Source organism: Anabrus simplex, chromosome 13, assembly GCF_040414725.1.
Source record: "Anabrus simplex isolate iqAnaSimp1 chromosome 13, ASM4041472v1, whole genome shotgun sequence".
Taxonomy (NCBI): domain Eukaryota; kingdom Metazoa; phylum Arthropoda; class Insecta; order Orthoptera; family Tettigoniidae; genus Anabrus; species Anabrus simplex.
The window spans coordinates 101,032,950-101,086,654 of NC_090277.1; the positions used below are offsets into that span (position 1 = coordinate 101,032,950).

General features: G+C 37.8%; 1 protein-coding gene across 1 annotated transcript; it reads left to right on the forward strand.

Moving 5' to 3' along the window:
- The first annotated feature begins 19,642 nt into the window (after positions 1 to 19,642).
- Positions 19,643 to 34,549, forward strand: LOC137502888 (uncharacterized). Its single transcript, XM_068230072.1, has 6 exons — positions 19,643 to 19,699; positions 22,741 to 22,893; positions 24,521 to 24,679; positions 26,371 to 26,447; positions 32,068 to 32,264; positions 34,452 to 34,549. The coding sequence occupies exons 1-6, from the start codon at positions 19,643 to 19,645 to the stop codon at positions 34,547 to 34,549; spliced, it is 741 nt and encodes a 246-aa protein (XP_068086173.1).
- The last annotated feature ends 19,156 nt before the right edge of the window (positions 34,550 to 53,705 follow it).

Genomic DNA, 53,705 nt, shown 5'->3' on the forward strand with positions numbered 1-53,705 from the left:
TATTTGTTCTCCATGATAATGCCAAACATGGAAACTTTTAAATGTCTGCCAAAGTAATGCATATCTAGAACTCCATGAAAATTTTACCTGTTTATTCTAACTTTTACGTGACAGGAAATGATAAATTAATGAACTGAAACATTCAAACTCCGATATCACTCTGGAAGATGGGATATCTCCAATGTCATTTGTTAATTCTCTCTGTCAGTTACTGTATTATGAAGGAATCAAATAGCATTAACACTAGCGTCTACAGTTCCAGGATATTTCTGTTGCTTTATGCAATATTCTCATTTTGCGGATAGAATTCCATAGTTGCATTCTACTTACTGTTTTTCATGCCACCAACAGTTTGTTATTAAATAGATACTTCTCTTCATCTAGATGTTTTGGAGCATAAGGTTTGTGTTTGTCATAAGTTTTTCTTGTTTGGCTAATTTATATATATTGATTAGCTTTTCTCCCATAAAATTCTACTAAGCTTCCTCCCTCCCCTGCTGTCAGGTTGAGATCACGTGTTTTAAGACATTCACGTTGTACTCAATCTTTGTGATTGCCTGTCTCTTGTCTCCACTTCAAAGCAGAACAAATGCCAGTTTCAGATATCCCCAATTTTGCAGCAATCCACTATTTGACCAACATTCTTGTAGGCACATGCTATAGCATGCTATTCTTCACTTATTCTACTTCTCTCCATTATTTCTGCAAAATTTGGAGCAGTACTGAAAGACGTCAGTATAGGAAAACTGTTTAAACCAAGAGAAACTAAAAAAGGAGGGAAAATAGTTATTATAGCTAAAAGCAGATTATTTTAACAACAACGACAACAGAGGCTTCATGGTTTGTAAATTCAGCACTATAACAGAATCCAGGCTGATATTTGGTGCATAAAGACTGAAGATCAAATTACAAGTAGTATTGTTCAAATATTTACATAATATCTAAATAATAATTAAATATAGATTGATGTGTAATAGGTCAGAATACACAAATATGTGCAGTAGGAAATAGATCACAAATCCAATAAATTTCAATTAATTATCAGTTCAGTAACATATAAAGAATTTCAGAGACGAGCTAACAAATTTTGACACTAGTGTCCTTGACTTCAAAAATTCCCTTTCCTATCATACATACTGTAACCTCATGAAAATGAAAATCCACAGCCTGTTTCCAATCATTCGGCCAGATCAGGAATGGAATGAAGCCCCATCTAGCGGAGAGGATAGGAATAATGTGCCGGCTGCCGAAACCTGTCGCACCCCTCTGGGCCATTGATAAATGACTCGCATATTAAATTAAATGTTAATGGAGTGTGTTACTGGGACGAAAGAGGACAGGGAAAACTGGAGTGTCCGGGGAAAACCTGCCCCGCCTCTGCTTTGTCCAGCACATATCTTGCATGGAGTGACCGGGTTTTGAACCATGGTATCCAGCGGTGAGAGGCTGGTGTGCTGCCGCCTGGGCCACGGAGACTTACTGTAGCCTCATAGTATTTTTAATCCTACAAAAGTAGGGATGGACATTGGCCCCTTCCTTCATTTGAACATTTGACCACTGTAACGCTGAATATCAGCACACACTGCATCCAAGAGAATTTTTGGCAGATATAACAAAGCATTATTCAGCAAGGGAGTAAGTAGGTCTATTATATGAAATGTAGGTTGAGACAAAGGTAACTCATTAGACCCTATTACTTTCTCAGCCATCAGAAGTCCATGCCTCATTCTCATTACACAATCTCCTGTGAACTGTGACATATTCCGGGTTCAGAGATTTTAAAATATCATTCCTATCATGAATGTTAATGAAGTTCTACCTGAACTGTTTTTGTGGAAACAGTATCAAGGTTCTCATCGAGTTCTGATGTTTTCTTTACAACGGAAGAGAGACGAGACTTACGAACAATCCTCGTGATTGTTTGCCATCTCTTTCAATTGGAATGGAGATAGGAAATCATACACAAATGTGTGGTAAAGGTTTGAACTGTCTTGGAAAATGCAGGCCCAGACAGAAATTTGTTCCTGATGTGCATGGCTGGATCTGATATGGATAGGTGGGGTAAAATATCCATTGAAGATATTTAAATCTCTTTGTGATGAAAATAGATTATTTAAATGCATTGTAAGATTGTAGGAAAGAAGAAGGCAGAAATACTACGACTTCTAGATATTCAAAGAGGTATTCTTAATGAAAGCTTACATTAAACATTTATTCAATAATTTGCCATCTCAGTAAGAAATTTGGAGAATTGTAGACAATGATGATAGTAAGTTTTAATATCTAGTCTAATGGATAGAACCCAACCTCTCTGAAAAAGAAGCCTTCGTGTCACACATGAAGAAACTGGAAATGGGTGTCTACAATTATTGAAGATCAATATCTTTGAACGCCAAGCTTAGGCACTACCGCACTGAACAAAAAATGGCCTTATTCAGAAACTTGAGATCAAAGAAAGAAAGAAAAAAATGACTTTGAAGAAAATCTTGGCCTCCATCAAAGGTTATGTTGAATACAGAATTTGGCATAACCATGAGCTCTATTTACATGTGAAAAAGGTAACCAGTACAATGCACAAGAGGATTGCTTTAAAACAAGCTTTGAAAGGTCAACCAAGCAGATCTTCTACTTCCAGAATAAGAAAACAAAAGGGGTTTGAGGTAGAAAAAGATCTACAAGAGCATCACATGTGATAATATCCTGAAATGCAACACATTTAAGAAGAAGCTAAAAGACTGCACGTGTTTCCAAGAAAAGCTTAAGCTGAAGATAGGAAGGCATGGACCGAAGCAAGAAAGATACACCATTTGCAACAAATGCACGAATACTGGACAAATGTTAAAAGCCCAGGGAAGGAGACAGTTGAAATGACGTGGTCCCTACCTGGCCGAAACAGCATGAATGAAATAACATTCCAGTATTTCGACCTAAATTATATAATTCTCGGCACACGAACGACCACAATTAAAATCGGTGAGTACACAGTGGCATCAACACAAGTTATTTGAATATTGGATCTCTTGTATGATCTGCAGGCTGTTCTGTTATACCTAGGATATTATTGATTTTGAACAAAAAATTATATTTCATCCATACAATGCTGTTTACAGTATTCTTAACAACAGTTGTATTTTATTTAATAATAAATTCTCAAGTTGCAATTTTTTTTTCCAATGATGCAACATTTCCTTCCTCTCCCTTCCTCTCTCCTAACAGCTGCTCTATTCCATCCTAGAAGTCAACAGTTTTCAATCAGGCACACCAACACTCATATCAGTACAGTGCGGCCATCAAGGAAGTAACTGCTTCTTACAATTATTTTTTTCTCTATTCTTTCTGGTTCTACAACTCCTGTTCTAATTGCCCCATTTTCTTTCTAGATTTCTTCTATAAGCATTTATTGAACTTTACTTGATCTTCAAGTTATTTTCTACATAATTTTCCACTCATTATGAATTCAACGCTTTGAGACGTACTTGTATCCGTTTTTTTTTTTTTTTTTTACATTTACTGACTTTAAATTTAATGTAATCTTTCACTGCCAAAGAAATCATTACACTTAAATGATGCATTGTATCAAAACACCTCATGAATACTTCTAATGTGTTTCCTTCAGACTTTTTATCATAACATTATTTTAATGAACTTTTGTCAATCATTTTATAATACAGTTTATTTATGCAATTGGATTTGACAAAAAAAAAAAAGGAGGTAGAAAAAGATTTACAAGAGGTGGGCATCACATATGATAATATCCTGCAATGCAACACACTTTAAAAGAAACTAAAAGATCACTAGGGTTTACAAGAAGAGATTAAGCTGAAGATAAGAAGACAGTGTTTCTAATATTGTGCATGCCTTATTTTATATTTCTTACGGCCAATTTCAAATTGTGTCCTTGAATATTAGATATATCTAACTAAGGGATAAAATGTGCACTGAAATGTTAAATATTTTATAATATATTCTTCTTGAATATTTAATGTATTGAAAAGTTGGACTCCTCCTCCTCCTTTAAACAATATAAGGCATATTCACATACAGTAGTAATTTGAAACAGTACTGAAGTTTACGTCCTACTTCTCAAACACTTAATACTTTTCACTATTCAGCTCACAAAAAGTTATGCCAGATATTTTGTGCACTTACGACTAGCAAAGTAGATCAGTAAAAGATTACACACTTCATTGTAAGCCAACAAAACCTGTGCCCACTTGCCTTTGGATCAAAAGGTGCACTGCAGGTGTCAGAGAATATTCTCACTGTGATTGTTAACATGTGATTCAGAGAAAGTAATCACAGTAGACTTTTCTATTTGTTCTGCGAATACTCATCATCATCATTTCCGCTTTTCTAGCTCCTGCCGGGTTGGGGTATTTATGGCACTTCTCCATTTTCCTCTTTCCTTCCACCATTCCTCTTCCACGATCTTGTCCCGGTCTAAATTTAGTCTTCTTATGCTGCTGTTCACTGATTCAATCCATCTTGTTGTAGGTCTCTCTCTTGCCCTCGCACTTTGCCTCCAGCATCCGTCTTGGAATTCTATTTTCCTCCATCCTCTTTACATGTCCAGACCACCTTAGTTTATTCTTTACAACTCTCTCATTTAGCTTTCCCATCCCAATTTCCTTCCTAACACCTTCATTTCTCACTCTGTCTTTCAGTGTCTTTCCTATCATACTTCTTAGGAATTTCACCTCCTTGACTTGAATTCTACTCTCTTGCCTGCTTGTCAAAGTCAAAGTCCAAGTCTCAGCTGCATAAGTCAGTATGGGTACATAGTACATTTTTTATGTTATCTCTCTACTTTTCCTTGGTACTTCTTTGCTCCAAACAAGTTTTCTTACACTTGGATAGAATGCATTACTCTGCTGTGCCCTCCTGCTAATCTCCATGTTCACCCTAGCATTTTGCATTAATTCACCTCCTAGGTATTTAAAGCTGTCCACAATTTCCAGACTCTGACTTCCAATTTTCAGTGTTCCCTTTCCTTGCCTTTCCCTCCCGACATCACCATAGTCTTGCTTTCCTCTGAACTTAATTTTCAAGCTGTACTTCTCAATTTTTTTGTTCAGTACATCTAGTTGTTGTTGTTGTTGCACTTCTTTGCTACTCCTTCCCCAGATCACATCATCATCTACAAATAGCAGTATCTTCATCTTTTTATAGGCTTCCTTTGTTTCCTTTACAATTTTGTCCATGACCATAATAAACAAAAGAGGTGACAGCACACACCCCTGTCTTAGTCCAGTCTTATTCCTAGACCTTTCTGTCTTTTGCACTGGGGTCAGTACCCTGCTAACACAGTTGTTGTACATTACTTGCACCATTTCTAACATTTCTCTTCTGAGTCTCTTTTTAACCATGATTTCCCAAACCTTCTCTCTGGGGACACTATCATATGCCTTTTCTATATCTATGAATGTCATGACCAGATCCATTCCAAATTCCCAGTTCTTTTCCATCGGCTGTCTCATGCTACAGAGTGGTTTCACTGTAGATCTTTCACTCCTGAAGCCATATTGTTCCTCCGTAACTCTCCTTCAATCTTTCTTATCATTCTTCTTTCTTATATCCTTTCCAGTATTTTAACTACCTGTGATGTGTGATTCCTCTATAGTTACCACAAACTTTCTTTTCCCCATTCTTAAACACTGGTATTAGTATCCCTTTTTTCCAGTCTCCTGGTACACATATGTGTTTCCACGTACGCTTTAGTAGTCAGTACAACCATTGCATACCAACAGGTCCAGCAGCCTTTATCATTTCCACATTGATTTCATCCATCCCTGTTGCTTTTCCCATCTTCATCTTTTGTACTACTAAGTCCACATCCAGCGTTGTTTTATCATCCTCTGTTCTTGAGTCCTCAGACTGTATTGCTTCTATCTCCCCTGTACAGTTCACATAGCTTATCAAAATACTCCTTCAATCTTCTCTTTATCTCTCCTTGGTGTGTTAACAGTTCCCCATTTTCCTTTTTCACTAGCTTTATGGTAACTCTCTTTGTCCTCTTACTTCTTATAAGTCCATACAGCATCCTTTTACTGCCACTTACATCCGCTTCCACTTTTTGTGTAAATTCTTCCCAACTCTTCTTCTTTTCTTCTCCTACCACCTTCTTACATCTCGGTTTGCTGTTGAGATACTTCCTTTTGCTTTCTTCTGTTTGATCTCAGTTCTATTCTCGCCAGGCTGTCTTCTTTTCTTTCACCACTTTCCTCACTTCCTCATTCCGCCATGGTGTCTCCTTTTCTTTCACTCTTGTAGATGTCCTGCCACCAGCACTCTCTGCTGCACTAACAAATGCCTTTTTAAAATTGGCTCACTCCTCTTGTACATTTTCCACTTCAGTAACTGGGATTTGCTGCTTCAATCTCTCCTGAAAAATCTTCCTGTACATTTTTGTCTTTCTATTTCCACACTTAATTTTACTTTCTCTTACCTCTTTTGGTTTTTCCATTTTTCCCAACTGTAATTTTGCCACCACAACTCTATGGCTCCCATCAAATGCTTCTCCATCAACATCCTGCCATTTGTCCCTTCCACCATAAAGTAGTCAATTGCTGATTTTTTTTCATCTGACATACCACCCATGTCTCGTAATTTTCCTGCTGTTTTTCTTTCGAAGCCATGTATTCCCCACTATAAGTCCATTCCTTTCACATAAGTCCACTAGTTCCTCTCCTTCACGATTCTTTTTCCCATATCCATATGGTCCAATGACTTCTTCCTCCCCTTGTCTCTCGTTTCCGACCTGTGGATTCAGATCTCCCATAATAACCAGTTCCACACCAGAAATTTCTCTTTCTACTTTCTCCAAGAATCCTTCAATATCTCTTCCCTGTTTCCCATCTGTGGTGCATACACTTATATGAAGTCCATCATTTCATTCTTTATTTTTAGTCTAATCATTATTCTGTCGCACACACATTCTACCTCTTCAACATACTCCTGCAGTTGTTTTGAAATGATTAGTCCCACTCCGTTTATTTCCTCTTGGCCACCACTCCAGTATAATGTGTATCCTTTCCTAAATTTCTTCCTTCCATTACCTTTCCATTTCACTTCACTTAGCCCCATCATTTCCACTTTCTTCTCCATGAAATCTATTACTTCCTCCGTCTTTCCTATCAGGGTCTAAGATTTACTATTACTATCTTAATGTTGGTTACTGGTCCCCATTTCTTACAGTTCCTCCAGTCCCCTGAGAACTGCACGTCGCTTTAAGCAGGAGACACCCTAACCTTTTCCGAGGTTCATTTCCTGGTACCAAACCATATATTAAAATAGGTCACCACTCCCAAAAGCATTTTGTACCTACCGTTAGGTGTTATTCTAGGCTGCTTCACTGGAGTACAGATGCTACAAGTTTCCCTCTTCCGCAACCGATGCCATACCGAAGTCCATCTTCTCCGCCACAGATGCCGTTGGGGTCTTCGCCCGTACCCTGGGCTTGGACCCTCCATATTTGTGACCCCCAGAGAGAGGGTGTCCCAGTATTTTAAAGCCCCTGTTGATCCGCGGGTTATATTGGGTATTTCAACCATCCCTACTGAATTGAAGGGTCCCTCTATCTGCCACTCGGATATGCGCCCTCTAGGGGATAACAGGCTCCTCTGAGAGTTGTTCTGCAAATACTGTTTCAAAATATTCATGAGAAATGTTATCCATCGATTTACTGACAGCCATGTCACTATTAAATCGCCCAAAAATAAAACTGAGATAAGGCTGCAATTTTTTAGTATTGTTTTAAAGGAAGCAAAAGAAATCTCAAATTCCTGGACAACAGACTGTTTTCAAAACAACACTCAACACCATGTTAAGAATTTCTTTCTTGAATTTATTGGCAGTTAATAAAGCAATACCAAGTACAGAAGAAAAGATCTGAGGATTTCCTTTTAATGATCACATAGACATCATAATTTAGCAGCTTCAAGTACACTTTGAATGACATCTCAGCTAAGTTTTCGCTGCTCTAGCCATCAAAACCCAGCACCTTAAATGAAAAGGAAATGATCGAGAAAGTGTGATGTGCCTCAGATAAATATTCTTTGTTTTCTCAACAACAGATTAGTTTTCTTTCCACAATGATGAGAGAGATTCGTAAAATTTCAACAATAAAGGAACAGGACTAATTATTGACTGTAGCAATTCCTGCTATTGCTAGCAGTGCTCCATGTCTGTGTACAGTTTTACAACTTTTCCTCACTTTACCAGTCGCTACAGCAATGGCAGTGCGCTCGCTCTGGGCAGGTTCAACCATCTGCTGGTAAAGCAGTGGGTAGCTACCTGGGGCTAGACACCAATATACAGGGTTAGCTAGACTGATTTTCAACAATTTTTCATTTTTGACTGTGGTGCTGTCTGTCAACAGATGTATGAAGCTCATGTCAGTAGTTTTGAACTGGGCAAGTGGCTGTGGGGTTAAGGTCGTGTAGCTGTGAGCTTGCATTCGGGAGACAGTCAGTTCGAACCCCACTGTCGGCAGCCCTGAAGATGGTTTTCCGTGGTTGGCCCTTTGGTCAGTTAAGGCCACGGCCACTACCCACTACTAGCCCTTCCTAACGCATTGTCGACATAAGACCTATCTGTGTCAGTGCGATGTAAAGCAGAATTTTTTTTGCCAAGTCTTGATTTCCTGTACCTACATGAGCTGATTGTCATTAACAAGCCTGATAAGAGGAGTCTGTAGTGTTGCTAGTGTTACGGATACTGATTCATATCAAGCTTAGATGAGTATAATCTACAGAGGTTCAAAATCAATACATATTTGGCTTCAAACCTCAAGATTATTATGTTTAAATTTTTATACACCAATTATAAGCCATCATGTAAGCTAGCATTTTAGAAAGCATTCTCGTAGATGTGTTGGTGCAACATGAAGCCAATTGCAAAAAAAAAAGAAAAAACATTCTCGTAGTAGAGTGGTCAAGGCACTCGTTGCGAAATAGGAGGTGCACAGGTTCCAGTTTGGATTAGGCTGTGTCCATTTATTTAACATAAATTCAAAGTTATCTTTGCTCCCTACCATTGATTTTAACTCCGCCTTTTACATATTTCCATCTCGTACATACATCCATCTGAATTTATTACTTTGGAGTATTCAGTTTCCAGGTTTCTGCGAATTGTGCCACCATGAGGCTCTACTTGTAGCCCTTTAGTGTACGTGCTCCTTTTTCCACAAAGAAATCACCCCGTCACCTATGCCTATGTTATTAATAACATGTCAGTTTTATGCGACAAAAAGTTTCCATGTGGTTGTTGGCAATCTCTATAACAAAGACAAACCAACAGCTTCCAGAACAAATCATCAAGTGACCAGGGAAATTGCTTTGGGAAGGGAGCGGCCTTGGCCTTAAGTAGGGTACAGCCCCAGCATTTGACTGGTGTGAAAATTGAAACGTCAGTAGCTTTACTGACACGTTAAAGAAGTACTGCGGGACAAAATTCCGGCACCTCTGCGTCCCCGAAAATACGTAATCTGTTGAAACCAAATTTTAACACAATATACAATGGAATGTTTAATCATTGTCCACAAATTTCAGAATATTTTATTTCCAAGGAAAGAACGTGTAATCAATTTTGTGAGGGATTTTTTTTTCTCAGGGTGGCTGGAAAATTGTGTCCTTGGTCGTGTTGTGATCTTTATATATCCAATGGTTATGCAGTATGAATGTGAAATACGTAAATTAATTCTCTGTTTATATCAGTTTGTATTGGATAGAATTAAATGGATCACTGGCTGGCCGGTACAGTGAAAGTCGTGAGACCAAATACAGTAGAGACAATACGCGGCACTCAGCGAGATATCGAGGGACAGCTATTATAGGTCTCTCTAGCGGATGGACCTGAGAACTACTGATTCTGTCATAAGAGCACGTGTATTTGTGTGTGAAGTTTTTGGTGTTATTTATGCGTTTTCAGTGAGTTGACATAATCAAATAGTAGCGTGTGTCATTCCTTGATATCTCCTCTCAACATAAGAGGAAAGGTATGTGCTGTGTTTGGCTGCAGTAACTATGAAGTAAAGAAGAATGCACGGTCTTTCTTTTGTTTCCATCATGACAAAAATATGTAAGTAATATTGTGTTTGCATATACACTGACTGACAGAGCAAATGCAACACCAAGAAGGAGTGGTCAGAACTTTATGCCAATTGCAGGGTAGACTGACATCACTGAGGTATGCTCATGATGTGAAATGCGCCGCTGTGCTGCGCACGTAGCGAACGATAAATGGGACACAGCGTTGGCGAATGGCCCACTTCGTACCGTGATTTCTCAGCCGACAGTCATTGTAGAACGTGTTGTCGTGTGCCACAGGACACATGTATAGCTAAGAATGCCAGGCCGCCGTCAACGGAGGCATTTCCAGCAGACAGACGACTTTACGAGGGGTATGGTGATCGGACTGAGAAGGGCAGGTTGGTCGCTTCGTCAAATCGCAGCCGATACCCATAGGGATGTGTCCACGGTGCAGCGCCTGTGGCGAAGATGGTTGGCGAAGGGACATGTGGCACGTGCGAGGGGTCCAGGCGCAGCCCGAGTGACGTCAGCACGCGAGGATCGGCGCATCCGCCGCCAAGCGGTGGCAGCCCCGCACGCCACGTCAACCGCCATTCTTCAGCATGTGCAAGACACCCTGGCTGTTCCAATATCGACCAGAACAATTTCCCGTCGATTGGTTGAAGGAGGCCTGCACTCCCGGCGTCCGCTCAGAAGACTACTATTGACTCCACAGCATAGACGTGCACGCCTGGCATGGTGCCGGGCTAGAGCGACTTGGATGAGGGAATGGCGGAACGTCGTGTTCTCCGATGAGTCACGCTTCTGTTCTGTCAGTGATAGTCACCGCAGACGAGTGTGGCGTCGGCGTGGAGAAAGGTCAAATCCGGCAGTAAATGTGGAGCGCCCTACCGTTAGACAACGCGGCATCATGGTTTGGGGCGCTATTGCGTATGATTCCACGTCACCTCTAGTGCGTATTCAAGGCACGTTAAATGCCCACCGCTACGTGCAGCATGTGCTGCGGCCGGTGGCACTCCCGTACCTTCAGGGGCTGCCCAATGCTCTGTTTCAGCAGGATAATGCCCGCCCACACACTGCTCGCATCTCCCAACAGGCTCTACGAGGTGTACAGATGCTTCCGTGGCCAGCGTACTTTCCAGATCTCTCACCAATCGAACACGTGTGGGATCTCATTGGACGCCGTTTGCAAACTCTGCCCCAGCCTCGTACGGATGACCAACTGTGGCAAATGGTTGACAGAGAATAGAGAACCATCCCTCAGGACACCATCCGCACTCTTATTGACTCTGTACCTCGACGTGTTTCTGCGTGCATCGCCGCTCGCGGTGGTCCTACATCCTACTGAGTCGATGCCGTGCGCATTGTGTAACCTGCATATCGGTTTGAAATAAACATCAATTATTCGTCCATGCCGTCTCTGTTTTTTCCCCAACTTTCATCCCTTTCGAACCACTCCTTCTTGGTGTTGCATTTGCTCTGTCAGTCAGTGTATATTCTTCCGGTGACAAAGAGATTTTTATAGTACTTCATAATCTTCTGACCTGTTCGACCCATATTTTAACTGGCTTAAAATATAATACGCATATTTTATTGTATAGTGCAGCAGTTAACCTTCAAAACCGATGTGTTGTTGTAGGTGTGATCTGTGGGTTTTGAAATGTCACAGAAGTGATCTGGATAAGGTGTACAAGAAAGAAGGAACGTTACGCTTATATAAGAATTATCTGTTCAGATCATTTCCAGGCCAGCGACTTTAAAAATCCTGAACAAAATATGAGTGACTTAAGAAATGTACAAATTTTGTTGAAGCGTTATGATGATGCAAATTTGCTTTACCCTAATGTAATAGCAAGTATTGCTTATAGGGGAAGTTTTGAATCTTTTTGAGGCTAATTTTATAGATTTTCTTTCTGTTACTAGGCCTCATGTTAAGTGGAAAATTGTCCAGCTTTTAAATGTTAATTCATTGCATCATGTGTGTAAGGAATGTGCCGAAATTTTTATTGAGAAGTGTCTTAATGTGATGATAACATGTTTTTTAAATGAGAAAAAAGACAAATCTAACCGTAAAAGTTTAGGCAGGAATGACAAAGCAAAAAATGTAATGCATAAATGAAAGATCAAGCCAGTTCACAGCAGTCCACTTCACATCGTGTGTATATGTCTAATTTCAGTCTTTAAATAATAACCTTTTAAATAATTCTTAATTCATTTATCCAGAATTCCATAAACAACTTCGAAGTTAATATCTCAATAACACTTTCTTTCTAGACGTAATTTATTTATCCATTTCGGTATACGCATTTCCATTGATATTTGAATTTACCGCGACTTTTCAGGTCAAGTCACTAGGAGCGCCACCGTCGAATTGTCTCCCATTTTAACAAGGCTAAATCCGTAAGTGTCGCGTATTGTCTCTGCTGTATTTGGTGAGACGTTGCCGCGGTTGACAAAGTTGACGTACTACTTTATTTTTATCGGTAGAAGTACGTTGTTATTTCGCACGATTTTCTCTGCGCAACTGTTTCGGCGACAGCCATAGTCTAATAGAAACTGTTTTGTGCAGCACCTTCCACTCTTTCGTTCTTATAGCTCTAAAGTCACGGCCAGCAAAACTCAGTCTCGACGGACAAGGCATTTTTTAAAATAGATTTTTTAAATCTTTGTTTAACTGTACGATTTGCACCAGAAAACGTCAACATTGTAGTTACCTTACAAGTTACCTTTTTACAGTTACCTTCAGGCTTCAATGACTTCATCGTCGTATACCGCTACCGGATTAAAATGTTCGCTCTTCGGATGAAGCGAATTCCGCGAAGTCCGCAGCACATTCTCACCTGCAAACAAAATAATGAAAGTATAAAATAACCTATTGGTTGGGTTTAAAGCAATTTTTGAGGAGTGTGAAAACGGGTATGTATCTATTAGTGATGAGCGATACCGTGATTTGTGAGTCACAGCGTGATTTGATATCGTGATTTTCTGATATCAGTGATTTTTAGTCGTGACGTGATCACAATCACCGCATCGTCCGTGCTGCTTGGTGATCAGCTTGTGATCAAGAGAATGCCTTGTTATTGTGACTAGGCTATCTCTGTGTAAACATTTATAAGAAAATCAGCCACCTAAGGGTTTGCATTTAATAAACAGCCTACATTTTGGTTGCATTACAGACACGGTCGTTGCCAATTTACTTCTAGGCGTACAAACATAATCATTTTATTATTTACATTCGTTTTTTGTAGACATGCCGAAGTTCAACCAATATGTCAAGGAAAAAATAGGATCAACATTGGTAACAATCGTGTTTTATACTGTAACCGATTATTTGGTATGTGCTAGGAAATGAAATTCTACACATTTATCTAGCACAAGTGAAAAATATAATGATGAATGACTATTCCCAGCCACCTAATGTAAGGTTAACGATACCAGTGCACCTTTCCCTAGATACCAGTACCGGCAGTAATTTAGAAAAATATATGGTATGGAAAGGCGTTGACCCAGCTGCGTGAGGGCAATTGGGAAGCTACAATGAGGAGCGGTCTAAGAGGCACGGCAATACACTTGAGGGATGTGACGTACTGACCGCACGGCTATCTAATATCTGCAAGCCTAGAGCTGTGCAACAGCTGTAAATGAAAGCCAAGACCTTTCGAGGCCTGGAGTGTTCTTGTTCTTAATTAACTTTAGAGTAGTAGTGGTTTAAATGAAATAATTCAAAATTGCAAATTTTATTCATTAGCTATTCCTTATCTTAGTCTAATTTTCATCACATTATTGTGTTTTAGATTTCACAAGAGCATGCTGATAGTGCTAGTCACAAATCAAAATCAACCATGAAAAGTAACACTGGACAGACTCTGCTCACACAAAGTATACCTCCCACAATCCACAGTAGTTTCTATGCTCATATGTTTAGAGCCCTAGTTGCTGAAAATATCCCCTGGAATTCTGTGCATAGTCATGTTTTCAGAGATTTGTTTACAGAAATACACCAACAACACATACTTTCAACATCTACATTAAAGAAAAACTACTTAGATATAGGAGGTAATTTTGCCAGTCACAGAGGATATTTGGGAGTCCTTACATAGGGTTGTATGTGGACAAAACCAGCAACTCTGTGGGCAGGTACATTGCTAATCTTATAGTAGGAAAACTGGAACCTAATTGGCATTTACTGCTCTCCTTTGTTCTAAGCAGCTTCAGAAAATAGAGCAAAGCATTGTGTACATCATCAACAAGGGGTTCCAGTTGTTGTATCCTGGGACTGTTGATGATTATAAAGACCTTCTCCTTGTTTCCAATGCTGCTTCCTACATGATTGCTACTCTACCTCTCGTTAAAACTTTCTACCTTTCTTTAATGTCCATGTTACTTGCATGGCCCATGCCTTGCACAGACTCACAGAAATAGTTAGGGCCAAGTTGCCTGCAGTAAATAATCTGATTTCAACAACGAAGAGAGTGTTCTGTAAGCTTCCATCAAGAATAGCCATCTTCTGAGAGAAATTCCACTCTATTCTTTTCCACCACAGCCGTTGGGGTTCCTCAATGGAAGCTGCCCTGTATTATATCGAACATCTGTGATAGACAATATGCCTTTAACAGACAACTCTGCATGTGTGTCGTATGGGCAAAGATCTGCTAAAGGATTATTCCAGTGTTCAGAGAGACATTGCATATATTCAGGCAAATTTTTCATTTCTTCCAGTCAATCATTACAAAAATAGGAAAAAAAGTAGTCTCAAACAGATATATTTTGTAATCGAGGAAGCTGAGAATATTATACAAAGTACTAGGGGTAAAGTAAGGGATAAAATAAAAGACAGGTGGGCTAGTGTATTGCAGAAGAATCTAGGTAATTCAGTGCAGGAAAGGATATATCAGGTAATGGATGGGGAAAAGTAGACTTACCTAGTGAAATTGAACTGAAAAATGTAGGTAAATTTTGCTATGCCCCTCCAACATCTGTGAGTGTAGAGCACATTTTTTCTGCTTTAAAAATTGTTTTAACAGACAAAAGACGCAGCCTGACTGTGGAAAATTTGGAGAAGATTATTGTTATGTGCTGTAAAGCAAACTACGACTGAAAAGTGCAGTAGGAATGTTCCTCACAAATAAATACGCATACCAGTACTACGCATTTAATTTAATTTTAGTACAGTACTGATGAAATTTTTTTGTTTCCTAATCCATAGCTGTTTGTAATAAACGCCTGTTTAATTATGCCTTCATTTTGCAACTATTCCTATTTAGAAAGGGTAGCCTATACCACATTACTGTACTGTACTGTACTGTACTTAGCGCAAAAAAAGAAATATATCACATTACAGTGTAGGTCTATATTGTCATATTTTAAAGTCGATTTTCTGCCTATTTTTAAAGCATATTTGAAGTGCCTATATTCTCTTTTAAAAACCTATTTACTTGTTTAAAAAGCCATTTTAGGTGCCTAAAACATTTTTTTAGAGTCTAAAATCCCAGGTCTGTATCATCAGATACATGCCGATTGTTGACTACTGCTTTCTGGCAAAGCAAGTGAGAGGTGCTCGCATTCCAAATGTTTATTCAGGTTTGAAGTACTTCTTTTTAAGACAATTTCTGTTTGCTCATATTACATATTGTGAAATTTTCATCCACTTCTTTAAAGGACTGCTACAGGTCACTGTTCTTCCTTTTTCTAGAAAACGCCATTTCAGTCAACTTGCTCCTAATACTGAGCTTCAGTGACAATATGCCCCCGGGCATTCCAAACTACAGGAGAAATACATGTTTGTTACTATTCTAGGAGAGTCCCGTGTACCACGATTTTTTTGAACGCGCGCTTAAAAATAATACCACACTGCGAGTCAACTGACAATTTCCTGAAACTGATATTGCAAGCGATGCCGAGGATTATAAGTGTTTCAGTTGTTAATATATTCGGGAGGAATGTGCTCAATTCCTACAAATACATTATATACTGAACGATATGTTGACGTCCTTAAAAAATTAAATCAACAAATGTCCATACTGTTAGTGATCATGGCGATGCTGCTTCCTTGAACGCATCGCTTCGCATGGATACCGTTGCGGCAGCACATGTCGTGATATCACGACTGATCACAACATCGATCACAGTCACAGTTTTGGTAGCAACATTCTAGTTCTGTATATGGAGAGGGCGCACGATGATCTCTTGAAGTGAAATCACGACTGATCACAGTGATAGCGTAGAAAGTAACAGTCGTTACTCGTGATTTCTTGATATCAGTGAAAAAATCACAGTTCGTGAAATATTGCCCATCACTAGTATCTATAAAGATGGTAAGGATGGTGGTAAAGACCCTCTCTATTATAGCAGAGAAATAAAGAGATAAAGGAAGAGGTGCATGTTCGAAAAAGAATTACGAATAGTTGTGGAAGTAAGGAGAAATTGAAAGAACTTCAGTAAGTGCAGCTTAAGTTTTATAGCATTATAATGGATTTGAAATAGTACAAATCTTATTCATTGTAGAGGAAAGATGTGCTCACTGTGACAGCCAGGGACCAACCCACCAGATACCTGAAGTACATTTACTTTTATAACCTAATGTAATTTAGCATGCACCATCCTCCATTGCTGAAGCACACACTAGCATTTCCATTGGCTGTGATAAAATCGGATATGATGATATTCCCAGCAATCAAGACAAATAGATGCTGTTACCAACCTACGCACAATAAAAATACAACTAAATGCAACCTGTAGTCGCCCTACAGAATGCTAGAGGCCAAAACCTGCTTCGCAGTCCTAACCTGGGGTATTACGCCCCGAGACCCCCCTGTCCTTGGTCACAGTCTAATGGTTTTGTCACTAACCAATCCAGACCAATGGATTTGTCACTAGCCAGACTTAACCAATCCAGATCAGTGATTTTGTCACTAACCAGACCTAACCAATCTAGACCAATGGTTTTGTCATTACCCAGACCTGAGCAATCCAAACCAATGGCTTTGTCACTAACTGGCATGCTTTCACCTATAATGTACCTCTAGTTCATTAGTTGAAAAGTTGGCAACCTTGTACACTGCTCTATCACATCGACCACGAGAACTCTGTAAGAAAGAAACAATAGTGCCTAGTTGTCTGCACTGAAAAAGGTTGCAGACACTAATTGACATAGTGTCAGTTTTTCTATGTAAGTAAGAAATTTTCTAGGAATGGGTTGGCAGGTCACTGCCAAGCATAAAGGAAGGATCTCACGTCTCTGATACTTCAGGTAACATTTCACATAACTTTGCATAGTGGTCTCACTCCTATACACGAACCCTGTAAGTAAATTGATCCTACACTGTCTCTCAGGCTGGGGAAGGCCTGGAACTCTGCAGACAAGAGGACAGAAGTTCAGTATCTACAACCTTTTTCGGTGCAGACAACTAGACGCTATTTCACTGTTGTTTGTTTCTTTCTTGCGGACTTTTCGTGGTCAATGCAATCAAGCGGTGTACAAGGCTGCCAACTTATGAACTAGTGGTACATTGTTAGGTGAAAGCATACTGGCTAGCGCTGGATTGGTTAGGTCTGCCTAGTGACAAAGCCATTGGTTAGATTTGGTAAGTGACAAAACCATTGCTCTCAATAGTTCATGTCCGGCTGGTGACAAAAGCAATGGTCTGGATTGGTTAGGTCCAGCTAGTGACAAAACCATTGGTATGGATTGGTTAGGTCTGGTTAGTGACTAAACCATTGGACTGTGATCAAACAAAAGGGGTGTGGGGATGTAAGCCATGGTCGTTTCCTATAAGGAACACACCAATTCAGAACACTGTTGATTAAATTTGACACACAACACAAGACATGTTAACTGTACTGAATGATTCCTAAAAGGTTTGTCTCTCATTCAACGTGTAATGTTGCCAGGAAAATGGCACCCTTTTCGATAATAGGATAAAATCGTTTATTAGTTGTGCTGGTACTGTATGGTTCCGTGAGTCACTCCCAGGTTAATCCAGGAAATGTGTGATAATCAAGAAAATGATTTTTCAGTAATGATGAATACATTACCCTTCCAAATGTCATTTGGATGAAGATTTTAGGGGCTAAGAGAACATTAAGGATCACAACTCCAGACTTGAAGAAGACTGGAAATTGATGGGTTAGACAGAGGAAATGAAGGTTAACCCTCTTCTCATAACATTTGTCTAGGGAAGGACATTAAGCAACCAACTGGAGATAGAGTCCATCCATACCCACCAATTTCAGAATACAAGGGCATAATATAGTAATATATTACTCTAGACTTCATCCTTATTGATGCTTCTCCCATGTTCATCACGGAAGTCATGATAATTACGGTAATATAGTGGAATAGACCAATCGTGCACGGAATGACAGAAATCCAACTTGGGATGGATGCATTCATAGGCCAATGCAGGAATGTAGCAACAGAAAGAGGTTACAAGGAAAAGCATGAAAACATACAAGGAAAAGGACAACCATTGCATCTTCACACACTGCCATCTTTAAATAGATTATTAGCATTATTAGATCCAAAAGAAATCAGCACTATTTGTTCTGGGCCATTTCAGACAAACAAATAGTGTTACGAGTATGTTACATTCTTTGGGATGGGAAGATTTGGGAGAAAGGAGACGTGCTGCTCGACTAAGAGGTATGTTCCAGTCTGTTGGTAGAGAGATGGTATGAGGTGACATTAGTAGATGAATAAGTCTGAGTAGAATTTTCAAAAACAGAAAGATATGAAGGTAAAGTTTGAATTCAAGAGGACTAATTGGGGCAAATATTCATTCAGAGGAACAGGAATTAGGGACTGGAATAATTTACCAAGGGAGAAATTCGATAACTTATCAACTTCTTGGAAATTATTTAAGAAAAAACTAGATATACAATAATGATGGGGACTCTGCCGTCTTGGTGACAACCCTAAATGCAAAACAGTTATAAATAACAGATGGACTGGCCTGTTCAGCATCCATTTCTTCTCAACTACAGTACTGAGCAAATTGTATGCTCTGTTCAGGTCTCATAGTTGTAGCTTGCAATTGGTAGATGGTAAGTTGGAACCTGCCCTGTCAGCATCTCTGAAGATTCTTCATGGTTTCCAGTTTTTACATGAGGTAAATGCTGGGATTGTATCTTCCCACTCCTAGCCCTGTTCTGACTGATCATTGCTTAAGACCACTAATTGATGCTTCATAATACAAATGGCAAAATGAATTTTAGAATTTGGCACTGCTTTGTGAAATGCAGTATTGAAAAATATATTCCAAAAAAGTCATCATAACCTGAAATTTTTTAAAAATATGTTTACATTACTCAATCTAATTACTAACAACTGTATGTCAGTGATATTTCATGCAGAGGTTGCAAGCACATTTTATATAAATATGTATAATATTGTGAAAGTAAACAGAGGAGTTTAAACAAAAGTTCACTTCAAAAGAATTAATTTTTTGTAGGTTTTCACGTCCAAGTCTCCGTTAGAGCATATGATTACCTAACCTAGTTCTACTTCCCTTTCAAATAATACTCACCACCACCACTGTGTTGCTTATCACTGGACTGAAATACATTAATTCAAACCTGCATTTTACTTTTTTTGTTTTAGATCTTAATACATCAGAATGGAGGAGCAAATGCATGTAATATGTGAACATGGGCAGCCTCATGAGTGTCAGTTGGTAAGTAATTTGCAATATACGAGTCGCAATTCTTAATGTAAATTTTATTCTTTTGAAGTAAAACAGTGCAGAAAATTTTCCGTCCGTTAAGGATCAGTACTTCCGATGCTAACGTATCGTTGTGTTTTACCCAAATTATTTGTTGCTTTTACATCTATACATAAGATTTATTTATTTGTTTATTTATTTATTTATTTATTTATTCATTTATTCATTCATTTATTCATTCATTTATTTATTCATTTATTTATTTATTTATTTATTTATTTATTTATTTCAAGTGAAAATTTAATTCAAAAAGTGGTATTCATTTAAAGGGGGAATGTTTGATAACTTAAAATAACTAAATCTAAAGAAGCAGATGTTAGTACTCTTACTGAGTTTAAAATGTTTGAAACCAGTTTTGTGATTGTTCACCAAGCACATGTTATTGTTAATATGGTAAAGATCTTTGAAAAACTGAACTGTAGGCTCATAAATCTCCCTCTACCCAGCAAGTGGCTGCATGTTTTGGGTCATGTAGCTGTCAGCTTGGTTTTGAGAGTTAGTGGATCAGCAGCCCTCAAGATGATTTTCTTTGGTTTCCCATTTTCATACCAAACAAAGCTGTGCTTTAATCAAAGCCACAGACACTTCTTAACCACTCCTAGCCCTTTCCTATCCTATTGCCAGTGAATTGCAAAAATAAATTTCTTTTAATGCCCTCTTTTCTAAATAAATCTCCTCTGGTTGGCTGGAGGATACCTCAAATCTTACAGTAGGATTTAGTATGTAAGCATTCTTTTTTTTTTTTTTTTTAATTTTTTTTTTTTTTTTTTTACGGTCAGTGGCTATGACGTTACTACCACCTTCAGCAACACATGCAATTTCCTCATGAACTTCAAAATCCCTTCAGGAAAAAAGCAGCTGCAATTTTTGATCTGTGATGCGTGGTGTTTCTGAGTAAGATTCCCCAAGGACATGAGCTGAGAACATTGGCAGGGGTTTCAGTCTCGCTGCAGTGTCTGCAATGGACTGCATCCAGGAAAGGCTTGCACAGGAACAACATTACACTGCAACTTTAGCGCATCTTTCCACTCGGAACTCAATAATCCACTTTGAGTTACCATCCATTTATTAGCTGACATGCATTCTTGAAATAGCTCTACTCTTTTACAGTGGGCACCTAATTGACACCATTTTTTCATGTTTCTGTTTCTTTAGTAAACTCCATAATTGCTTTATGACAATCCGTTAGGTTCCTTTCCTCCTTTCTTATTTGTATTTTGTGTTTTCTAGTCTTTTACTGTCACCTATATTCATGCTTCTCTGTTTCTTCATTTTTTCTGTGTTAATGAGGCTTTCTTCATATCCCACACTCCCCACATCAAAACTGAACATCTGTCAAGATGGCCCTTAGCGAGGGTTGAAGCCCACCTTCCTGATGAAGCTAGGATGCAGGAATGAACTTATTGGGGGGCTGAGAACTAGCGGACATAGAAGTATTGGAATTGATAAGGAGACAGCGTATATATTTGAAGATGGAAGCGTAAAAAAAAAAAAAAAGGAAAATTGTTGTTGTTCTTCTGTGTTTTCTTTTTTGGTCCGTGTCTTCTTTTCTGTTGCTCCCTTTTCCTACGCTAACCTGTCATTGTGTGTGTGTTATTTTGTATTACTATTCTTGTTCATGTCTATCTCTATATATAAAAACCTGCTACAAGAAAGTGGATAATTTCTTTAAATAACAGTAAATTCCTGGTTATTCAGGCTAACAGAGAATAACACATGTATGATAATCAAATTCAGTAGAAAATTTATTGTTAATATGGTAAGGTATTTTTAAGAGCAGTAAGGAACTTGGAAAAATACTGTGTAACATGTTTGGTTTGCAACAGTAGTTTAGAGTTTTTCCTTATGACTACATATTTTTCTTGGTGCCAAAACTTTTTTTTTCAATTTGCTTTATATCTCACTGATGCAGATAGGTCTTATGACGATGATAGGATCAAAAAGGCCTAGGAGTCATCAATCACTACTGATCTGCGTTTAGGGCAGGCGCCCGGGTGGCAAATTCCGTATCTGCTGTTTTCCTAGTCTTTTCTTAACTGATTGCAAAGAAATTGGAAATTTATTGAACGTCTCCCTTGGTAAGTTATTCCAATCCCTAACTCCCCTTCCTATAAACAAATATTTGCCCCAATTTGTCCTCTTGAATTCCATTTTATCTTCATATTGTGATCTTTCCTACTTTTAAAGACATCACTCAAACTTATTCATCTGCTAATGTTATTCCACGCCATCTCTCCACTGACAGCTCGGAACATACCACTTACACGTGATAAAAATCATTTTTGGATCCATATTGAAAGTATTTATATTAAAACTAGTTTATTTTTATTGTTTACCCACCGATTCAATACAATACAATATTAAAAATTAGGGCTTTGTCTTTATTAAATTGTCAACATAAAAACTAATATATTGCATGGTACATGTTTTGCCTATGAATAATAGGCATAGTAGGCCTACTATTGATAGGCAAAACATGTACCATCTAATATATTAATTCACCGTAGTAGGCCTACTATTGATAGGCGAAACATGCACCATCTAATATATTAATTTTTATGTTGACAATTTAATAAGGACAAAGTCCTAATTTTTAATATTCTATTGTATTGAATAGGTGGGTGAACAATAAAAATAAACTAGTTTTATTTCATACATACCACTTAGTCGAGCAGCTCGTTTCCTTTCTCCCAAGTTTTCCCAGCCCAAACTTTGCAACATTTATGTAACGCTACACTTTTGACGGAAAGAGGAGTGGGAAAGAAGCGGCCATGGCCTTAATGACAAAACATCATTGTGATCAAAATCTGGATAATGTCCTTGCAACAAATTTTCATTCCATTAAGTGTTTTGTTGACTTATAAATCTTAGTGTCAGTACAAAGTTGCAATGAAATAAAATCAAAGAGTAGAGAAGGACATATCTGAAAACATTTTCCTTGAATGTGTTGATAAAGCTATTATTCGTAACATTTTGCATATGTTTCTTCACAGGAGGATGAAAGAAATGAGTATAATTCCATGTTCCAGGTATGGGTGAAAGAGGAAGTGTTGGTAAAACAAGAGATCAATGGTTTAGAGCCAGAGATCAAAGGGAAACTCTCTTCATACTTGGAGAAAGTTCACACTTCATCAGGTCAATATAAGGTAAGTAGATGACAAAACATTTCTTCTACTGATATTAGTAGCGAGGTTATCTGAATTAGATTTTGGAATTTGGGGTATCGGCATATGGTTCCTTGCCATAAATCTATGTGCAACATGTTGTTTGCTTGTTCTTTAAAGGAGCCTAACATCTAGGTCATCAGCCTTGTACAGAATGTTGCAAATCTATCTGTTTACATTGCTTTCTTGCATTTTGTAAGGACTATGACTTCCGATAATATCCTGGCCCCTCCTCTCTCTTGACGTGATCTGCTCTTGGGATCTCTAACTTTCTGCAAAACATCTATATTTAGAACACATACTGTGGATTAGTATAATAAATGCCAGCTATGACTTTTAGTACGTGTGGAGTTTAAAATGTATCATTGAACAATGCGCCGTGAACTGCTAGACAGCTATTGGTTGTAATTGGTTAAATTAGCAGCTTGATCTTCACCTGTTCTGCACGGCACTCCATAGGGGCCGTAATTCAAAATCTGACATTTGTTCCAAGCAGCCAAACGAGGAGGAAGCAGGATGTAATTGCTGTCTTCAGTAAATCAAAATCACTGGGCGAGTTGGCCATGCGGTTAGGGGTGCATAGCTTGCATCCGGAAGATAGTGGGTTCGAACCCCACTGTCGGTAAACCTGAAGATGATTTTCTGTGGTTTCTCGTTTTCACACCAAGTAAATGCTGGGGCTGTAAAATGAAATGGCGTATGGCTTTTAGTGCTGGGAGTGTCCGAGGACATGTTCGGCTCACCAGTTGCAGGTCTTTTGATTTGACACCGTAGGCGACCTGTGCATCGTGATGAAGATGAAATGATGATGAAGACGACACAAACACCCAGCCCTCATGCCAGCAAAATTAACCAATGATGGTTAAAATTCCTGACCCTACCGGGAATCAAACCCGGGACCCCTGTGGCCAAACGCCAGCATGCTAACCACTTAGCCATGGAGCCGGACGCTGGGGCTGTACCTTAAGGCCATAGCCGCTTGCTTCCTTCTCCTAGTCCTTTCCTATCCCATCATCGCCGTAGGACCTGTCTGTGTCGGTAAGACATGAAGCACATTGTAATAAAGTAAGTTAAAAAAATCAACTCAGTTTGTTATTAGTCAAGTCAATGTGTAATGATGTTCCCCATAGTTTTAGACTTTCTTTTTTCTTTGTCTCCATCTTGATCCTGTTCCTCCTGTCTTTATCTTCCTTCCATTACACTTGATTTTATTTTTTTGTTTGTATTCCTTCCTACTCCCTGGCGTGAATAGTGTGATGACCTTGAATTCTTCATTCTCCAATTAATGGACATGAAACTCCTGGAATGAGCAAATGTGGCAACATCTCCTCATTAAAAAAATGGTGAGTCATTAGTGATAAAGAGTATCTTTTCTCCACTAGAGCAACTATAGGTTCATTTTAAAACTTTTTATTTGTTAGAACAGCCACAGGAAGATTGATTGATTTCTTTTTCAAAAGATTCACAGCAAAGTCTTCATGGAATGTAAATATTACTAATCGTTTGCCCTTCTCACGAGGCAAGAACTCTGAAGGTGTTATCTCTATTCATGCAGGTTGTGAAAGCATCATTGTAAATAGAATACTTTGCTGTTATACTCTGTTTGTAGGAAGGTGAGATCATTGAGGAACATGAGCCAATACCACAGGCATGTGTCAAAGAGGAGATCAAACTAGAGCCTCATGATCCATCACAGCCTGCTGACGAGCAGAAATTACAGTCAGAGAACATGACAAATTCATCAGACGAGTGCAAGAGAGAAAATGAGGTGAGATGCTTTCTTCTTTTGATATTTTTACAGAAGTTGTCACAGAATGCCTGCTCCTTGAATTATTTAAAATTTTCTTTACTATTTGCTTTATCTCGCACCAACACAGATAGGTCTTATGGCAATGATGGGATAGGAAAGGCCTAGGAGTGAGAAGGAAGCGGCCATGGCGTTATTCAAGGTAAAGCACCAGCGTTTGCCTGGTCTAAAAATGGGAAACCATGGAAAAACCATCTTCAGGGTTGCTGACAGTGGGATTCGAACCCACTATCTCCCGGATGCAAGCTCACGACTGTGTGCTGCTAACCGCACAGTCAACTCACCTGATTTTAAATGGTTAGAATACTAACAGAAGTTCAGTGAATATTAAGTGTGAGTGGTGTGTGAAGTTTTGTTGTATCCTGGAGGAAATGGGTAAATAAATCTAGTGTCTTCTCAGGGCAGTGTTGCAAAATTGTTGGATCTTTCAGACCGACCTTGTATATTTCATAATATGTAGAATAATTTATTTCAGTAAATTGGCCACACAGAGGTCAAAATAAAAATAAATTAATAATGACTCCAAAAGGTGCACTTAGGCTGTAACAATACAACTGCCGTCAAATCCAACCCCACCTATACAGTATGTAATTTCAGAGCAGGTATGCTGCAAGAGTTAATACCAGCAGTTATTTTCTTCTTCTACTTCATCCTTCTCCCATTTCCAGTCTTCTGGATCGGGTTGTGAATCAAGGACCTCCACAGTTGCCTATCTCTCCATTACTCCCTTCTTTTCTCCAATGTTTCTTCTACTTTTACTCCTTGCTTCTCTATATCTCCTACACTAGGTCAATCCTCCTCTTTTTGGGCCATCCCCATTGTCTTCTTCATATTATTTTCTCTGTAAATACATGTTTTGGAACTCTTTATCGTCTTCCATTCTCATTAAATGCCTCTACCGTTTCAGCTTACAGGTCTATCTTCGTTTGCAGTTTTGGGAATCCGGTTCTCTCTTTGATTTCTGATCTTATCTTTTTATGTCTTCCCAGGTATTCCTCTAAAGAACTTCATTGCAGCTGCTTGAATTCTGCTTTCATCACATCTTGTTGTTGTGCATGTGCCTGCTGCATGTGTCAAAATTGGTTTTTAAAACACGTATTAGAGAATTTTCTTGCATTTCTCTCTGGGACTTCCAAACTACACCTCTCACACAATGGTAAAACATGGATTCTGTTTCCAATTTCTTCATTTATTTTTCCACCTTCTGTGAGTATACTCCCAAATATTGAGGCTTTTCACAACCTCTAAAGGTCTTCCATTCATATCAATAGTCCCTCTTCCTTCTTCCTTATGCCGGGCTGAGCGGCTCAGATGGTTGGGGCGCTTGCCTTCTGACCCCAACTTGGCAGGTTCAATCCTGGCTCAGTCCAGTGGTTTTTGAAGGTGCTCAAATACGTCAGCCTTGTGTCAGTAGATTTACTGGCACATAAAAGAACTCCTGCGGGACAAAATTCCGCCACCTCGGCGACTCCAAAAACCGTAAAAGTAGTTAGTGGGACGTAAAGCAAATAACATTATTATTTTTCCTTCTTCATTACCTCTCATCATCATTACTATCTTACTCTTCCTACTTTTTATTGTATGGTCATTAATTATTATTGTTTTCAAGGTATACATTTTTAAATTTTATGTGCATTTGTCTCGTATTACAGAATGCGCAAAACAAAGATGAAGGGGAAAATGAAGAGATGGAATTTCAGGACGTAAAACCTGTGTGCGAGACTGCTCAGTAAGTAAAATATGTGTATATACTTTTTAATCTGAGGGTATAAGGACAAATATAATACAGTTCCTTTTATTCAATGTACGGCATGAATCTTATGTTACAATTATTCAATTTATGTACACATTTGAATGTTACTGCAGGTAGTTAAGTGATTAGTATTCTAGCTTCTTAGTCCCAAGACCACATGCTTGTTTGTTGCAAAATCAGGACTTTTCAAAGCCATGCAATTCAACAGCTCACCATGTCCTTCATGTTTGCCTATAAGATAGCATGAAATTACAAGTGACGAATTTTATAATCATTTTGGTATTGACATTAAAATCCTTCTTCAAGAGAAATTATTTTAATTGGTCCACCTTTTCAGTACCTCTAGACTTTCCACTTAATTATAAATGGAAATTATATTCATATTATATTAGTACATCTTTGACCTAAATTGGATCATTCTCAGCTATTGAATACTATGGCAGGCATCTTAAAAATTAAAATCTAAAAATAGATTATCACATAAGACATAATAAAATTAGATGAGGAAAGTGATAAAACACACTTAAAAATTTGAAACAACATGCATTGTTTATCTTTTGTCTGAAATATTTCTTCTTAATTGCAAAAACCAGTAACAATTGGTATAGATGCAGAAGTAGTCTTAAATGTTGTCAGTAAACAAAACAGATGCTTTTAAACGAAGACAGATGGGGCAGGAAACATCTCTTAGATATTGTTGTAATTGGATCTTATTTAATGACAGGGTACTTTTTCCTTTTTAAAGGTACATCAAAGTGGAACATTGAAACTTGGTTTCACATTAAATAAGGTCCATTTACAACAGTTGCTCCATATTTAAAAATTTGTCATCCCTATCATGGTAAAATGCCAATATTCACAGAATATGGAGAATCAGTTCTCCATTAGCAGGTTAGCAGATCTTATTCATTAACTCGGTGAGATTGCTAAACAGTCTGCCACTGCTCAGTAGTGTCATGGCTAGCCTACAGTAACGTGGCCAGATAACCCAGTCTGTTGGTTTTATTTTTTGATCTGCAACCGCGAAAGTCTTAATTAGTTAGTCTTTTTTTTTAGATTTTATGGAAAAATGTTGTACTGTCTTACTATGCAATAGTGAATTAATAGAGGCTAAACCTTAAAAGGAATGTGATACTGTATCATATGTTGACTTAATTTAGTAGAGTAATTGTGAAAAAATTGACATGTGTGTAATATTTGATATTGTTTTGGTTAGCATTTCTTGCAGTATGTATTTCTATAACTTCCTTCATATGTAATGATTGGGTGACACTTTCAATGAGTAATTCACAAAATTGAGAACTATATTGTTTTTTTGGTGGAGGATTGTTTAAATATATTTCTTCTTAATTAACAGTCTGCTATGTTAGGTAGTTAGTAGTTTTCTTTTGCAATTTGTTTGTATTTCCTTGTTAAAATCCATCATGTTCATTAGAAGGGACTTTGCTCTGTGTATCATTGTATTGAACCCTTCTAATTAGTGCACATTTGGGTGGTTGGATTCATTGCTTGTTGTGTGTGAATTGAAGATTTGAGTGGATCTTTACTTACATGCTTCGTCATGACCCCACTTCTCAAACCATGGCACAGCTTGATTACTCTTCCTTTTGGATTAATATGTTTAAGGGAAGAGTGACAGCTATCCCAAACACATAAAAATCAGAGATTTTGTTACTATTCAGACAGATTGTTCCATTGCATATCTATTGTAGAAATATTTAGTACTTTGGCAATGCTTCTTCTCATCGACATCAAGTTATTAAAAAAAACATTAATTCCATTTTCTTAATCAGAATTTCAGTGCCACATGGTGATATCCAATATCAAAAGATTGCAAACTGAATTACTACCATTCTTACCGATTTGGAACTGCTGTATTTTTATGTTTTTTAATGCAGACACATTTCATTTTGCAAAGTCTATATTGAAATATTGTTTTAGAACTGTAGCTCATGATATGAATGTAAACTTTTCATTAAACCATTGGCATGCTAATTTTAACGTGCTGAGCATATGTGTATATTTTTCTCATGCATAAGGTACAGACAGTCACCATTGATACGGCTGTTCTCCATGTGGCAGATTCCCTATTAGTTGTTCTTGTAGTTTTCTTTTGAATGATTTCAAAGACACTGGAAATGTATCAAATATCTCCCTTGATAAATTATTTCAGTCCCTAATTACTCTTCCAATAAATTAATATTTGCCCCAATTTATCCTTCTTATCTTCATTATATGTTGAAATGATCAAATGACACTCAAGCGTATTTGTCTTCTAATGTCATTCCACCGACATCTTTTAGGTTCTGCTTAATTGAGCTCCAAGTCTTCTCAGCCCAGAGTTGCAACATTTTCATAACATTACTCTGTCTCAAATCACCCGGAACAATTCTTGCTGCTTTCCTTTCAATCTCTTCCAGTTCTTATATCAAGTAACCCTGGTGAGAGTACCATACACTAGAACATACTCTAATTGGGGTCTTACCAGTGCCTTACACCTAAATACCCTTATAACTATGTCTATAACCTTTATAGACACTTCCATTTATGTTATTACCCCAATGAAGATTTTCCTTACATTAACACCTAGGTGCTTACAGAGGTCCCCATGAGTGACTGTCATCCCATCAACACAGTAATTAAAACAAAGAGGCTTCTCTTCATTGTGAAAGTTACAACCTGATATTCTCCCCTCCCCCCATTCATCATCATAACATTGTTAGCTGTCCAGTTGACAACTTTGCTGGGGTCATTTTTACATTAGTAAACAATATTGTAATTTATTTATTACTCCTTAGACAGCCCCGTGGTGTAGGGGTAGTGTACCTGCCTCCTACCCGGAGGCCCCAGGTTCAATTCCTGGCTAGGTCAGGAATTTTTACCTGGACCTGAGGGCTGGTTCAAGGTCCTCTCAGCCTACATGATTAGAATTAAGGAGCTACCTGACGGTGAGATAGCGGCCCCGGTCTAGAAAGCGAAGAGTAACAGCCGAAAGGATTCGTTGTGCTGACCACATGACACCTCATAATCTACAGGCCTTCGGGCTGAGCAGCAGTCGCTTGGTAGGCCAAGGCCCTTCAAGGGCTGTAGTGCCATGGGGTTTGGTTTGATTTTATTTATTACTCCCTACAGTATAAGATCAACCGCAAAAAGTCTTATCTGTGCTTCCAGTTCCCTGCTCATATCAATAAAATTAGGAATTGCCTGAAAAAAAGAAACATAACAGAATTTAAACAGTTTCATTTTCAGGTATAATTCTTTTATCATGTGTTTTCTTTTTCAGGTAGATTCTAAATGTACTTATCCATAAATTAGTTTTGACCAACTGAAGTACCCGACAGTTATAAATTGAAAAATCTTCCACCTGTTTTTCAGTCAGTGACTAGGTCAGCAGGGATGGAATGGATGAAGCCTCCATCTTATGGCGAGAATAGGAATTGTGCTGGCTGCCGAAGCCTGTCGCACTATTCTGGGGCAACAATTAATGACTGACAGATTAAGTGGTATGAGAGAGTGTTGCTGGAAGGAAAGATGACAGGGAAACCGGAGTACCCGGAGAAAAACCTGTCGCACATCTGTTTTGTCCAGCACAAATCTTGCATCGAGTGACCGGGATTTGAACCATGGAAACCAGTAGTGAGAGGCCGACGTGCTGCTGCCTGAGCCATGGAGGCTTCACAGTTATAAATTAACTGAGTCAAAAGTGAAAAGAAATGGCTAGAGCCCATGATGTTGAAGGTATTGAGTGAAGTGCTCATGGAGTTACTGTAGTCAACTATTATAATAAATTACCACAAATTCCATATTATTGACATCAGAACACATACTTTTTTAGACGTACAATCGATAGTACAGCTACAGAGAATGCCTCTTCCAGTTCCTTTTGATTGACATTCAACCTAACACCGTTTCATTGTAAGTGTCATTTATCAAACAAATAATAATTTTCAACCATGTTCAAACCAAGAACATTTTTAAAAATAAGCTTTTTATACATTTTTTTATAGAACAATGTGATTGAACAATTTAACTCACACCATGTTTTCAGTGTATATATTCTTTCTACTCATTACATGTCACTGCAGTGTGATTTAAAACTTTTTGAATTTAACTGAAAATGGCTATAAGGAGGTCGAAACCTGTAGTAGTTTAAGCAAGACTGTTTATTCTGAATAGTAGATATTAATTATTACTGAGCAGACAAGCTCTGCATTCAGGAAATGAGTGGCTTTAAGCTCCACCTTCGGCTCTCCTGAGAATGGTTTTCTGTGGTTTCTCATTTTCACTTCCAGATAAATGCTGGGACAATTCCTATTCACAGGTCACAGCTGATTCCTTTCACATCCTTACACAATTTCATTCACCATAATTAATTTCATCTTCATTTGCTCCTTGGTTCAGGTTGGCAACAGAAAGGGTATCCTCCTTACAAACATGCCATATAATTTCTTCTCACCTCATCCCTGATCCTGTGTCAGGACCGGGACTATATATATATCGTATGGTTCTACAAGTACACAAAAGTTTACAAATAATCAAATGGAAATATCCAAATTTGGAAAACCATTCCAGAGCGGTGGTGGTTACTGCAATCGAGTGATTCCTGGGCAGCGGTTTAATACCGGCTAATTCTTCCACAAAGGTGCTGCTACACAGCAACAAGTATGCAAGGGAACTTACCAAATAAAAGTCCTTTTCAGGACCAACAATGCACAGAACACTCGTGAATCCCTATTAGTAACAGCTTACGAATATGTCACTTGAACATTGAATCAATTTCCTCTGCTAAGAGTCAATTCCTTTCACGTCTGATGCTGCAGAATGAAGTAGATGTTATAGCAATTCAGGAGACTCACACCAAGAATGGTGCAGATCTTTACAGAAGAGGACACAGGTCTAAGGGGTACACGTACATACAGTAGATATTAATTATTGAACAGGTGGAACCATACAATCAAGTTTAATTTTGGATGGTTTATTGCTTGTTTTACTCCATTCCCATATGCGAAGCCTTTCTTCTTTTGGCTCCTTTTTTCTTAAGGCAGATTGTGCTACGTCATCAATGTCACATACCACTATATCACTGCCCGTTTCACTCTCGCGATACTGCAATGTAATTTTGATTTCATTCCTCATAATGCATGGTTTACTAAGGGCGGCCATTTCTGCTCACTACCAAGTGGGAGAATCACTCTACTTTCAGAACAAACAAATTCCTGTTACATGATACTATCTACAGTGTTCCTGCCAACTTCACAAAGCAGAACATATTTTCACTTTTCAAAAGATATACTGCATGTCATGTAATCTATAGACAAGGTATGAACTAGTTGCAGAAAGTTACCAGATAGTAGACCACCTGGCAGGTGGATACAAATGCCAGTGAGTTAACGTTGGTAACATATTTGATGAAGCTTACCATTCTGGAAATCCAAAATTGAGTTGAATAATTTAGTTTTGAAAAGAAACAGTTGTGGAGAAAGTTTGTCACAACAGAAATACCATTTGTGCAGATAAGTGTTAAAAAATGCCTTGTGAAAATCCAAACATCATAAATCATGTGACTTATCTTTGTTCATCTTGATTTATTTTGCAGTGAGCAAGAACTCTCTGCCTCAGATGTCCAGTCACCTCTAGAGACCATGAAGATGAATTACTGCTGTAGACAGAATATGTTACTAGGCAAGAACTGTGACATTTGCAGGAAGCCCACCAATATTCAGAAATGTTTGTACAAGTGTCAGATCTGTGATCAGCGGTTTGCCAAAAAATCTGAGATTCAGAATCATGTAGGTATACATGCTGATTACAATTTTAAATGTGATATTTGCTTGAAGGTTTTTGTTCATAAACGTACACTCAAGAAACATAAACTTCATCTACATGCTGATGAGGGGACGCATGTTTGCCCAACATGTGTCGATCAATTTAAAACAAACTCTGAGCTGCAGTCACACCTTATGAGTCACAGTGATACGCCTAGGTACCCCTGTTCCTTATGTAATAAGTTATTTATGCAGCAGCGTGGACTTGCAATACACCTAAGAACTCATTCACCTGATAAGAGATTTAAGTGTGGAGTGTGTTTAAGACGTTTTTCGCGATACTTGCGTTTGGTAGAACATGGAAGATTGCATACAGGAGAGAAACCGTTTACTTGTAATGTGTGCGGAAAAGAATTTCTGCGGCGCAGTAGTATGATATATCATGAGCGATTGCATACTGGAGAGATGTTGCATGCATGTAAAATTTGCGAGAAGAAATTCTCCCGTCGCCACCATTTGGTGCGTCATTTACAAGGTCATCCTCAGTTTTTCTTGAATAAGTCAACTGAAACCACTTGATATCTTTGAACACTCTAGACACAGTTTGAAAAGTTAAAGGTCGGTCAGACAGAATGTGGCCTATCGCTATGGGAAGAGCCTGTAATTGTGATACGCCAAATTGCATATCTCACTCTCTCCTTTCCATGTACCCTTACAGGGTGTGGTGGCATGTTATGTGCAGTTGCAGAGGTTTTTTTTCCATGCCCTTCTATCCTGTGCTAGATGCGCTGCTTGATGTAGAGACATCCCAACCAACTCCTTCATCTGGTCAATCCATCTTGCTGGACCTCTTCCTTGGGGCCTTGTTCCTTGCCCTTTGACCTTCATGATGAACTTTCTTATATCTCCAGTCTTCCGTGATATGTGGCCAAAGTATCTCAAATAGGACTGACTATTCTTCTGCGTGTGCCTGACCCTAATCTTGAGCTCTTCTAGGACAGAAGCACTCACCCAATGCTCGGTCCAGGACACTCATAGAACTCAGCGGTAGTGATGAGCACTATCGAATGTGAAATATTTGATTGTTTTAAATGGTATTCGATTGTTTCATTCGCTTTTCTAAAGTGGATGCAGCTGTTCCCTCCCACACCCCTTCACTCGAAAAGCAAATTAATTTATGACTTCTACTGATTGGCAGCCGGTTCAGTTTGTGTGAAATCGCAAGAATTTTCTCTCTCTCTCTCTCTCTCTCTCTCTCTCTCTCTCTCTCAAACGCATGATATCTGTGAGGAAACAGCAGGCTTTAAGAACTTCAAATGCATTCTAATCATAACACTGCACATTAACCAATTGAAATGTATTATCACTCAAAACAGTGTGCACATACTGATTATACCCCTTATTCATAGTTAGAGTGAATAGGTCTTTGCAAAATATTGATTATTAATAAGTGTGTGCCTTAAAATAAATAGTTGTTACGTACTTAGTTTTACAGTTTTTCCTTCGTTTTTTATGTAGACTAAGTGCTAAAATAAAAATACAACATGAACAGAAAAATAGATCTTTAGTCTGGGACCATTTTGTAGAAGGAAGTCCAGGACGGCATTATGTTTACTGTGTAAAAGTGAATTTAGGAATAAAAACAATACTTCAAACTTGAGAGGCCATCTGAAACGCAAACATGTAAGTGTATTCAGAAGTGAACGACAAGGAGCAAGAGAACCAGATGATCATCTTGGTGCAACTCCTAGTCAAAGTACAAGGACAGAACATGTTCCCTGTGCACAAGTAATTCCATCTTCATCAACATGATTAACAGGCACGGTTAGACGAGTTCCTGCTCTTCAGTTAACACTTGCTTGAAGTGTTCAGTCAAGAGAACTGTCTGAAGAAAAACTAAGTAGAATGAATATGGCATTGTCTGAAATGATTGCAACAGATTTGCAACCATTATCTGTAGTCGACAACCAAGGTTTTAAGAAATTTATTAAGGAACTGGAGCCCAGATATTTACTTCCAAGTCATAGAGTTTTGAATAGTTCACTACTTCCAGAACTCTATCAGAACACCCAACTGTCTGTTTAATATGAATTTAATACAGCAAGTTATGTTTGTACTGATATCAGGACGTCTTCAAGTAACACTTCACACATGACAGTAACAGCTCATTTTATTAATAATGAATATGAGCTGAAATGTTATGTTTTGTCTACAGTACAGCTCACAACTAACCATACTGGCAGTTACTTAGCAACTGTTCTTAGAGATATATTTGAGCAGTGGAATGTCGAAGTTGGTAGTGGTGGTAACTGATGGTGGAGCCAATATCAAATCTGCTGTCAGCATTCTAGGTCTGTCTTATCTAACTTGTGTAGCACATCTGCTTAATTTAGTTATCCAGCATGCATTGACATATACTCAGGAACTAGATAGTGTCCTTCAAGCAAGCAAAGCAACAGCATCGTATTTTAAATCTAGTGTTCTTGCTTCTGACAAACTCAAATCAGTTCAACTTCAAATGGGACAGACTGATTTGAAAGTAAAAAAAGATGTAATAACAAGGTAGAACTCTGTCTATTACATGCTTCAGATGCTGCTTTAAATCAAAGAGGTTCTATCCGCAGCATTGGTATAATTGCCAGGTAGTCCAATGGCATTAACAACAGATCAGTGGAAAGTAATTGAAGACTGTGTCTTGCTATTGAAACCTATGGAACTTACGACTGCAAAATTGTCTGGCTAAAAGTACCCAACCCTATCCTCGATCCTCCCTTTAGTAAGAGGGATCCAAATAAGCGTTACAGAAAAAACTGCAAGTATAGATATTGGCAGGTCCCTAAAAGAAACATTACTGTTTGAAATAAATAAATAAATAAAAGGTTGGGGAAAGTAGATGTTCAGTAAATTTCGAAATAATTTAAAATCATTTAAGAAAGACGAGACTAACTAACTGGAAATCTGCCTCCTGAAAGAAAACCCTAAATTCAAATCATTGGTGAGTGATTGATTTGATATTTCTCAATGTATCTATATATAAACGTGACTGCTTAGGTATATTTGTACTTTCATAATATCCATAGATATACTTTATTTTCTAGTTTAATTGTGTGAATTGTGATAAAGTAGGCCTACAAAAATTACAGCAATTAGTTAACATTGTACTGTAAGGAGGCAACTGTAACGTACACTTAAAAATGTAGATATTACACCCAAATGTAATTACTGTATATAATGTACAGGTACTTGATTTTATATTTTATTTTCAGTAGGCCATGTGAATTGTGATAAAGTAGGCCTACAGAAAATAGAGCAAAAAGTTAACATTGTACTTAGAAGTGGCTACTGTTAGGTACACTTAAAAATGTAGTTATTTTTTTTACAAATATATGTAACAACTGTTCACAGTGCACAGGTACCTAATTTTCCACTGTATTTAGAGATGCTCTAGTAAATTCTCATAAAGTAGACGTACAAAAAGTGCAGCAATATCATTGTACTTCAAAGTGTCCGCTGTTACCTTTAAACATGTAAATGTTGTTGTTGTTGTAACATATGGCTTTATTGGGAAGTAATTCCAATACACAATTGATATCTCTGAACAACAGTAATATACAAATAACATTAATAATGTACAGATGTATTAGGAAACAGACTCTTGTTTCATCTTGTTCCTGGCTGTCCACTATAGGGCTGGGTTGGGTTGAGTCCTGTGTTCTGCAGTAGGTGTTTTGAGTCCATCAGTAACCCAGCAATTTTGCAGGTGGTACACTTTTCTGTTGGGTAAATTTTGATTCTAGATAGATGTGCAGCTTAGCAGTCATGTCCTACTTCCAATCTGAAGATCACCACTGATTCTTTCCCCAGCTTGCTTTTATTTTTGTCTGATGGGTATTTTTTTTTTTTTTTTCATTTCTTCATTGCAGTAAGTTGGGTAGTTTCTTTCTTCCAATTTTCAAGGTTTTTATTTGTGATTATCTTCTTGATTGCTTTAGCTGCCAGAGGTTTGTTCTCATGTAGGTACTAGTACATTTTCTTGCTAGTTTATCTGCCAGTCCATTGTAAAGTGATGTTTTTAATTTTGTTAGTAGGTGTTTAATGTCATGAATTCTTGATGAATGGGTTTTGATATTTGAGGATACTGCTTGTATGGCAGCTAGAGAATCTGTAAGTAGGACTGCTTTTTCAAATTAATTGACTCTATAAATTAGATTTTGTAGGTGAAGACAAATGGCTTCTATTTCTCCATCAAAGTTATTTATGATGCCTGTTGTTTAAAGGGGCCTAACATCAATATCATCGGCCCCAAAGTTATGTAAATATTACTTCCACATATATGTAATTACTGTGTATAATGTAAAGGTACTTGATTTTATACTTTATTTTCAGTTGGTCATGTGAGTTGCGATAAAGTAGGCCTATGGAAAATAGAGCAATAAGTTAATATTGTATGTAAAAGTTGCTACCATTACTGATAGGTACGCTTACAAATGTTATTTTTTCCAGATATATGTAATAACGGTGTACAATGCCCAGGTACTTGATTTTCTATTTTATTATCAGATGGTCATGTAAATTCTCATAAAGTAGGCCTATAGGAAGTTTTCTTTGCTATTTTGCTTTATGTCGCACTAACACAGATAGGTCTTATAGCGACGATGGGATAGGAAAGGCCTAGGAATGGGAAGGAAGCGGCCGTGGTCTTAATTAAGGTACAGCCCCAGCATTTGCCTGGTGTGAAAATGGGAAACCACGGAACACCATCTTCAGGGCAGCCAACAGTGGGATTCGAGCCCTATCTCCCGGATGCAAGCTAATTGCTGTGCACTCCTAACCGCACGGCCAACTCGCCCGGTCCTATAGGAAGTGCAGCAATATCATTGTACTTTAGTGTGTCCACTGTTACCCTTAAACATGTAAATATTACGTCCAAATATATGCAATTACTGTGTATAATGTAAAGGTACTTGATTTTGTACTTTATTTTCAGTTGGTTTTGTGAATTGTGATAAAGTAGGCCTTCAGATAATATTGCAATGATATTTCAAAGTGGCTACTACCAATATAAATGGCCCATTATTGTACATTATAAATTTTCCAGCTACTCATTCCTGGTTGCCAGCATTTCTCCCCAGTGTGCTAAGTTGGGCTCATCAGTTGGTAAATAACACACCCAACAAGACGCATGGCTAGTGCATACCGTGGAGCCCACTGTGTAGACTACTTGGAGCCACCGGCAGTGCCAATGCACTATGAGAGACTGTCTCATTACCAAAAATTGATGCCTGCCTGTCCATCAGATGATATAGATGTTGATTCCCATAGGGAACCTGAAATATTTGTCTCGAATGAGTAAACTTATAAAACCAGTATAAATGGTCCGTTATTGGACATTATAAATTTTCCAGCTAACTCATTCCTGGTTGCCAGAGTTTCCCCCCAGTGTGCTAAGTTGGGGTCATCGGTTGGTAAATAGCACACCCACCAAGACACATGGCTAGTGCATACCATGCAGGCCACAGTCTCCTATAATTGTTCCATTTATTTAGTTCTGGAAGAAATCTGTCAAGTCAAGTCCACAACCACATTGAGAAAATTTTTCAGGTTCAAAAAATTCCATAAATCAGATGATGGACATAAGAGGTTTGTTTATTGAATGATAAGGTACTACATACATTAAGGTATTCTTGTAACATGAAATAGAACCTTTTTAACTAATGTACATAGTAGAAAAAACATTAAGTACAACGAATACATATAATTTTGTGGCTTGTCATTGTTTATCACCAAAGTTTCAGTGCCAACATTTGGCTCTAATGATCACCAATCATGTCACTCTCACCATCATCTAAGAAACTGCCATCAATTAATTCAGGTTCATCAACCTGCTCTGTGATTTTGTACTGAGTCAGAGATAAATAATATCCATAATGCACCGCAGGTATATAAGGAAGCAGGTCCATGACGTCAGACAGTTTCTTATGCTGTATAGGAATGGGCCTACGATTTTTTGGTGTTAAGGTCACAATTCACAATGTCTGTGTAAGATGGCCATGCTTCTTGACATTAATTTCACAGTGTACTCTTCACCCTTAAAAATAAGAAATTATGTCCATGTTACAACATGTTTATGAAACATATCGTATTACTAATTTAATATTAATTCGATATTCTGTGCCTACTCTCCTAAATAATAATATTAATTTTTATTATTTAATTAAAGTAGTTATTTTTCCAATATTTTTTAATTCTGGTTAATAGCTTGGTTAAAGTACATTCCCGAGTACACCGGCATTTATGTTTAGCCCTTTTACTCAACTCCGGTGTTTGCTGCCGCCATCGATGCCTTCCATTCTTAGCAAGTGAGATGGGCACCTCTCTAATAACGGGAGCTAAGTCTTGCGGAAGAAAAAAGAATTAAAAGCTAATGGCATGAACCTGTGAAACTACACTGAACAATACAGCAATTTAACAGCTATATAATGGCAAGCCACAATAACCCCCTATAGCAGTCACTTAGTGATGCCCATCTTAGTTTAACAGTTGTTTATGGTTACTTAGCTCCATATAAATATCTTAGAAATAGTCCCATAGTTCATAGTTCCATTAAATAATACTGTTATCTTACAGTACAACATGTACTGCATTGTCATGATAAGCCACATTGTCACATGCTATAATATGGCATGCCACATAATAACATTTTGTTGATGCTTACCTCTGATGTTGATGAGATATCACATGAATTTGGCTGATAATCCACATCTACAACACTGTCATCGCACGAGGATTCACTCTCAAGACAATCGGCTTCAGTATCGGTTCCAAAATGCATTTTTTCATCGAAACAACAGCTGACACTGTTTCTCTGCAAGACGCCATCTTGCTGCGGCTTACCATACTAAAGCTCAAAAATAGCGTGCTGTGTCTTGGTGCAATACAAAACAGCAGAGTGTGTGCTGCCATCTCTTGGTTTCTTCAAATACTACTCCTCCAGTTGCTTGCCATCCTCTAGCATGTACGAAATGCATACAAATCTCAATATTGCTCAATGTGTGGCTTACCATAACCTAGCCCCGAGCGCCTCAGTTATGATCAGGATTTCAACATAGCGGATGACTGTGAAAATTAAAATGACAATTCTGAAAGTAGAAATGAGCAAATAATTTACAGTGAGCATAACTCACAAAGTGCAGCTGCCAGTGATGCAGAATAAATGGGGGGAAAAGAACTCAACTGCGCTGAAGCCAGATTAAATTTATACACTTTAACTTCTGATAGTTGAAAAACTTGGCAGCATGAAGTCAGATTTGAATGTACTTATTGCCTTAATAAATACACTTGTTAATGTTAGTTCAAAAGGTAAACATAATGTTTAAGTAGAAGATTAGTGAATTTCCACGACTTAATATTATATTCTAATGCCGAGGTGGGCACAATCCGGCTCAGTGAGCAGCGCTTCAGCTCAGGTAGGAAAAAGAGCAGAGTAAGCGCTCTGACGGAAGTTAGCAGTTACAACTAGGTACAAGCTGTGTATGAAAACAGATTTAAACTTTTGACATTTTTGTTGTGTCTAATGTCTCATTCTATTCATTGCATTAGATTGTGGTGCTAAGTAAACACGTTTAATTATATTCTTTTCATTAGGTTATGCGTAAGAAACAAAATTAATTACTTTGACATCTGATAATTAAGTACTCCTTTGACTACTAACAATAGTCCTGAAAATACAATAAGCCAACATAAAGACTTGTTTAGAACACAACATAAACAGTGAATGAGAAAGTAGCTCTAGGTTAAGTACAGAAATAAATACATGAATAAATATCATTTACCAAAGATAAAACATAGGCCTGTGTGTTCCTTATATATCTGAAATTTCATTCACCAGATAATGAGGAGGAGTGCATATCTTTTCACTGGAGAAGACAAGTTATATTTGGTGCGCTCATTCTTGCACTTGCAATTCGAAGAACAGCAGTGAGATGTGCGTCAGAGTGGCTTATCATGGAGATTAATTTATCTTTATTAGAGAGAACAATTTCTCACGTAGATATGTTGAGCCAAACATTGATAGGAGTTTGGCAGCCATTTCATGCATATTTGGGAAATCTGTTTGCAAAAAATGTTCATAAAATTGTGATAGGCTTGTTCACGATTCATATTTAGCCTTCAGTTCATTATCACATCGAATTGTAAGCAACTGGCACTGTAGATCTGATGAAACGTCATCAATTACTACAGCAGTTGAAAAGGGCGCAGCAAACCCTTTCATATTAATTGATAAATCGCCCAGATCTCTAAATCGGATGGAAATGTTTTTCACAGGACTCGCAAGAGTACCTGAAAATGTCTACAATTGATCTTGAAATGATAAAGATGTTGAGTCCCATAGGGAACCTGAAATATTTGTTCCGAATGAATGGCCAGGCAGGCATCAATTTTTGAAAATGAGACAAAGTCTCTCATAGTGCATTGGCACATCCGGTGGCTCCAAGTAGCCTACACAGAGGCCTCCACGGTATACACTAGCCATGCGTCTTGGTAGGTGTGCTATTTACCAACTGATGAGACCAACTTAGCACACTGGGGCAAAACGCTGGCAACCAGGAATGAGTTAGCTGGGAAATTTATAATATCCAATAACGGAACAACTATATTGTTATTGATCTCGAGCTATATCAGATTTCCACATTGACAATTTAGGGAAAATGTAATGACTCACCTTGCAACATCTAATGCTGCCAAACCTCCAACATTTGCTTGAAAGCAGTGATACTGTCTACAAAATGAGTAGTAAGTATTTTAACTACACAACGCACTGTATAATATTGTGCTATTTTATTGCATAAACATAATATACTCAGCCCAGTACATTGCTGCAGCTATGCTTGCTCCTTTCTCCATATATCGCCATCTAGTCTTTACACACAAGCTATTAGATGTCACCTGCTCCCAGCTCCTTGGCTCTGCCTGCGCTCATGCAGTTGGCTTGAGAAGCGAGCTCTCTCATTGCTCACCTATGTTCTATTGTAATGTAGCGAAGTAAAATAAAGCAAATATTATGTAAAATGTTTCAAGAATTGATTGATCAACGATATAACATAGAATTCAGGCATTTAATTTATTAACTTCTAAGGAGATATTAAAATACGTAATGAAGGAGACTGCACCGTGCGAGTGTTCGAAGGTCAAGTTTAAGACATAGGGTGGTGGATGAGATTAGACAACTGGTAGCATAACCTGTTTAACAACTTTAAAGTCCCTAAATGCTAAAATAACATATTGGATGGATAATGACACTATTATTCTGGTTTATAGGAAAGTTTGAATTGAACAAAGGATATCAGGAGCATTGGTGATTGTAACCATTTTTTTTTGTACTCAAATGACAAGAACAGAAATTTGAGAATGCCATATTTTACATTATTAGAGTCCAGATTTTTATGCAGTAATAGGTTAGAATGTAAACTTGCTGAAGCGGGTAGCAAGTATAGTCTACCGTACACAACAGTAATGTTATGAGTCTTCCATAAACTTTGGGGGCACGGCCCATCAGAACTCCTAGAATTTATGTTACTCTTGCTACATAACGGAAGAACAGACTAGTCAACTCTTCTTAATAACCAAATTAGTTTGCATTCTGACCTATAACTGCATAAAAATCCGGAGTGTAGATATATTACATATTTTACTGCTGATGATGGTTCCACCACTCTTTCAGTTCTCATCAGCACGGTCACGGGCATCGTTTGTCCTCAAGGCAATGTCCTTCATGTCCACTTTTCCTGTATCTCAGTGGTACTTTTTGGTCGTCCAGGTGGGCGGTCACCACTTACATCAAAGTGGAAGGCGGGGTTGGCGATTGTGCCAGGTGCTGCACATAGTATATGGCCAAATCAATGAGCTAGAAAGAACGATATAGAGAGATTGCTGCATAGCTATATTTGAATCCAATTGAACAGCGCATTTGCCATATTTTAAACAACCAAAACAATTGGCTGTGGTGATGAAGCAAGTACACAGGCTGTAGGAATAAAGACCATTACACAGTTTTCTTTAATTAGGAAACTATCTATCAGGGCTGAATACAGTGAGATTTGAACCCACTATTTCCCAAATGCAAGCTAACAGCTACACATCTTGAACCTCATAGCCTTCTCGCTTGGTGGTAGTGGTATCGTTGGCAGAGGTGATGAGGTGACTAGGAAATTCAAAACATTGTAGTGGATATGGCACTGGACGGCAAGAATCTTTGATCATCATATGTATCATATATTTACCTTCAAAATGCCATGAATCCGGGAAACGGAATACCATTTAATAGCAAGTAACGTTATCAGTTTTTTATTCTACTAACTACTTTTATGATTTTCAGCAATGCCAAGGTGCCAGATTTTTTGTCCTGCAGGAGTTCTTTTACATGCTGGTAAATCTAATGACAGAAAGCTGATATGTTTGAGTACTTTCAAATACCGCAGAACTGAGTCAGGATCGAACCTGCCAACTTTGGCTCAGAAAGCTAGTACTTTACAGTTTGAACCACTCAGCTAGGCAGGATTCTGTTTGTCACATTTCAGTGTTTTGTCAGGTTCTCATTTTTCAAAAGGAACATACAACAAAAGAAGAGTAAGCCAACTGCTTGCTGGTTTCTGTTACAAGCACAGACAACATAACTCTGCTTATCACAAAAACCATGTACTTTACTAAAACTTGTTTAAAATAAGATACATTCTTTGTGTTTTTTTCTACAGCTTGCACATTGTGGCTGCATGTGCAGACAGCACAACTTATGCAGTTAATTTATTTGATCACTGAGCTCGATAGCTGCAGTTGTTTAAGTGCGGCCAGTATCCAGTATTCGAACCCCACTGTTGGCAGCCATGAAGATGGTTTTTCATGGTTTCCCATTGTCACACCAGGCAAATGCTGGGGCTGTACCTTAATTAAGGCCATGGCCGCTTCCTTCCCAGTCCTAGGCCTTTCCTGTCCCATCATCACCATAAGACCTATCTGTGTCGGTGTGACGTAAAGCCAATAGCAAAAAAAATTTATTTGCTCTAATCTGTTAAAAGTAATTCACTATAAGCAGACAAAACCTCATGGAAGGCACTCAGACCAGAAAGGATATTACCACTTTTTCACCTTGGCACCAGTCAGACATGCTAGCCATTTTCTAGTCTTCTTTCTGGCTCATTGAACCTCATTTTTCAATGTTTAACTTAAAAGGAAAAGAAGACAAAATTGACAAATATTTGTGCCTGAAGATAGTGGAGTGATAGTTACATCTACACCACCAGTATGCTGATACAAAATAATACATACTTACTGTTAAATAAATAATAAAAATAATAATGAGATATGACCATATTTTCAATCCTGACATTCTACTGGACAAAATAATGGACAAGGAAAACTACCTTTACATTTTAAGGTTTCCTTCATTTTTCCTTGTGCTAATGTTTCAACATCTGAAGTGAGGGAGTTTTGATACCATAACTGAATCAAAGTCTGAAAGTTTGTCACAAAAAGATTTCAACTAAGGTTGAAAGAAGAATCCCACCTTCCAATACTTAATATTTGAATAGCTAGTACACGAAAATACAAATATAGTTACTAACGTAACTAAAAGATTAGTACACGTTAGTGAAGATGTTCCATATTTCAGGAACAAAACATGTACTAATTTAGTTATTTTATTTTATACTGGCTGATGTACCCGTGCTTCGCTACGGAATTTTACACTGTATACAGAATTCTAGGATAGGTAGTGTATGTGTTGTGAGCAAGATTGTATTAAATTGCATAGCTTGTAATGTTACCCTAGAAACGTGACAGAGAAGTCACCAAACGTCTTTTCTCATATGAGGACTGAGTTAGGGAATTTTCGTTGTAATGGTAGGCCTGCTTGCCTACCATCAGTCACAATCAGGTTGGGGAGTTTTCATTATAATGCTAGACACTCACTCTCCACCTGCATTGTTACATCCTCAGAAAGACTGTATTAGTGGTTTTCCCAACTGAAATGAACATGAATGGCGCGATTAAATTCAATGCTTTCATATGAAATACTCATTCATATGAAAAACCACACATTTTCTCACTTTTAACAAACAGGACTATGTTGCCGATCTAACAGTCGAAAGTTCCAGAACTGGAATGATCAAAGTCGCAGACAGCCGTGATCCGTGAACACTCTTCGTCTTTTCTCGCCGGGAAGGGGGTCGAATAGTGAAGACTCCCAGGGCAAAAACTATGCCCTTTTACTAATATGTTTCCTTGGAGTACCCGATGAGTCGTAAAATCTTAATTCACTACACTGGCGGCGGAAAAATCTATCTGACTTGGAGGCAAATTTTTCCTTCAAGCCAGAGTATGAATGAATGAATGAATGAATGAATTTATTGAACTGAACATAACAGGCTTTCGCCCAGTTACAATGTTCCAATAAAATAAACACTCATAGACTATAGCTAGACACTAACTACTTACTACTTAACTACTTCTAAATCTACTTTGCAGCATCCTGCACATGGGCGGATCGCCAGCTCCACATGCAACACACCACCTAACTAAACTAACTACTTTACTACATAAATATACTACTTAACTACTTCTAAATCTACTTTGTAGCATCCTGCACATGGGCGGATCGCCAGCTCCACATGCAACACACCACCTAACTAAACTCACTACTTTACTACATGAATATATACTAAATCTATCCTAAATCTGTCTGGCCGCGACATCACCCCTGGTGAGGAACTTCTACCACCCTTCCCTGGGATGTCACGACCAGACATGTCTCATGAGGCTCGGAAACCGATACCTCATAGACCCTTTAAGCTGTCAATGTTATTTCCTCACCACTCCTTCCTGTAACAACCCACATGTGTGCGGATTGCCTAGCTCTACATGTAGGCTGTCACACCTATATTTCACTGCCGAGACGGATTCCATAACTCGGCTCATCTTTCACTGTCTCATTGACAACTTAATTCCTCTAACCTAACACTATTCACTACTTTACTCTACTTTACATGTGCAGACGTACCGAATCAACACTTTAGCTTGAGATAGGTCAGGCCTATCCCCGCCTCTTCCAACTCTACTGTACGTCAGCAGCCAAAACAAACAAACTAACAAAACCAAACTGAAATAAAACCACAATAAAATAAAATAAAACGGGCAGACAAACAACCAACAATCTCATTAGAAGGTAGCCAAAACAAACTAACAAAACCAAAGTAAAATAAAACAGGCAGACAAACAACAAACAACCTCATTAGAAGTAATACGGTACGGCTTACATATCAATGAACTGAATCTACTAATTATAAATATACAATACCTAAGGAACAAGGGAACAAAACTGAACAGATATAAAAAACGAAAATAATACTAAACTTATAATTATTGTCGCCCTTAGTTATTAGTAAGTTAAACTCTATAATGTTCCATATCTGTGAATCAAAGTTGTTTTATGTGCATACATGATTACAAAACTTCGTTGTTATTATTAACCCATACAGAGATGATACTTCAGAGATAACTACTTTCCGTATGTTTTCTTCTACTGACTATAATGATTTTAAACTTCTTATTCAGTGTACTGGTAACTGGTCAATTTGGAGTCTCCCTCTTCCAACTTCGGTCGTCCGAAGTAGGAGAGCCGAGACTTGGTTCATCCTGAAATACTAGCATGCATTCCTGTATGTGTAGCTTAAGTGTCCCATAATATCCTTCAACCATGTGTACTCGTGCTAATTTCGCTGTTTCATTTTTTTTTTTCTTTCAGCAGCATGTGCCCCTTCCCTCATGCACTAATTTCATTTTTTTCTCCCACAAGCTTTTTATAATTGTGAATAGTTTTGATAGTTTCCCTGGCCTTCTCCATTCCCTGTTTATTAATTTGACAAGAGTATAGTACTCAGATTCTCTTTCCATTTTATTTAACTCTTCCGCTTCCAAGTATTTAACCCGTAATGCTCTTGTACTTTCACACTGTCTCAAGAAATGTGCATTTCCTAACTCCTTTTCACACAATAAACATGTATTTGCAACTTCTGTAAATGCCTTATTTTTATAAACTCCCATCAACCACCATATCATTCCCCTGTATTCTCTTTTGGTTAATTTATCATGTATTATTTTCATACCTGGGTATATATTCATGAATTCCTCCAGAGTTCTCCTATTATTACCCTCAGCTCTTAGCCTTTGTATTTCTATATCTGCTACCCTCTGTGCCACTCTCCCACAGACTTTTCTTTCTTCTAAATCGTTGTCCCAATAGTTCCCCATCCCAATCCCTTCTAGTATTTTCTTTAAGTTGCCCGCCCAGTACCCATCCTGATACCTCATTTGGTGTCGGTAAGCTATATCTAGAATTTCTCCCCCTCCTCCCCTTTTTAACCTATACCAATATTTTATTAATCTCTTGATTATATCCACTTTTATATTAATGTCAGTACACATTAATCTTGCTCCACTATTCGCTGTACATATTGGTAAGCCTGTAATTATTTTAATAAATCTACTAGTGACTGAATCGAGCATTACTATTTCCTTTTCTGTGCCCCATACTTCTGAACCATATATCATTTTAGATTTAATCACAGCGTTGTATACATTTCTCTGTACCCTAAAGTCAATATTAGGCATCCTGTTATCTAATATTCTTATACTAGCTAGGGCTGCTGCACCAATCAGTTTTGCTCTCTTGACGTGTTCAGACCAATTTCCATTTCCTGATATGATAATTCCTAAATATTCTAACTTATTAACTACTTCCAGATTTACTCCTTCAAGATACCATTTTTCCTTTTTTGCTAATTTGTTCCCGTTTTTGCACACCATTACTCTAGTTTTCTGTGCGTTAATTTTCATATTCCACTCTTTACAGTACTTCTCGATACCATCAATACTTTTTTGCATTGCAACTGGCGTTAGTGTGAACAGGAGTATGTCGTCAGCAAAGACAAGACCAGGAATATCCTGATTTTCTAAACACGGCAGTGCTAATCTTTCCTCAACTTCAAATTCTAGTATATCGTTAATGAACAATAAAAATAAAATCGGTGACAATTTACATCCCTGTTTCAAACCCATTTTAGAAATAATATCTCCTACTACTACTCCTTCTTTGACTCTCACAGTACACTTTACTTCAGCATATATCTTTTCTATAGCCCTTATCATTTTACATGACACTCCTACTTGTCTCAATCTAGTAACGACTGCCCCCCTGTTTACAGTATCGAATGCTTTTTCTAAATCTATTGATGTAATATAGAGCTTTCCACGTTTTTTCTTTACATATTTGTCAATAAGAGTTCTCACAATAAAAACATTATCTGGTGTTGTTCTCCCTCTTCTGAAGCCACTTTGAAATTTCGAGAGGATTGAATGTCTCTCTGCCCAGTTCCTTAGTCTATTTGCTAGTATACCCGTATATACTTTCCCCAATGTATCTAATAAGGTTATTCCCCTATAGTTTCCTGGATTTAATCTATCCCCTTTATTTTTGTATATAGGGCATATAATCCCCTCTTTCCAAGCTTTTGGAAATATCCCTTTCTCGAATATCTTATTGAATATCTTTGTCAAAATTTCCAACATGCCGCTTCGTTCTCCCACCTCTTTCCAAAATTCATATGTGATACCTGAAATAGCTCCTGATTTTCCCTTTTTGGCTCCTTGTAACAGGTTCCTTATTTCATGAGTCGAAATAGCCTCATCTAATTCAGGCAGAGTGACACTCAAACCCCTCGAAACAGTAATCCCCTCATGCTGAGCTCTCCATTTGTCTTCTTTATTCAATAATTTCTCGAAATACTGGACCCATGTACTATAACTTATATTGGTCCCCCAGAGCCCGACTTCTTCTTGGTTATTTGATTTATTTTATCCCATACTTTCCTACTGTCGTTGTCCTTACACTTTTTATTTATGTCTGCAGCCATCTTTTGTTGCCATTCCAACTTCGTCTTTCTTAACAATTCTCTGTATTCTTTCCTTTTTTTACAAAATTCGTTTCTAGCTACTTGACCACCATCCACCCTGTATCTCCTAAGTGCCTTCATAACTTGTGACTTTTTCTTTACACAGTCTGTATTATACCATCCACCTCTTATCGGTGTTTTACTTAGATTTTGCCTCATACCTTTTCCTGCCATTCCTATTAAATTTTCTATCCTGGTTAGGGCTTCCTCCACTCTATTCTCTTCTATCAATTTTACAATACTCAAGCCAGAGTAGAAACCCCCTCTTCACTGCTAATTTGGATTAAAATGGATGTAGAATTTAATAAAAGTGAAGAGGAAGAAGCTTTTCTTAAGAAATGGCTCTTTTCAGGGTTGAATTTTGAGTTATTTAGTGAATTGTGGTGCTATAATTTGGAATAGGCCCAAATTGTTATTCTAGACCAGGCCATACTACTACTACTACTACTACTACTACTACTACTACTACTACTACTACTACTACTACGTGAGCCTTCTGCATTAAATATGCCTACTGGTCATTCAAAACAGCGTGTCAGAGTAGGGATTGAATAGCTGGAATAGTATGATGAACCAGTGTGTTACGTAACAGCTGTATCAGAAAATGTATGAACCAGAGGAATGGCCTGCTAAAGAAGAAAGTTTTCTAATTCCCCAGCTATTTCTCGCCAATATTCAGTCAGACTGTTATACTTGGTATGCAGCAGTAATCCCATCTATTGCAGTTGAGAGGCAGCAGAAGAGACAAAGAACATCACAACAAACAATGGTCAATGTAATGTTATTGTTGATCAATGTTATGCGCTTTCGGTATCATAGGCCTTCACATTTAGTTTTCTTCCAACTCTGAAATACCACTCTTATCATAGTCGGTACGGTAAAAATAAATTACATTTTAGGTGCCTTCCCCTAAACTGCAATTTCATCCAGGCTGTATAAATTTGTTTATAGCTTATTCTGTTGTTTCTTATTCCCCAACTCTATATGCCGATTTTCATTAAATTCTCTTAACCCATTTTCTCGTGGCTCGACGTTGATATGGACTTAGTAACAAAATTACATATTCATGAATATCTGTGTTATCATAGCCGGTATGGTAAAAATGTATGACATAAATGGTCAGAAATTTAATTCTATATAACTTTGATTATGTAGTATTTATCGATACGCCCACTAAATAATATAAATATTTGAGAATTAAATTTTAGGCCTTCCCCTAAACTACCATTTTAATCAGCGTGAATAAAATTATTTATAGCCTAGATTGTAGCGACTCATTCCCCGACTTTGCATACCAATTTTCATTAAATTCTCTTTAGCCATTTTCTAGTGATGCGTGTACATACAGACAGATAGATAGACAGACAGAAATTATGGAAAAGTAAAGAGTGCATTTCCTTGTTACTCGGGACATGACCAATACAGAAATATAATTCTTTTCAAGTTCTGAGCAATGTACAGACAAAACTCTTATTTTATATATATAGATTTTATGGCCTTCATTGGACCACATTAGTCAATTATACAATAGATTTTTCAATATTCTCTCAGCCCAGTACTTCTTCATTCTCTTGGATAATAATAATAATAATAATAATAATAATAATAATAATAATAATAATAATAATAATGTTATTGACTTTACGTTCCACTAACTTCTTTTACGTTTTTTGGAAGCACCGAGGTGCCAGAATTTTGTCCCGCAGGAGTTCTTTTATGTGCCAGTAAATATAGCGACACAAAGCTGACATGTTTGTGCACCTTAAAATACCAACCGGACTGAGCCAGGATAACCTGCCAAGTTGGGGTCAGACGGCCAGCACCTGAGTCCTGTTTGGTGTGGATCCCATATGGCTGCTCCATATTCCAGGACAGGTGTAATTAGTGATTATAGCCCTGTGCCTTCTCCTGGGAACTGCTGCCCTTCAGCACCTTCATCACAAAATGTAAGGAAATTCAGAAATTACACTTCCTACGTGAGTGTAGATCTCTCTAAACGTGGAATTCTAGGTACTTGCATGAGTCACTCTCTACCAGAGTGTCCGATACAAGACAATATTGAAAGTCCCCTTGCCTATGTTTCTTTCCTATTCTTGTGAGTAGAGCCCAGAAATTAGGCAAAATGCCTTTTTTCATCTAGGTGGATATATTGAAGTGTAACATAGAGACAAACACGTCTTCGGTCGTTTGAGAACGATAGAACTCATTATTTTGCCTATTTTAGCGTCTGTCTCCTATTTGATAGCTTAATGCCCTTTTCCTTGCCTTATTTAAGTTGTTGTGGGTATTTTCTGCTGTTATTTATGTATTGAAATTAATAATTGGAAAGAAAAAACCTACAACTCCAATGTACTGTGTTAATAATAAACAAAAAATTCATTTTAGCTTAACAGATAAATTAATAATATTTACATAAATGATATGAGGGTTGCTAGGTCATGTCCTCTGCTATGTAAAATTAAATGCTGGTCATGATTATTGCTTTGAGAGTAAGAACAACGTGGTAACCATCCTCTACTGAGACCGATCAGAAGGATAATGGGTCCGATACTTCAAAAAATGAAGATATCAGCAAAAGAAAGGGAAGAACCATGAAGAGCACCAAAATGAAAGATTTGCTAGGCCTTGCAAATATAATACACTCAGGGTCAGAAAAGAATACAAGTTGACCAAGGGAGGTCAGACAGGAAAGGTAAGAGCGAAGAACCTGACACAAGTAAGAGGAAGCAATGCCAGACTCAGCTAGAGGAACCGTGGTTGCCAACCCACACTCCCAAGTTTAGTGGCCCTGGTCCCACTTATAGTTGCCTCTTACGACAGACAGGGGATACTGTTGATGTTATTCTGTCATCCCCACCCACAAGGAGATGTAAGATTAAGTACTAAAATGTGGTGCAGATGTGTGTTACGTGGCTTACATTAAAACATCTTTATTATTTTAGTGCCCATTTTTGTTATAAATGCCTATTTAAATTATTTTACTGCCTATTTCATAAATGTTAAATGCTTGAACTTCTGGGCTCTACTTATGAGACTGCATTTTGAGAATTTATTTTCAATTTGTTATCACGTGCCCACTTCTGGAGTATATTTACAGTATATATCAGCTATTATCACTAACATTCTGTATTTTTCTGTATATCATGCAGTCATCCACAAACAGTCTACATTCACTTCGAATTTTGTTTGGCAGATAGTTGATAAATGCCGTAAGTAGGAGTGGCCCTATAACACTACCCTATGTTACTCCCGACATTATAGAAACTTCATTGGAGTATTTACTTAACACCTTTACCCTGTGAGTGCAGTCTGTCAAAAATTCCCTGATCCACAGGACGACCCTCTTATCAACATTTGTTTCCACCAATTTTCAGAGAAGAATATCATGTGGTACTACATCAGATGCTTTAGCAAAATCAATTACAATAGCATCAACTTTCACTCCTTTGTCTAATGCTAATACCTTTCTAAAACCATGTTGGCAACCATTAATCCACAAACTTTTCTCCCACTGTTCCCTTAGATATTCTGAAATGAGGTGTTCCATTTGTTTTCATACAATGGGCATAAGGTTAATGGGTCTATAGTTGCCCATTAGCAGCCTGTTGCCCCCTTTAAAAATCGGGACTACAGTTGCTTCCTTCCAGTCATCTGGAACTTGCATATTGTTGAGAGAGACAGTAAATAGTATTTTCAAATAGCGTAGAATAGCTCTACCTCCATGTTTCAGAACTTCCCCAGCAATATCATCCGGCCCTGTCGACATATTTTTCCGTATTGCAAGTAATCAGCTTAATTTTCCGTATCAAAATTTAATATATTATATACACTTGATTCCAGAATAAAATTCACACTAGAAAAAGAAAAAGAAAAATCAATAAATTTTTGGACATAAATTTAACACGAAAAAGGGAAGAGTTCGTCTTCAAGATACATAGAAAACCTACTTTCACTCCCACCACAATAAAAAACAACTCATTGCACCCAGAATCGCAAAAAAGGTCAGCTTATTACAGTTATATATACAGAGCATTTAACATACCCCTTACACACACACAGAAAGAGAAAAAGAACTGCTATTTATTCGCAAACAAGCCCAGTATAACGGTTTCGAACCAAAGATAATAAACAAAATAATCGGTAAATTCAAACAAAAATTGCAAACCAATCTAACACCCGAAACGAAAAAGAAAGACAAATACGCTAAGTTTACATTCAACAACCCTAACCTATACACAGTAACCAATTTATTCAGAAAACATAATTATAAGATCGCATTTTCAACCAGCAACAACACGAAGCAAAAATTTTTTAATCACAACATTGTCAATTCCCTAGGTAAAAACAAACACTCTGAATCAGGGGTTTATAAATTAAAATGCCATCAATGTAAAAAAAGTTATGTCGGACAAACTGGGCGCAGTTTTACTGTAAGATACCAAGAACATGTCAATGCCGAAAGACATTAAAAAATTTCCGCGATGGGCCAGCACACGAGTTTAACGGGACATCAATTTACAACCATAGAGCAGGACTTAACTATATTACATAAAATAAACAAAGGAGCTCTCCTTAATACTTTAGAAAATCTATATATTTATTTAGAACAAAAAAGTGATCAAGACAATAACCTCAATGAAACTATTGATAATAGAAACCCTTTATTTGAACGGACATTATCAAGTCTCGAAGCATTAGGCAAAAGACACAATACAGATAGTAGAAGAATGAACAAGACAGAGCCTCCGCCATTTTGTACATCCCCTCTACCCAGCCCTCCCAAAGTTGATGCCGTCACTGTAACTGACACGCCCCCTCCCCTCTCCGCAGCCGCACCTCCCCGTAGGGAGGAGCACACAATGGAATACACACACCATTACTTCACCAGACGCAAAGCAGCATCAAACGTCCCTCCAGGGTCACAGTAGAATCGGAATTCAGCTATAGCAAGGTAAATGAACTTTTTTATACATTCTATATTACGCAAAGACACAGCTTTCGAACAAATTCCCACTACCGTATTTTATTTCATTTCAGAAATTTTAAACGAGGCTCCCTTCACATTAATAGATCAGCAATCAGCTCCAAAAGTTTCCACATTAGACTCAGTCAAAAGCACTATAAGCAAGCACACAACATACAACTTACCTGGAAGGAAAGGAAGAAAAACTTTCAACAATTCGAACAATGTTATGAAATCAAACATTTTTTAAAGAATTTTAATTGCATACAGACTTTTTATGTAACATATGAAAATTTTTTTGAACAACTATTCTAATGAATAGACATAGTTTTAAGTCAATCAACCATGTAATCATCTGCTCTCATACCAGTAACACACTAACCCCACACTGTTTTTAATATCATCTATCTTAATTCGTATTTAGTTTTTAAGTGAATCAATGTATTTGTAAATCTATGTATTTTAAAATCTTAACCATTCACCTAAGCCACTATAACAGCTGAGG

Excerpts from the sequence above, each read along its gene's own strand:
- LOC137502888 (XM_068230072.1), top strand. The coding sequence starts at position 19,643 with ATGGAGGAGCAAATGCATGTAATATGTGAACATGGGCAGCCTCATGAG. Across the intron at positions 24,680-26,370 it reads AGTGCAAGAGAGAAAATGAG|AATGCGCAAAACAAAGATGA; the intron begins GTGAGATGCTTT and ends CTCGTATTACAG. Across the intron at positions 32,265-34,451 it reads TGAGATTCAGAATCATGTAG|TACAGCTCACAACTAACCAT; the intron begins GTATACATGCTG and ends TTTTGTCTACAG.